Source organism: Camellia sinensis, chromosome 8, assembly GCF_055761805.1.
Source record: "Camellia sinensis isolate YWXY chromosome 8, ASM5576180v1, whole genome shotgun sequence".
In the NCBI taxonomy this organism is placed as follows: domain Eukaryota; kingdom Viridiplantae; phylum Streptophyta; class Magnoliopsida; order Ericales; family Theaceae; genus Camellia; species Camellia sinensis.
Genome location: NC_138968.1, coordinates 18,120,963 through 18,193,051, shown reverse-complemented (window position 1 = coordinate 18,193,051; position 72,089 = coordinate 18,120,963). Strand labels below are relative to the sequence as shown.

General features: G+C 38.2%; 3 protein-coding genes across 3 annotated transcripts; all 3 read right to left on the bottom strand.

Moving 5' to 3' along the window:
- Nucleotides 1-15,311: 15,311 nt before the first annotated feature.
- On the bottom strand, nucleotides 15,312-15,936 carry LOC145797602 (protein FAR1-RELATED SEQUENCE 5-like). Its single transcript, XM_082884977.1, has 2 exons — nucleotides 15,733-15,936; nucleotides 15,312-15,620 (listed from the first exon to the last, which is right to left on the bottom strand). The coding sequence occupies exons 1-2, from the start codon at nucleotides 15,934-15,936 to the stop codon at nucleotides 15,312-15,314; spliced, it is 513 nt and encodes a 170-aa protein (XP_082741103.1).
- Nucleotides 15,937-20,151: 4,215 nt separating this feature from the next.
- LOC145797601 (uncharacterized) lies at nucleotides 20,152-23,769 on the bottom strand. The gene is made up of 11 exons (XM_082884976.1): nucleotides 23,250-23,769; nucleotides 23,062-23,161; nucleotides 22,300-22,986; nucleotides 21,882-22,167; nucleotides 21,755-21,784; nucleotides 21,415-21,665; nucleotides 21,132-21,338; nucleotides 20,963-21,052; nucleotides 20,779-20,865; nucleotides 20,342-20,683; nucleotides 20,152-20,241 (listed from the first exon to the last, which is right to left on the bottom strand). Exons 4-11 carry the CDS (start codon nucleotides 22,159-22,161, stop codon nucleotides 20,152-20,154), a joined length of 1,377 nt encoding a protein of 458 aa, XP_082741102.1. The 5' UTR covers nucleotides 22,162-22,167; nucleotides 22,300-22,986; nucleotides 23,062-23,161; nucleotides 23,250-23,769.
- A 6,678-nt stretch (nucleotides 23,770-30,447) lies between these two features.
- LOC114305680 (MYB-like transcription factor ETC3) lies at nucleotides 30,448-58,032 on the bottom strand. Its single transcript, XM_028250827.2, has 3 exons — nucleotides 57,876-58,032; nucleotides 53,763-53,850; nucleotides 30,448-30,743 (listed from the first exon to the last, which is right to left on the bottom strand). Exons 1-3 carry the CDS (start codon nucleotides 57,928-57,930, stop codon nucleotides 30,614-30,616), a joined length of 273 nt encoding a protein of 90 aa, XP_028106628.1. The 5' UTR covers nucleotides 57,931-58,032; the 3' UTR covers nucleotides 30,448-30,613.
- Nucleotides 58,033-72,089: the final 14,057 nt, after the last annotated feature.

Sequence of the window (72,089 nt, the reverse complement as noted above, 5' to 3'; positions counted from 1 at the left end):
AAGAATAAAGAAGGCCAAGGCTAAGGCCACAGTGACTCAGATTGATTCAGAGGGCACTGTGCCAATATCCAAATTGGTCGAGGTAGAAAAAGTCAAATGGCTTCCGAGAAAAGGCTAGCCGAGGTCGATGCACTTGACTCTTAACCATCCAAAAAGCCAAGGTTTGAGCAACCTGAGGGTAGCCAGAGCTACCCTCGCAATATGACCTGGGCTCCCGAGGTCATAGTCGATGACATACCCTTGACAGTCGACAACAGCGTTATGAATCTCGAAGTCGGCGTAGCCCTGTCAATGGTTATTCTTCTGCCAAAAGATATGAACCGCATGGCCGAACTACATGAATATGAGAACTTCGCCCTTATGATACAACACTCAGTCTTGGTAAGCCTTTTTCTTGCTCTTTTGTGATCTTTATATACTTAGTCAATTTTTCACTAATCTGTTTTACTTCTGTGCAGGCCATCCAGCATGCTCACTTTTATACTGTCAAGACCGAGATGACAAGGAATGAGTTGGTAAAAACGACAAAAGAAACTGCCAAGCTCCTCTCCTCACTCAATCAAGTCGAGGCCAAAAATTGAGCCTTGCTGGATTAAGCCAAGGCTTCCAAAGCAGCTCAAGATTTGGCCGAGGAAAAAGTAAAAAAGGTCGATATTAAAGCTGAGGCTGCCAGGGCCAATCTAGAGGCTGCCAAGGCCAAGGCAGCCGATTTAGAGGCCAAGCTTCAAGAGGCCCTTGACTCAAAACAAGCCGAAGTCAAGGCGGCCGATGAAAAGGCTTTCGAAGATGGGCAAGTCGCCGTCTGAGATTAATATAAAGGGCAAGTCAACCTAGCTTGTAATCGAGATTACTACCTTAGTTGGACGGGGCCGCTCAATAAGTTAGCTGTTCCAATAGATTCCGACCTCCGAGACATTAGCCAACTTCAAGTACCTTTCCCTCTAAAGCCCAAGGACTCCAGCGATGAAGCCGATGATAGTGAAGCTGACGAAGCGAAAGAAGAGGCTACTACTAATGCCAAGTCTTCCACCTTCAATGAGCAAATAGACTTGACTCAAGATGAGGAGGATGACTTGGTTTCCAAGGGTGTCTCTCCCAAGCCAGCCATCTCTGAAGTCGAGGTCCAGTGTGCCGAAAAGAGTCTAGATCAGACTTTGCTAAAAATAGATACTGAGATAGCGGCCGAAAAGAATGCAGCACCGCCAGCCAAGTTTGAGAAATCACCAACCAATCCTCGTACTTAGGATATTTCACCTTTTTTTTGTATTCTTTCTTTCTTTGGTTGTATTTTGTTTTGTCTGAATAATGTTTAGCTTCATATTTTGGTCGATGTGCCGCTTTTGTAATTGAACAAGTAATCTTCTTTGAATGTAAGTCTCCTTCTTTCTTCTAAGTGTTTGAATGTTTGTAGGCTTTATTGTTTTCTTTTATACTTAGAATATTTTTGTATTTCTTCAAAGTACACCTTAGCTGTGCAATCTCCTCGGGATAAAGTACCTCGGATATATCTTCTGATTGTTTATCTCGGCCTTGGCTTAACACTTAAAAATATTTTGAGATATTTTTACAAATGTTGTTTCTTCAAACTTGTCACTTCACTCTCACTTACTGTCTTTTATCAAGACTTATGTTTTCTATCCTTAACAAGTTTTGGCAACCTGGTCATCTCGGCAAGTACGTATGTCGAGTACATCTTTCAATATTCTCTCGACTTAACTTCAACTTGTAAATTTCCCTGTAAAATTTTAACAAGTCCCAAGCACTTTAAACTTTTACTCTGCATTCTCTAGCTCTCTGTCCCCTAATGTGAACCTAAGTTTCACTTATGTTCACATTAAGCACGTATAATCTTTCGCCAAAGTCAGTTTCAAACAAAGACTAGTCGAGGTTCTCAACCTTGGTTTCTCTATTAATGCACATAGTTTCATTCCAAGTTTAATTCTGCCGACATAGCAAGTCTAATTTCAATTCAACTTAGTTCAACTCTATTATATGCAAGTATAATTCAACTCTATTATATAATAAGTCTAAGTTATTAGCCATGTTTCAATCAGAAATATCGCCAACTTAGTTCAACTCTATTATATGCAAGTATAATTCAACTCTGTCATATAATAAGTCTAAGTTATTTGTCATGCTTCAATCAGAAACATCGCCAACTTAGTTCAACTCTATTATATGCAAGTACAATTCAACTCTGCCATATAATAAGTTTAAGTTATTCGTCATGTTTCAATTAGAAACATCGCCAAAGGTCTGGTCAGTCCTATCACACAAATTTCACATTCTTAAAAAATCAGGCTAAAAAATTTTATTACTACCTCAGTTAAGAAAATTATGGCATAAATTTCGGTAAACAAAAAAGTCTAATGATAGAAAAACTTTAAGTTGTAAGTGTTCCAAGGTCTTCGCAACTCTTTGCATTCACTGTCCTCAAGCTGATATGACCCATTGTCGGTGACCGAGATGATTCTATAAGGCCCCTCCCAGTTTGGGCCTAGCTTGCCCTCCATAGGGTCCTTCTGGTTGCCGACCACTTTCCTTGGTATCAGGTCCCCAACTTTGAACTCTCTTGGGTTGACCTTTTTAGCAAGTTATTGTTGATATGCCCCCAGTCGAATTGCTGCTCTTTCCCTTTTCTCCTCAAGTAGGTCTAGATCTCAGGCCAAGAATGCCTCATTAGTTCCATTCTCTACTCTTTGGGTTTTGATCCCTGGGATGCCGACTTCCAGTGGGATAACTGCTTCTGTGCCATAAGCCATGGCAAATGAGGATTTCCCAGTTGATCTTCTCGGCGTAATTCAATATGCCTAGAGTACATTGGGTAACTTTTTTACCCATTTTCCCTTTACTTTTTCCAGCCTCTTCTTGATCCCATCCAAGATAGTTTTATTGGATGTTTTTTTCTGACCATTACTCTGAGGGAAACTTGGAGTAGAGTAATAGCTCTTGATTTTGTACTTTGCATATAAGCTTTTGATTAGCTTACTGTCAAATTGTGTACCATTGTCTGCTATTATTGCCCTTGGGATCCCAAACCTGGTGATGATGTTCTTCTATATGATGTTCTTCACATTAATATCTCGAATCTTCGCAAGGGGTTCAGCTTCTATCCACTTTGTGAAGTAATCAGTTGCTACCAGCAGGAAATTCCTTTGTCCAGTTGCTTGGGGTAGTTGTCCAACAAGATCTATGCCCCACTGGCCTAATAACCAAGGGCTGGACACTGGGTTCAAATCTGTTGCTGATTGATGAATCAAAAACGCGAACCTTTAACACTTCTTGCACTTTCTAACATAGGCTTCAGCATTCTTCTGCATGTAGGGCCACCAGTACCCCTAAGTAATGGCCCTATGAGCAAGTGATCTGCCCCCAACATAGCTTTCACATATTCCTTCATGTATTTCATACAAGAAGTTTTCAACTTGGGAGGGATACACGTATCTCAAAAGGGGACCAGTAAAGAACCTCTTGTAGAGATGTCTTTCTGCTGTCAGGCTAAACCTAGCCGACTTCAGTCTGGTCTTGTGTGCTTCTTTGCAATCATCTGGCAGCTTCCCATCTCTAAGGAACATTACTATTGTATCCATCTAACTTAGGCCCATTTCCACACACATTGCTTCGTACTCTACGATCAGAGGTTCCACACTTGGGCCTGACAAATAATCAACCATTATTGTCCTTACCTTCCCTGATTTCATTACACTAGTCAAGTTAGCTAAGGCATCAGCATGGCTGTTGTCATCTCGGCTAACCTGCTGTAGTCGGCAGTCCCGAAACAAGGCTAGCAGCCTAACAACCTCTTTGACATAGGCTATCATTCTTTCATCTCGGGCTGCATACTCGCCTGTTGCCTAGTTCACAATAAACTGGGAGTCACAGAAGACCACCACCTCGTTGGCTTCCATTGCTGCTGCCAACTTCAATCCTGCGATTAGTGCTTCATATTCTACTTCATTGTTTGAGGTTTTGAACCCCAAACGAATAGACTACTCTAACATTCGTCCTCTGGAGATACTAACACCATTCCTGCCCCTACTCCCTGACGGTTTGAACTTCCATCAACAAACAAGCAGAAGAAGTCGCCGATATAGATATCACAGGGCTTGAGTTTTTCTTCTTTCTTCTGATTTTGCTGTGGGGTTTTTCATTCCCAGCTGGGTCTCTTCTTGTTCCCCTGGACATCTTAGGCCGCGGCTTACCGGAGCTCGACGTGGGATGGCACCTGGTGTGAACTCAGCCACGAAGTCGACTAGAACCTGGCCTTTGACTGTTGTTTTAGGTCTGAACTCTAAAACGTATTGGCCCAATACCACTGCCCATCTGGCCACGCTGCCCGTTTGATTTCCTTGTTGTAACAAGGACTTCAAGGGGTGCTTAGTCAATACCACAATCTTGTGGGCTTGGAAATAATGGTTCAATTTCTTGGAAGCCATCATTAAGGCCAATGTTAATTTCTCCAGGGGTAAATACCTAGTCTCTACACCTGCTAGGGTTTTACTCACATAGCATACTGCTCTCTATTCTCCCTTCTCTTCTCTAATTACCACTGTGCTCACTGCATGTTTCGAAACTGCCAAGTATAAGAATAACTCATCTCTAGGTACTGGATTTGAGAGAACAGGAACTGTGGTCAAGTATCTTTTCAAGTCGGCCAAGGCGACATCACATTCCTCTGTCCACAAGAAGTTTGTGGCCTTTTTTAACAGATTAAAGAATGGTTTGCACTTATCTGAACTTCTGCTTATGAATCTATTTAGGGCTACGGCCCTTCCAGTCAACATCTACACTTGTTTTGCCGACTCTAGGCTTTTCAAATCTAGGATGGCCTTGATTTGATCTGGGCTTGCTTCAATGCCGCTTTTGGTAACCAAGTATCACAAGAACGTACCAGATCCAACTCCAAATGCACATTTCAAAGCATTGAGTTGGAGCCGATATGTTCTAAGGATATCGAAAACTGCCTTAAAGTCGGCCAGGTGGTTCTCAGGTTCTCTGGTATTTACGACCATATCATCAATGTATACTTCCACTATTTTGCCAATCAGATGTCTGAACATCTTAGTCACTAACCTTTGCTACGTTGCTCCTATATTTTTCAACCTGAAAGGCATTACTTTGTAGCAATACAGCCCTTTTAGGGTAATAAATGCAGTCTTCTCTTTATTAGAGGGTACTTTGTTATCTAATGGTACCCCCTGTAAACGTCCAGAAAACTCATCCTTCTATATTGTAAAGTGGCATCCACTAATTGATCGATCTTGGGGAGTGGAAAACTATCTTTGGGACAAGCCTTATTCAGGCTAGTAAAGTCTACGCAGACTCTCCACTTCCCATTTTTCTTTTTCACATCTACAATGTTGGACAACCAAGTAGGGTAGTTTATCTCTCGGATGGCTCCGGCCTCTAATAATTTATTCACTTCCTCCTCTACTACCTCTACATAGACTAAAGTCAGCCTCCTTGCTCGCTGAATGACATGTTTGGCCGACCTGTCTACATTTAGCCTGTGGTAAATGACCTCGGGGTCAATGGCAGGCATCTCGTATGGCATCCAGGCAAACACCTCTATGTTTGCTCGCAAAAATGACTCTAACGCCTTCTTTTCCTCATCGGCCAAACCTAAGCCAAGAAGAAAGAAGCGCTCTTCATCCCCTTGTTGAACCAGGATCCTCTTTAAGGCTTCCTCGCTTTTTTCGGTTGGCTCCTTGCCGACGTTGTCCAGGACCTCCATGTCCTCGTCCTCAATTTTGATTGTCTCTGCCTCTCACACGTTGCAGGTGGATTTCATTACTGCCATGGAGCAATAATTTGCCAGCACCTAATCCCCTCTAACTTCCTTAATTCCATGCTCTGTTGGGAACGACAATAGCTGGTGTAGTGTTGAAGGAACAACCCTCATTGCGAGCAACCATGGTCTCCCCAAGATAACATTGTAAGGGGATGGGGTGTCAACTACTATGAACTCTGTACTTACCTTCTTGGTGTCTACCTGCACCTCCAGACTTATTACTCCTAGGGGCCATGTCGGCGTTCCATTGAACCCGACCATTGGATTGTTGGACTGTTCCAGATCATCTCGGTGAAGACCGAGCTCCTTGTAATATCTGACATACATGATGTCACAAGAGCTGCCTTGATCAATCAGAATGTGCCTTACCTGGCATTCTCCAATCTTAAGGGATATCACCAGAGCATCGTTGTGTGGATGCTGCACCATGTCTAGGTCGGCGTCAGTAAAGGACACCATTGGTCCTTGGTACTTGTCTATCCTAGGCCTTTTTTGCTGGACCTAATACACATGCTGTAAGTGCTTTACCCGCTGAGTCTCCCCACGTACCTCGTTCTCATTATCCTTTGAGTGAATCACGTTGATCACTTGAGGTCTATCCGCTTGCGGTTGTGATACTAGCGGAGGTGGTGCTGCCAGTGCCTTAGGTAGCCTTGTTTGCTCTTCCCTTGTTCTAGCCTCATCTACTAGGTCCCTTAAGTGACCTTGTCTTACCAGATCTTCCAAATGTGCTTTCAGGGCTCTATAACCCTGTGTCAGGTGTCCATCTTCATTGTGGTAAGCATAACGTTTTTCCAGGCTTCTTCCCATGAATTTGCCAGGAACCTTTTCTGGAGATCTATAATACGGCTGGTTCCTGATTATTTCTAGAACTTTATAAATCGGAATATGGTAGTGACTGCATGTACAACCTTCAGTCCTATCTCTTGCTTGTTATATCCAATATTACCTCAACCTCACTTCGGTAAGTCGTTTCTCATATCCTGTTTTAACAGCTTTGTCCCTGGCCTGTCCTTTTCAGCTCTTGCATATTTCTCGATCCTGGCCGTGAGTTCCTCCATACTTTTTGGCAGCGTATTTGCCAGTGACTTTCGAAGCAGGCAGTCATCATTCAGGCCATTCTTAAAAGATACGACCGCCAACTCTTGGTTGCACTCTGGTATTTAGTTAAACACCTTATAATACCTTTTGGCATAGGCCCTGAGGCTTTCATCCTCGCCAATTCTCAGAGCCATCAGGGAGTCTACCCTCAACGGTTGCAATTTGTTTGTAACGAACCTGGCTACAAACATCTCAACCAGGCCTTCCTAACTTTTCACAGTTCCTTTCGACAACTTATGCAACCAATTTGATGCGATTTCCCCAAAGGATGAGGGGAACACCTTACAGAGCAACGGTTCGTTCCCTGTATACAGTGCCATTGAGTTCAAACATAAGCCGACGTGAAAGTTAGGATCGGACTTACCGTCGTATATCTAGAATCTGGGCATGTGGAACCTTTTCGAAGCCTCAAACTTGTTCAATTCCACTCAGAACGAAGTTCTCGGCTTTACCGGAGACGTGACCTCAGCATCTTGTCGCTTCCTCTAGAGGTAGTCCCTCAAATCCTTCTTAGTCCATCCAGGAGCTCGGCTGTCAACGGATTTTAGCCTTTTTGGTACGCTACTCCCGGTGTCGTTGTGAGTCCTCTTGGACCTCCCTTCATTCATAGTGTTGAAATAAAGCTTCTTCCCCTGAACATGCCGTTGTTCCTTGACGTAGGTCTCCTTAGCACAAGGTGTCTTATAAAACTCTCCTCTCATCGATTCTCCTTGTCCGACCTCAAGTGAAGGCCGATGCGAATGCTCTTTTGCCTTGTCATGCTGAGGGATTACAGGAATTGCTTTATGTCTCCTTTTCTAGGCATTGTTCTTGGCCGCTGGAATCGGCGTGTCCTTCAATGGAAACGGTGGCTGCATGACGTTTTTCTACATCATGAAATTGACAACTGATTGTAGGTCTGCCAATTTGTTTGCCATTCCCTTTATCTCGCCGTCCCTCTTTAGGCATCTATTTTTCCATACTTGGAGGTCACTTTCGTTATAATACCCGCCTTGACATGCTTTCTTCGGTACGTCTTCCTTTTGGACGAGGTCTTTTTCCCCGGGGTTCTTATCCCAAGGTTCTTTATTATAGTTATCCTCCTCAACGTTAGGATCGACGTTTTAACCACTCCCACTAGGGATGTTGCCCTTATTCTTTTCTTTATGTCTGTCGTTGGCTATCTATTTTTCTTACGTTCCCACAGATGGCGCCAAATTGTAGGTGCTGATTTCCGACCACACTGTCAAACAGGAACTCAGCAAGAGAGCACAGGCAAAATAGATCACGCCCGAACAACCTGTCACAGAAAGATAAGATTGCTGCGGTGATTCGTCCACCCGGGGGCACTCCGACGATCAAGTCAGTAACAAATAGTGCTTAACTCACAAGCCAGAATACAAAAAGCGTACCTTAAACCCACGAGGATGCCTTACTTTTATAGCCAACGCTAACCTGATCGCTGTAGAAGCCGAGCTTCAATGGACTCTGGTTCAATGCTCTTCCTGGACTCCCAACTAGATAGAAATAAACTCCCTAAGAGCTTTCCTGTATCCAGACTGAGGTCCTCGCCTATTCTAAGACTCTAGTCCCTTTCTGGACTCGCCTTTTTCCGCGCCCCTGCCTTTCGAAAAGGTTTTGAAAAGATGGCCTCACAGTTCAGACTCTACCTATGGTTCTGAATCTAATCTCACAATGTGCAATGTGAAACTGATAATCACCAAAGAGTCCAAATCTGGCAAATCTTTTGAAAAATCGATTTTAAATCAAACAATGCCAAAACTGGACTGCTTTGCCAGATTACAGAGTCGCCACCTAAATATTTTATTTTTTGGAGAAATTTAAAAAGCCTTAACTCGTGCCACAGACCACGTATCCGTCATCACCCAAGTTGCCTCGGCTCGGGAACTTGGGTACGAGGGGGGAAGGTCATGAATTGAGCACCCCCGCTCACCCGATCAAAGATCGGCCTCTACTAATCATGATATGCATTTTTATAAACATTATGTGCTCTTGTTCCGATTATTAAACTAGCTTTATTATGTGATGCGCACAAACAAGTATAGACTATATCGCAAGAGTTGGAACATTTCAAGTCATGTTTGTTTGTGAAAATGGTTTGAATTTTCTACTCTCAAGTGGGCTTAAAAGATATGGATTTGCCACCAAACATAGTGGGCTTAAAACATGATTTGCCACAACAAAGTGGGCTTAAAACTCACATTCGTTGAATTGTTCCAATTCAAACAATAAGCCTTCATCCACTGGTATTCATACAGTTTAGAATTTAAGTACATAACCCCATGGCAAGCATACAAAACATGGCAATATGGCAATCACACTTATGCAAGTATGCTAAAGCATAAAACTCACCGAATACTCCAAACCAAAACAAAAACTAGTTAGAACGATGTATGATCCTAACTATACAAGATGTCTAATGCAACACATGCAATATGCAATTTAATGGGCTCGGTTATCTAATCATGGTATTTGCAACACTTTAATAGCATGCTTTGAAACACGTATTCAAATAAGTATTGAAATTACAATGCAATTTGAATGATGCACCGAGCCTTGGTGCATACAAGACAAATGAATGAATGCAAACATGCGAGCATAAGGTATGCTAATTGAAAATGTCCCTAATCTAACCATCGAAAACGATTAAATAAAAGGGAGAAAGACGTGGGGTTGGAAAACATACACACAAGCAAGCACATTTCTTACAACATTATGCCCTCACGAAGGAGGGTCCGAATAAATAAGCTAACTAGCTACGCTAGTTAAGCTAAGCTAATTATTACAAAACTTGAATAAATAGCTAAACTAATTAACTAGTTATTACAACACTTGAAATGAATAATTAATTAACTATCTAAGCTAATTAATTAAAAGAAATTAATTAGACTAAGCTAATTAAATATTACAACTCCAAATAATTAGGTACAACTAATTAGACTAATTAAATGTTACAACACAATTAATTTATGCTAATGAAGCCAATAAACGATCAAGCGCATTTGACATGAGCACCAACGAAGATGAATGGAGAGTGCATACACATCACTTGAAAGATACTCTGTCTATCCAAATTGCCTCTGTTCCACTTTCAGCTATTGCCTCTGTTTCTGTAGAATTACTTTGCTGACCAAACACCAAGGACCGGCCGTGCATCACTGAAGCCCGGCCAGGCCTACAGAGGGCCGGTCGTGCATTGATTTTGTGTACAGTTCTGTTCTATGCTCTAAGGTGAAACAGGGCAAATAGAGCATTTTCAAGCTCTTTTTGCCCTTCCTCCCTTCTCTATCATAGGAAGATCTCAATAGAAGAGTGGAATCATTTCTAAAGACATCAATGAGAAATTGATTGCTTGGTGCTTTAAGACATGATTTTGGACAAAATTAATAAATGTAATGCAAGACCACCCCTCTCTCTTGTCATAGTATGAACTCAAAAAGGAAGGTTGCAACGCTTCAAGAACATCAAAACGTCATGGATTGATGCATGATGGCACTTGACACAAGAAGCTTGGCATAATGTCTGGCCAAGTTTAAGTTATTCAAGCTATTTTTCTTTAAGTGTGTTGAACCAAATTTTAAGCCAATTTGCTTTAGTCATATCCATTCATTAGCCCATTTTGTCCATGGTGAAGTTAAGTCCTCTAATCAAGAAATAATGTCTAACGAAAGATTTCTCTAAAACATGAGAGAAAGGCTACAACGTTGACAATGAATCTCCTAAAAGATTAAGCCATTAAGTGTAGGCCATTCTTATATATTTTGAGCAACCTCGATCGGTTAAAGTTATTCTCAAATACAAGTGATAGATGATTGGTTGCTTGGTTAGAGTGAGACACTTAACAAGGAAACAAAGCAAAGAAAACATTACAACAAATCATGTAGGTCAACTTGTGAGACAACACATGAACCAAAGCATGAGATAATTTTAAGGACCCTGGAATCACCAAAACAGCCCCTAAAAGGGTAAAAACAGTGGCCAATAACATATTAAAAGCTTAACAATGAAGAAGAGAATCAAAGCTAGTGAACAAAGGTAAAGAGGGGTGGCTAACCCCTCCATTTTTGAAGCTTCAAAACATGGATTTTAGTCTTTTCAAGCCTCTGAAAATTAGTTTGAAAACTAAAGAGTAAGAGTGAAAAGGAAAAAGTTTGAGTTATGGATAAAGGTATAGAGAGAGCAAGCTTTTTCTACCCTTTTGGTAACTCTCCAAACCTAACTCCAACACTTCGAACAAGTTCAAAACCAAACAACACAACAAGAAAAATGAAGTAGATGATAGAAATGAAAGCAAGAGAGAAGGATACAAGCTTATTCTTTTCAAGAAGCAAACTTGTTCTTGGAGCTTCAAACTTAATTCCTATGCACTCTCTAGTTTGGATTATACTTCCTCAAGATCAACCAAGGCTCTAGGGTGGTAAAACCAGGTTGTGTATGGTGGAGATAAACAAGCTAGGTTAGCTCAAAGCTTGTTTGCTAAGGAAAAAGGAGAAGGGAAGGCTCTCTATGTGTATATATCTCTTCTAGATTTTTTGTCCAACCCTCAAAACAATCCCAGAGCTTTCCTTTTATAGAATTTGAGCTCAGGAGGTGGAAAATATCTTCAAAAATAGACAGCTAGCGGCCTCCCGCCCAAAACAGTGTTTAATACCACGAAGGCTGACTGGCCATTCATAGCCACAGCTGGGCATCACCAATGCACGGCCGGGCTTTGATGGCCTCCTCTGTTTTTTTGGTTCAAACTCAACTCATGGAGGGAAAGGTCTAAAAATGAGACTCAAAGGTTCAAAACAAGGCAAATGTCGAAGATTTGAGGTTATTTCGGGAACCTGATTGATTCTGAATCACTGCGAATTTACAATTCAACTTTCATCATTGAGTGCATCGAACCGAGCGTTCAAGCCTCGCGGGCAGTCAAAAGTGGGGTGTCTACACCCTTATCCGCTCATCTCAAATTCCGGTATCTCCGCAGATTACCTCGGCTTAGTCGAGATCACCTCGGCAACATGACCAAGACACGTAGCACCTCGGCTGACACTCTAGTGCTACCTTGGCCACGTGTTGTCATTCACAAAATATGTCCCCATAGGTAACTATTTGATAAAATTGAATTCTAAAAAATTAAAAATAAATAGATGGTCTAATTTCAAATATATATATATATATATATATATATATATATATATATTCATAGACAAATGTGAAAAAATAAAAATATTATATGACTATGAAATTGACTTAATATTTTTTATAGATGATATATACGAAGAATCTTACAAAATTAACAACTTGAATCATCAAAATGAGACTTAGAATAGGTTTCATGAGCCTGAATAATTATCTCGAATTCATATTTGAACTTGGAAAAAATATTATCCTATTCAATTATAAAAACACTAAATTTTTAGTCATATTTTAGAATTAATTGCGTTTTACCACTCAACCATTATTAAATAGTATTTACACTTCCACTTTTAACTTTAAAACCCTACATTAACGGGTTGGGGGTCCCTGCTGTGGAGTATCCACAGCAGTCACGGCTGTGGATGAAAACGCCACCGTTTTAATGTTTTTTTTTTTTAATTAATCTGAGGGTTTGTTAATTCTTCATTAATTCTTTCACTATAACAAAACAAAACAATAAACCCAACAGGGACGGAGCCATCTTCTGGGTCCCACGGTCCTGTAAAGTTGAAGGGGGTGAGTTTGTGTTAAAAAAAATTTATTTTATAAATAGAAAATATAATAAAATAAAAATAATTCATGGAACAAATCAATTTATGAAACCAAATTATATTTTTTTAAAAAGATTAATTTTAAAATTAAAATCAAACAAACCATACATGTTTTGACTTTTTCAAAACTGACTTAAATGCATCAAAAGTGAAATTAAAAGGGGAAAAAAATTGTATTTGAACAAATCAATTTATCAAACCATAAGCAAAAAAAATGTAACTTCAAAAAAAAAAAAAACCAACTTAAGGCCAAAATATATTCAATTCACATCCAACATCTATATAAAAAAAATAAAACAAAATTCTGAGACATTTAAACTTCAAAATCTCGTACCAAATATTCCAAAATCTGTCTCAACCGTTCTAAATTATCCAAACAAAATTCTAAAAACCTTCAATTTGAATCCTTAAAACAAAAACTACAAAGTGGATCCCCATGTCAATTTTTTGGAGGCGGTTGGGAATAAATAGAAAAATCAAAAGAACTCTCATTTCTAAATTCGGTCTCCTTTGGATTGCGCCCCACTAGATTAAGTGATATTCCCTATATAAAAAAAAGAAAGAAAATTCATTAGAATAAATTTTATGGACTAAATTACATTACAAACATATATATATATATATATATATATATTACTTACTTGAGAACTTTGTAGACTATGTGATGCTTGGAAAGACAAAGGTTGTGATTGTAGATACCTTGGTGAGTATGAATTAGTATCATGTGTGAGAAGATTATACCCATAAGTTATCAATTGTGGCCAATAGAAACTCCCACCATCCTACTCCATAAAACACCACGAAAAGTAAATACACTAATACAATGTAGTCTAAAAAATAAACAAAATAACATAAAACAAGAGCTAACCTGTGGTTGACTTAAAGATGAATTTTGAACATTTGTAATATTGCTTGATTGACCAATAATCTACATAAGTTGTTAAATTTATCAATACATTACACAATTTATAAAAAAAAAAATAATAATAATAAATAAATAACATAAAACAATAGCTAACCTGTTGTTGGCTTGAGGATGAATTTTGAACATTTGTAGTGTTGCTTGATTGACCAATAGTCTAAAGAAATTCAAAAAGTTAGCAATACTTTACATAATTTATAAAAATAAATGCATGTCATTTGAAATTTCAAAAGTACGTAGGTAATACCTTACTAAGGCGGGTGGGTTGTGAAATAACTTTTGTCTTCTTATTCATCATCTCATGCCAAGGTTTTAATCTACCCCTCCCTTTGTGTCCAACATCTTTCTTCCTTATGCCCTTAACTTGTGTAATGTTGGGGTCGTCCACATCTAATTCATTAGTACCAAAACTTCCAACTCCCTTCATCATATTATTTACTTTTACACACAATTCCTTAATTCCTTCATCAACCAATTGATAGGCAGGTTTGTGCATAGATGCTTGAGTTGCTAGTTTCACCATTCTTGGACAAAGATCTCTATAACGTGCTAATATTAACAACTTCGGATCATCCTCATCCACTACAACATTTTTCTCTTCAACTTCACAATCTTTTGCATCCAATCTCCATCGGCCTAATATATACCTTTCGGGAATTTTCATAACATCCATTCTATCAAGTGCTTTGATTGCATGACTACATAAAATTCCAAAGTTCTCAAATTTCTTACAAGTACAATGTATTTCTTGACAACTTTTTTCTCCTCTTAGCCCAATAACTTCCATCCTACCCTCCACAATATACTCTTTACCATTACCATACAAGCCAATCACACACTTAACTTCTCCTTCTAACTCATGGAATTGCTTCACTTGACAACAAAGGGACGTATCCAACTCACAATGAAATAAATCAAAGATAGGAGGGGTGTACAAACTCGCAACTTGGATTAAAATGGGAGACTTTTTCAATTTCATTCTTGGCAACTTTTGTTTAGAATCATATATTGCGGAAATTTCCTCATACCACTTATCTACAACAATCCGATTGAAGTGAGTAAAGAATTGAACAATGTTATGATCACTCTTCAAATATCCCCTTAATGTTCCATTTAGACTTTCACTAAGTTGTGTGCTTCGCATTCCTCCAGTAAATACCCACTTCATATACACATGCGCCCACTGATCTCTTTTTCTCCAAGTTCTTTTCATCCACTCATTCTCTTGCAAGTTGTATTTATCAATCAAAGAATTCCAAGCTTCAATTAATTCATGCTCATTCTCGTAGTCATAAATGCAAGCTTTTAAATCGCTACTAAATTTTGAACCACTCTTGAACAAGTAACCTAAATGCTTCAAAGCATTTTGCATTAGGTGAAAAGTGCACAACCCATGAAAAACCTCAGGCATGATTTGTGAAATTGCCTTAGCCATTGCTTGATCTTGATCTGTGAAAAAACTAACAGGTTTTTTTCTTGACATTGCATCCAAAAATGTTTCAAATAACCATTCAAATGACTCTGCAGTTTCATCATATAATAATGCTGCACCAAAAATCACTGTCATTCTAAAGTGGTTAAAGCCACAAAATAAAGCAAGTGGACGGTACTCCTTATTTGTTCGAAAAGTTGTGTCAAATGACACCGCATCACCGAAAAGCCCATAATCTGTTATCATCTGATGATCAGCCCAAAAAATATTAGTAATCATCTCATCTACATCCAACTGAATGGCATAGTAAAAATATGGATTTTCTGCCACTTACTGCTGGAAATATCTTAACAAACTCCCCGCTTCACCATACTGCAAGTTTCGCTGTCTTTTTGCACGTAAGTAGGTTTTCTGATCCTCTCGCGTGAACCCTACAAATTCCTCCCCTCCTGCTATAGCACTAATAAGATCATGTGAAGCCTTAAGAGATATTCCACTCTCATCAGCTATGTCAATATTTATACCCTGAGCATCACATACCTTTCTCTGATATGGCATCAAATGAGTACATTGAGGAAGATGCAAAGGGTGGTTGTAGTTGCTATCAAACTTCGACACAATCCACTTTGACAAATCCCGCTTAAAAGATATATGCATAAATGCTTTACAATTTGTTCTTGTCTCACTTCGAGGATTTTTTTATCATCGTGTACCGTTTATCTTTTTCCCTCTCTCCCTTCTTACAACAAACAAACTTTCTACTAGTCATAACACCATCTTTCTGGCTTTTGTTACAATAATCTCTTCTAATACTAAACCCCACAATTCTTCCATATTCATTATAAAACTCATATGCAGCTTCTTCTGATGGAAACTCCATACCAAGATATGGTGATTTATCCTTGGCCAACTCTCCCATTTCTTCGATACATCCCTCAAGTCCACCATCATCCATTATACTATCCTCCCACTACAAAAAAATTTGTTTTTTGCGATGGTAAACGGCCGTCGCAAATGCCCCGAAAGCCGTCGCTAATGTCTTTTGCGACGGTAATGTGGCTTTTTGCGACGGTAAGGGGGGGTCGCGACAGACGGGGTTGCAAAAGACCTTTCGCGACGGTAAGTACCGTCGCCATTAGTTTCTGCGACGGTAAGCCAGGTTTTTTGCGACGGTATTTTTCCCGTCGCAAATAATGGGGGAAAAATCACTTTTCGCGACGGCACGTAATTCCCGTCGCTAAAAGTGAGTTTTTGAGACGGGAACTTTACCGTCGTTAAAGGCTCTGGCATCTTATAAGTATTGGAGACGGCACGGTTTACCGTCGCTAAAGGTGTCCTGTACATTCAATAAGACAGCTTTTGCGACTGTGTTGGTACCGTCGCAAAAGCCTATTAATGGTTTTTGCGACGGGTTCTTCTCCCGTCTCAAAAAATAAAAAAAAATAAAAAAAACCCTGCTGATCAATTATTAAAAAATTAAAATAACCTGTATTAGATAAAAAATAAGTATAAAAAATTGAAAAATTACAGAATAATATAAATACGTACATAAACAAAAATTGACAAATAATGAAAATTAATAATATTGTTCAATTCATAGCAATACATAAATAAAAATTCAGAACAATAAAAATTATGCCACTACATAACGTCGCATAATACATACATAATGTTGCTCCCAAATTTAAATAACATAAATCAAAATCAAAATCAAAATCAAAAGTTTTCGTCTTCATTCGTTCGTGGGTTACAAAAACAAAAATTAGTCATAATCTTGATACGCCCGCATTCCAGAAAAAGCCAACTGCTACTCAGGAAATATCTGAAAAAAAACAAGATAAAAATAATTAAAAACCATATAATGTGTTAATATTTTAATTATAGAAAAATATAAAAAAAAATGAACTACTATATAATTAGAAAGATAGTTTAGTAAATAATTTTGACTGGACCGAAATCTGGCTCTAACTCCCAAACCGGGAACCCGATTCGAGCCCCGTCTTCTCCCACAAGTCTCTCGTGCCTCGGCGGACGTGTGTGCCAAGTTTCGTGCTAAACCGACGCCGTTTGGTGATTTTGGGGCGTTAACGCCTCGAATTCAAGTTTCTTAAAGAAGTAGTTTGCCTAAAGTGAAATCCGACTCTAACTCCCAAACCGGGAACCCGATTCGAGCCCCGTCTTCTCCCACAAGTCTCTCGTGCCTAGGCGGTCGTGTGTGCCAAGTTTCGTGCTAAACCGACACCGTTTGGTGATTTTGGGGCGTTAACGCCTCGAATTCAAGTTTCTTAAAGAAGTAGTTTGCCTAAAGTGAAATCCGACTCTAACTCCCAAACCGGGAACCCGATTCGAGCCCCGTCTTCTCCCACAAGTCTCTCGTGCCTAGGCGGTCGTGTGTGCCAAGTTTTGTGCTAAACCGACGCCGTTTGGTGATTTTGGGGCGTTAACGCCTCGAATTCAAGTTTCTTAACGAAGTAGTTTGCCTAAAGTGAAATCCGACTCTAACTCCCAAACCGGGAACCCGATTCAAGCCCCGTCTTCTCCCACAAGTCTCTCGTGCCTAGGCGGTCGTGTGTGCCAAGTTTCGTGCTAAACCGACGCCGTTTGGTGATTTTGGGGCGTTAACGCCTCGAATTCAAGTTTCTTAACGAAGTAGTTTGCCTAAAGTGAAATCCGACTCTAACTCCCAAACCGGGAACCCGATTCGAGCCCCGTCTTCTCCCACAAGTCTCTCGTGCCTAGGCGGTCGTGTGTGCCAAGTTTCGTGCTAAACCGACTCCGTTTGGTGATTTTGGGGCGTTAACGCCTCGAATTCAAGTTTCTTAAAGAAGTAGTTTGCCTAAAGTGAAATCCGGCTCTAACTCCCAAACCGGGAACCCGATTCGAGCCCCGTCTTCTCCCACAAGTCTCTCGTGCCTAGGCGGTCGTATGTGCCAAGTTTCGTGCTAAACCGACGCCGTTTGGTGATTTTGGGGCGTTAACTCCTCAAATTCAAGTTTCTTAAGGAAGTAACTAAAGTGAAATCCGGCTCTAACTCCCAAACCGGGAACCCGATTCGAGCCCCGTCTTCTCCCACAAGTCTCTCGTGCCTAGGCGGTCGTGTGTGCCAAGTTTCGTGCTAAACCGACGCCGTTTGGTGATTTTGGGGCGTTAACGCCTCGAATTCAAGTTTCTTAACGAAGTAGTTTGCCTAAAGTGAAATCCGACTCTAACTCCCAAACCGGGAACCCGATTCGAGCCCCGTCTTCTCCCACAAGTCTCTCGTGCCTAGGCGGTCGTGTGTGCCAAGTTTCGTGCTAAACCGACGCCGTTTGGTGATTTTGGGGCGTTAACGCCTCGAATTCAAGTTTCTTAACGAAGTAGTTTGCCTAAAGTGAAATCCGACTCTAACTCCCAAACCGGGAACCCGATTCGAGCCCCGTCTTCTCCCACAAGTCTCTCGTGCCTAGGCGGTCGTGTGTACCAAGTTTCGTGCTAAACCGACGCCGTTTGGTGATTTTGGGGCGTTAACGCCTCGAATTCAAGTTTCTTAAAGAAGTAGTTTGCCTACAGTGAAATCCGACTCTAACTCCCAAACCGGGAACCCGATTCGAGCCCCGTCTTCTCCCACAAGTCTCTCGTGCCTAGGCAGTCGTGTGTGCCAAGTTTCGTGCTAAACCGACGCCGTTTGGTGATTTTGGGGCGTTAACGCCTCGAATTCAAGTTTCTTAAAGAAGTAGTTTGCCTAAAGTGAAATCCGACTCTAACTCCCAAACCGGGAACCCGATTCGAGCCCCGTCTTCTCCCACAAGTCTCTCGTGCCTAGGCGGTCGTGTGTGCCAAGTTTCGTGCTAAACCGACGCCGTTTGGTGATTTTGGGGCGTTAACGCCTCGAATTCAAGTTTCTTAAAGAAGTAGTTTGCCTAAAGTGAAATCCGACTCTAACTCCCAAACCGGGAACCCGATTCGAGCCCCGTCTTCTCCCACAAGTCTCTCGTGCCTAGGCGGTCGTGTGTGCCATGTTTCGTGCTAAACCGACGCCGTTTGGTGATTTTGGGGCATTAACGCCTCGAATTCAAGTTTCTTAAAGAAGTAGTTTGCCTAAAGTGAAATCCGACTCTAACTCCCAAACCGGGAACCCGATTCGAGCCCCGTCTTCTCCCACAAGTCTCTCGTGCCTAGGCGGTCGTGTGTGCCAAGTTTCGTGCTAAACCGACGCCGTTTGGTGATTTTGGGGCGTTAACGCCTCGAATTCAAGTTTCTTAACGAAGTAGTTTGCCTAAAGTGAAATCCGACTCTAACTCCCAAACCGGGAATCCGATTCGAGCCCCGTCTTCTCCCACAAGTCTCTCGTGCCTAGGCGGTCGTGTGTGCCATGTTTCGTGCTAAACCGACGTCGTTTGGTGATTTTGGGGCGTTAACGCCTCGAATTCAAGTTTCTTAAAGAAGTAGTTTGCCTAAAGTGAAATCCGGCTCTAACTCCCAAACCGGGAACCCGATTCGAGCCCCGTCTTCTCCCACAAGTCTCTCGTGCCTAGGCGGTCATGTGTGCCAAGTTTCGTGCTAAACCGACGCCGTTTGGTGATTTTGGGGCGTTAACGCCTCGAATTCAAGTTTCTGAAAGAAGTAGTTTGCCTAAAGTGAAATCCGGCTCTAACTCCCAAATCGGGAACCCGATTCGAGCCCCGTCTTCTCCCACAAGTCTCTCGTGCCTAGGCGGTCGTGTGTGCCAAGTTTCGTGCTAAACCGACGTCGTTTGGTGATTTTGGGGCGTTAACGCCTCGAATTCAAGTTTCTTAAAGAAGTAGTTTGCCTAAAGTGAAATCCGGCTCTAACTCCCAAACCGAGAACCCGATTCGAGCCCCATCTTCTCCCACAAGTCTCTCGTGCCTAGGCGGTCGTGTGTGCCAAGTTTCGTGCTAAACCGACGCCGTTTGGTGATTTTGAGGCGTTAACGCCTCGAATTCAAGTTTCTTAACGAAGTAGTTTGCCTAAAGTGAAATCCGACTCTAACTCCCAAACCGGGAACCCGATTCGAGCCCCGTCTTCTCCCACAAGTCTCTCGTGCCTAGGCGGTCGTGTTTGCCAAGTTTTGTCCTAAACCGACGCCGTTTGCTGATTTTGGGGCGTTAACGCCTCGAATTCAAGTAAAGAACGCAAAGATGTATTTTAGCTTAGAATGCAAAGATAAATTTTATACCTGATCTTCTGGTGGTGGTGTATATGGATTCTCGTCTTCTGCAAATTCCCTAAATGCCCGGTGGCCACTCGATGCATCAGGAACCTATGTTAGTCAGTGCATAATGTGTTAATCATATTCGAATTTCATACATAATCTTGAGTGAAAATTGAACTATCAAACAATTGTGATGTTTATATGGAACCTGTCTGTTGGGATCCACACTCGCCCCCTGTGACACAAGGGCCATCATCTCAGCTCTCATCTGCTGCAAATGTGTAGAGAACTCTGCTCGCAGCTCCTCCCTCAACTCATCCCTTAGCTCAGCACGAACCTGCTGCGTGATCTGATCAATAGTCGATGGATGGGGTGTTGACTGTGATGGCCCAGCACCATCCTTATACACCACTCTCCGAGGCACGATTCTCCCGTATGTGCGACAATATCCATGTCTGTCATGACCTATCAACTCATGGAAAATGGCATTCCTAGCCTCCAAAGTCCGACCATCCTCAGGTAGCATAGAGAGTTGACGATTAAACTCATCCTGTATTAAATAAGACACACAAGTATACGCGAAATTAAGATGGTTGACACACAAAAAATAAACTTTAAATACAATCAAAGGTGTTTGGAAACTACCAAGGTCTGGATAACCTCTGGGTCATCTACTCTACGTGTCATAAGCCAAACATTCATCTTATCAGTAGACTCCCCCTTACTGGTCATCTAAATTTTTTTTTAGAAATATGAAAATTAGAATCCAAATAATTTGCAAATATACAATGTTTATTTATATAGAAAAATAAAACAATAAAATGTAAACCTCATGCCGTATCTGAGAGAAAGTAGTACGCCCTGTGGTATGAGCTATGCCGTGAGCTCGCCGATTTTTAGCGTTCCTACTTGCAATTTTCTATAACAAGTTCAACAAATGTAAGTATGTAAATATGATTTGTATGTTTACATATCATAAATATAACGTAATTGTATACCTCAGCATCGGAAGTACGCCAATACTCTACAAGTTGTTCCCATTGGCTTGGCACAACGTTCATAGGAGCATCATCCTTCAGATTAGGATCAGAGCTTCTAGGCTTGAAATACTTAGCCTTAAGCTTGTTCTTGTGATCCTTCCATATGCTGTTGCAGTTTTTCATGCAGATTGGCTTGTACTCCTCTGGACATATATTCAAATTGTCCTATAAAACACAAAGTTTAAGGCTAAGTATAACACAAATTTGGAATTCGAATTTGTGGACAAAAATATACTTTTACCTTCACATCCTTCCAGATAGCATCAACAATATCATCAGGCACACTGTTCCAGTCAACAAAAGTAAGAGGAACAATGTTACCATTCCGGACAATAATGCCAAGTTGAGTAGTTAACTTGGCCACGTTATCCCCTATTGGGCAGTAATTTCCATCAAATTGTATGTGCAGCTTTTTACCAGTACCCCACTCTTTAATGCCCTTGGCACATCCTCTACCACGCCTAGTCGAGGTCGATGAAGAACTAACATGACCTGCGATATACAATAATAATAAACAATATGCAATGGTAACAACCGAATGCAAATTTAAATAATGTGAATACAAATCATATCAAATAAACCTGATGTGGGCTGTGAAGAAGTCGAAGGGTCTACAAAATACAATGAGAATAAACAAGTTATATATAATGAGCATAAATAAATGTATGTGTAAATAATTTTCATGCAACTCAAAGCAAATTTAAATACCTGCGGATGGCTCATAAGCTGATGATGATAGCTGCTGTGGTGCCATTGATGGTGGACGCACCGATGGTAGGCGTGGAGGCCGAGTACATGGTAGCTGCTGTGGTGCCACTGATGGTGGTCGATACGGTGGTAATGGCCCCTCAGATACTGGTGGCACTAATGGCCCCTCCGATGCTGGCCGATGTGATGCCTCCTCTAATGGTGGTGCTACTGATGTCCTGTTATGTAGCACATCAGACATCATGCGCCGGGGATGATCAGGCTTCCTCTTCCTTCCCATAATAATCTTCAAGCAATATAACATTAATTGACATTAGAAACATAGACAATGGTTTGTCATCAACTATAATATGACATGATTTGAACTAATACAATTACAAAGACAAAGTAAATTAAGAAATTGATGATTAACTACAACCTTGGCCTTAATTGAATTACTAATGTTGATTACATATCAGCCTATTTGAACATCAACTGTTTCCCCTTCTGCGGCTTCCCTCACCCAACCAACTTCTTCATCACGAAGCATTATATTTTCTTCCAATTGTTGGCTCATGTATGGCTCGATTTGTGGATCAGTTGAACTCATATCAAATAAACCTCTTTGAGACATCTTCAACACGACTTGCTAGTCTGGTTGTAACGGGTCTGCAACATACCAAACTTGCTCTGCTTGGGACGCCAAGATGAAAGGTTCATTGGTAATTCGATCATCTCGGTACAACAAATGATTGAAGTTCACCAACGTGAAATTGAAGACATCTTCTTTCTTTCCGTGAATGTTGTCAATCCAATCACACTTAAACAACACATGTTTCTTCTCATTGGAATATCGAATCTCAACAATATCTGTCAATTGTCCATAATAGTACACAGACCCCAGACGAGGATTCTTGTCTTTTCGACTAGCATAACTTATGGTATCTGCCTTCAAAGCTACACCACAATTTTGTGTGGCTCGACGATCATCCATGGCCTTTACTCGATACCGAAACCCATTCAGTATATACCCGTTGAACCTCCTTGCCAGGTTATGAGGACCATTTGCCAATAGAATAAGCTCTTCAGAAAGTATGACATCAGTAGTCCTTCGCAAAGTTTGGACCTATTTAACACGAAATGTAAAATTTAAAATGTAGATCGACTTAAGTAACTAGAATCTATAGAGTTAAATACATACATGTTCCTTGAACCAAATGTGAAAAGTTTCAAAATGTTCACGCCGAAGTTGATGATCGTCGACACGAGGCATTTTGAGCTTAAGTACTTCAAGGTGTTTGCTGTGTAGATTGAAATTTTAGCCATACAAAAATTTTAGTTGAAAATTCAATAAACATAATAAAATATTGAGTGAGTGACTTAACCTACTTTATGAATGGTTGAACCGCGCTTGTATTGCATAAGATGTACCGATGAGCTTGTACCCAAGAAGTATTATCAAGATAAAAGCTTGTGTTTTCACCAGTAGCATGACCCAAATTATCAGCACCACTATAGTTCCTCACGGGTCGACTAGATTTGGTTTCCACATCACTGAGATATTGTGCACAAAAATTCATGCATTCTTCCATAAGATATCCTTTAGCAATTGATCCTTCAGGACGAGCTCTATTACGCACGTATTGCTTCAAAGTAAGAAGATACCTCTCAATTGGATACATCCATCGAAACTGAATCGCTCCACCCAATAACGCTTCATCAGCTAGATGTATAGGCAAGTGCTCCATTATATCAAAAAAACTCGGAGGAAATATTTTCTCTAGATGACAAAGTGTTACAGCGATACGATCTTTAATATATTGCAAATCCGTCGCACGATTCACTTTCGAACACAATTGTCTAAAGAAATTGCTCAATTCAATCAAGGGTTCAATTACATTCTTCGGTAACGATCTGCGAATAGCCAATGGAATAAGTTGTTGCATCAGAATATGACTATCGTGGCTCTTAAGACCCCCAATGCTTCTATCATGTAAGCGCACACGACGTGATATATTGGATGAATACCCGTCGGGAACTCTTACTTCCTTCAACACTTTCAAGAACAAATCTTTCTCATCCTTGGTCATCGTGAATTGTGCTGGTGGTAAATAGGCTTTATTCGACCCTCTTAACTGCAAATGTAGGGGTTTTCTAATATTCATATCTTGTAAATCACGCCGAGCATTAACACCATCCTTCGATTTTCCTGCAACCCCTAATATTGTCCACAACACATTGTCACAAACATTCTTCTCTATATGCATCACATCGAGGTTGTGTCTTATTAGATTGTGCTCCCAATATGGCAATTCATAAAAGATACTCTTTTTCTTCCAACTATGGGTGCGATGTCCAGCTTTCTCCTTCTCTACCTGTCTCTTATGCCTCTCCTTAAGGTCATCCCTATTGTATTGGGTTAAAATACCCTCAGATTCTAATTGTAGCAACATCTCAGTTCCAGACAACAATTTTGGTTTGAGTCTGACTTCCCGACTACCATCAAATGATACTTTATCCTTCCGGAATTTATGGCCAGTAGGTAAAAATCTGCGATGACCCAAGTATGATTGTTTCCTACTATGCTTCAACCAACACGATGTAGTTTCCTTATTGCAACAAGGACATGCATATTCTCCTTTAGTGCTCCATCCTGACAAGTTTGCGTATGCAGGAAAATCACTAATTGTCCACAGTAAAGCTGCATGCATTTGAAACATTTGATTTGTTGATGCATCAAATGTTGACACACCCTCATTCCATAGTTCTTTCAACTCCTCAATCAACGGTTGCATATAAACATCAATCTTGTCACCAGGTCCTTTCGGGCCGTCAATAAGCACAGATAAAATTAGAAATGGTTGTTTCATGCACATCCATGGCAGCAAGTTGTATGGAATGAGCACAACAGGCCAAGTGCTATGAACTATGTTCATCGTCCTGAATGGGTTAAAACCATCAGATGCTAAGCCAAGCCTTACACTTCGGCAATCATTACTAAAGTCAATATTCCGACGGTCAAAATCTTTCCATGCAAGGGAGTCAGCAGGATGCCTGAAGACACCATCATCAGTTCGTTCCTCTGCATGCCATCTCATTAACTTGGCCGTCTTGGATGACATAAACAACCTCTGCAACCTTGACTTTAAAGGAAAATACCTCATCTGTTTTGCAGCTACTTGTTTGCCACCTGTGTTAGGACCATTTGAACCACCATCACCATTTGATTTCCATCTAGAACTGTTGCATATGACACATTTATCAAGATTGGCGTCCTCGTTTCGAAACAACATGCAACTGTTGGGACATGCATCCCACGTCTCATACGTGAAGCCCAAATCTGTTGTGACCTTTTGAGCTTTATAATATGAGTCCGGGAGTTTCACACCCAACGGAAACGCCTCATTCAATAACTCAAGCAACATGTCAACAGACTTGTCCGTCCACTGATTAAGCACCTTCAAATGTAGAAGTCGAACAATGAATGACAAAGATGTGAACTTCTGACAACCCGGATACAATTCACTTTGTGCATCTTGAAGAAGTTTGAAATACTTTGCAGTCTCTGCATTTGGACCGAGCTGGGGTTCAGATGCACGGGGATCAGGCCCCTGTGGTTCATCACCCTCAACACTTGTACCGGCATGTGGATTTCCCATAGCCCCTTGTATCATTCCAATCATATCATCTCCAATGTCTAAATTAGCTAATGTTTCATTCTCTCGATTACTATGCAGAGATATGTAAGATTCCCCATGATTAATCCAATGTTTGTATTTTTTAAAAAAACCATTCAAAATCAGATGCTCCCGTACACCATCTCGTACAAAATAGTATCGATTCTCACACTTCCTACACGGACAACTGATCATCAAACCTTCAATCCTATTGGTGTAGGCAAACACAAGGAATTCATCAATCCCATTAATGTATTCACTCGACATCCTATTTGGCAAATCAATCCAACTCTTATCCATCATCTGTACACATCCACAAGAATATCTCACCAAAGTAACTCTAAATATAATACCTACACATAAATATTCACTCGACATCCTATTTGGCAAATTAACGAAATGTCTAAAATTCCTATTTAAGGTTTAAATTAATTAAATTAAAAATTTAAGATTTATTTTGTAATTGAATCTTATTTGTAATTGAATCTTCTTAAACACCAATATAATTTGAGACGATTTAAACAATTAAAGTATTAGTTTAATTTATTTCGTTCTTAAGTTCGTAAACTCAACACAAGTAACTAAAAAATACCAAAAATAATATATTTTTAATGTTTGACTAGCTGAAACTACTAACTACATTTACTGAGCCAAAACTACGAAAACTAAAATAGCTAACTTGATAGTTATTAGTTCAATGGAGTTGAAATTTAGTGATTTAATCACTGTTTTAATTAAAAAAATAAAAATAACTATTTTGATAGAGATGCTCTAATATAATATGAATAAGAAAATAGTTGTTTGGCCGGATGATGTGGTTGTCTAAATTATAAGATTAAAATTTTTCACATTATGTTAGGTTGCTACTGTTACTGATTTTGACAAACTATTTCTAATTAGAGCATATGATTTGGAAAAAATAAAAAAATAAAAAACTTGAAGGATTGAATGGTAAAATTGATAATTTATGGATGAAATAGAAAAAAAAAATGATAACAGTTGAAGAGATATAAATGAAAACAACCATAAAAATAATTAAAAAAATTAAAAACACTAATTGATAATAATTGATAATAATTGATAAATGTTGATAATAATTAAAAAATAAACAGATTTATATATATATATATATATACATATATATAGACAGATTTATTAATAACCATGAGACAAATCTGTTATATATAGACAGATTTCAGATTTATATACATATATATAGACAGATTTATTAATTAAAGTATGTTCTTAATTAAAGTATGTTATTAATAAACAGATTTATATATATATATATATAGACAGATTTATATATATAGATTTCGGATAAACAGATTTATATATATATATATATAGACAGATTTCAGATTTATATATATATATATATATAGATTTATATACATTGCATATATATATATACACAGATTTATATATATATACACAGAGAGAGAGAGAGAGAGAGCATACGCAGAGGGAGAGAGCGTCGTCGCCGGAGCACCACTCTTGTCGCTGGAGCCGTCGCCGCCGCACCACCGATGTCTTCCTCGTAGGCCGTTTGGGGAATTTGGGGGTGAAGTTAGGGATTTGGGGAGGAGGATCGAGCGGCAGCCAAGAGGAAAAGAAGGGTTTTTTTTTTTTAGACTTTTTGCGACGGTATGATGTAGACCGTCGCAAATAGAAGGCAAAACGGCGCCGTTTGAATTAATCCTTTTTTGCGACGGCAAATTTCCGTCGCAAATGATATATGCCGTCTCCAAAAAAAGATTTTTTGCGACGGTTTTATTTACCGTCGCTAATACTTCCGCATTTCCGACCCCTCCGCTTGGTTTCATTACCGACGGGTCAGTACCGTCGCTAAAGGGTATTATTTGCAACAGGTGCAGTTACCGTCGCAAAAAACCGTTTTTTGCGACGGGGGGCGCGGCGTCGCTAAAAATCCGTGTTTTTTGCTATGTTTTCTTGTAGTGTCCATTTCAACACTAACAAATGTGGGGAAAAATATATATATATATATATATTAAACGAAACAAGAATCTGAGCAAAAAAGTTATTAATTAATTTTAAATGCTGAGTAATTAAACAATTCAATGAAATCTAATAAATCAATTAATAATGTAAATTAATTAAAAGGATAGGGGAGAGGGAAAAAAAAAGATGTGTAATTTGTACAGTAACATTGGAAATTTATTGTATCTGAGTAGATTATAATATACAATTGTAAAATTATATTAGAATTAGTATATTATATAACATAGAGAATCTTTTGGCAGATACGCTTAAAGATGTGAATCATATGCCCTCTTATTATATAAATTTATGATATATGTTTTGTATTTTTGTTACAAATGTTATGTCATCATTTATTGAGTTATAACAATTTATGATTAAAAAATTAAATTCGCATTTTATAGTAAGATTATAAATTTTTTTATTGAAACTTTTTTTAGACCACAAAATGCATAACATTATTACAAAAATAAATAACATTGTTATAAAAATGTGTAATATTTCCACAAAAATACATAACATTGCTATAAAAAAAATAATTATGAATTACAAATTATCGTAACTCCTTAAAAAAATTATATAATATTTATATAAAAATACATAATATGTACAAAACAAATTACATAATAAAAATTTTTTTCTTATAATATACAATTGTGTTTCTCAATCCATTCACAAAAAACAAACCAAACTATTATACTTGTTCAACTCACTAACATACTGTACAAAACAAAATACAAAACATATATACATATAATATATATAGATATACATACCAGTTTGTTGAACAATAATGGTCTGTAAATCCAGCAGAAGAACGGTGAAGCAAAAATAAAGAACACTGTTCAATCTGTTTGAGAGAAGACAAAAATGTTAAAAAATAAAAACTAACTTTTAGAAAATAAAAAAATAAAAAATAAAAACTAACTTTTCAATCCATGTCAATAGAAAATAAAAAAAATAAAAAATAAAAACTAACCTTTCAATCCATGTCAATGGAGAGCCTTTGCTTACGGATTAGACGGCGGCGGCCCTAGGTTCATTGTTTTGTTTGTTATAGGGAGAGAAGAATTAATAAACCCTCAGATTAATTTAAAAAAAAAAATATTAAAACGATGACGTTTTCATCCACAGTCGTGGCTGCTGTGGATACTCCACAGCAGGGACCCCCAATCCTACATTGACACATTCACTATAAAAATTGCTTTATTTTATCCCTTTACGAGGGGGTATTTGTATGATTATTTTATGATTGAAGAGTTTAAATGTGCGATTTTATAGGTAAAGTGATATTAATATGATTGAAAAGGTAAGAGTGTAATGAACTGGTGCTTTTATGTTCAAAACTGAAATCATTTATGAATTTCTTTCTTTAATCAATAGAAAGATTTTTGGGTAAATTACACAAATAGTCTCTATATTTTGGTATTTGTGTCATTTTGATCCTTAACTTTTCAATTGTGACACATTTGACCCTGAATTTTGAATCTTGTTTCAAATAAGGATAATTGAATATATAATTAGATTTTTCAAGGGTAAAATTGTCAATTTGTTAAAATGTAAACTAATTTGACAAAAATAAATGTCAAGCAAATATTTTTAAATTTTTAAAAATTATTTCTACCTACTAAAAATAAAATTATATAAAATTGATAAATCTTTTGGACATTTATTTTTTTTTTTTTACCAAATTAATTTTTATTATGCGTTTGGATGATGATCATTTAAAATTAATTTTAAAAAATTAATCATGTAATTTTTATTAATTTTAAATAATTTTATCATTGGTGGATAAAAATAATTTTTAAAAAATTAAAAATATTTTTTTGACATTTATTTTTGTCAAATGAGTTTATATTTTAACAAATTGACGATTTTATCCTTGAAAAATCTAATAATATTTTCAATTGTCCTTATTTGGAACAAGATTCAAATTTCAGGGTCAAATGGGTCACAATTGAAAAGTCAGAGACCAAAGTGACACAAGTTCCAAACTATAGAGACTATTAGCGTAATTAACCCAAGAGTTTTTGATAAATTCCACGCGCCTAGATAAATAGGTAGATTAGTTAGGTACACATAAATTTACATACTTTAGATGGAAATTACAAATCAATTGGACAATAGTAAAATAATATCATTTTCATGAGCATGTTAGCTTGGGTTAATTGTGAAAAGGAAGTACACAAATCATTGTAGTCAAACTATTTTTGACGAATTAAGAATTTTTTTAATGCATCACCAACTTAACTGTTGAGATGCTTTTAACAATATTTCTATTGGGAATGGCTTATGTCTAGTCTTTAATCGGATTGGACCGTGTTGTTGGGTCCGTGGAGACTCACTACGGGTCCCGTTTTGATAATTTGAATCATTTCAATGTATAAAACTCGTCGAGTACTATATGTCTGTAAAAAATCATGTTAATCGGATGTCGATAGCTATGTGATCAAAATAGATTTTTGTCAATCGTTTTATAACATTAGATGGTGTAATGGAGAGGATGTGAATCTGATTGATAGAAGATAAAAATTTTATTCACCTTATATTTCTTGGAGACAAAACATTGAAGGAGCTTAGAAAACAAGAATTCCTGTAAAGAAAGAACACTCAATACATACTTTCAATGGCCAAGATATATATTCTCTAAATTGGATAAATTTCACTTTTATTAGTTTGACTCAAATTTGACTTTTAATTTTATTGTTTCAAATTGAATAATTTAGTCCATATACTTTAAGTGTAATTTCAATTTGTTCATTCTGTTCAAGTTAAAAATTAAAATTAACATTTTTAGAACATTTATAAGTTTCCTGTACATGAAGAAAGAATTAAGAAATTTGGATGGAATGATCAAATTAAAACTAAACTTGAAGGGTAAGGATCAAAGTATTGAATTTAAAATAATAGAGACTAAAATGAAATTAAATTCAGATTATAAAATTGAAAATTCTAATTCATCCCTCAAATTTTTTGTCGCTCGTTTCTAATACACTTCAGATAGCAATCTTAAACACAATCATACAACTAACAAAATATTATAAATTTTGACAACCATTTTCTGGAAAAACTTTTTTATGAATGCTCTTTCTTAATTGGACTATTTTCTTCTTGGGGTAAACCCTTCATGGTGTGTTTCATAATCCAAAACCGCTCAATTTCTTCTGGTTTTCGACCCGGAATTCGACCCGCTATTAGATCCCATCTGCAAAATCATCATTATGAATACTCTGCTTTTAAACCAGAACATAATGAAAAATAAAAAATGGAATTTTTTTTGAGAATAAAAAAATTTATTAGTTCAAGAAATTCCCTCCCAACCAACCAACCAAAAAAAAAATAAAAATTAAGGCCTCATTTGGGAACCCTCATTTTTAGTTAAAAAGTTAAAAATTACTAAATTAGCTCAAAAGCCAACAATCCATACCAAAAAGTCAAAGATTCTCTTTTCTCTCTATTTTTTGCACATCTTTTCGTAAAAAGTCAAAAAGTCATCCCAAACATACTAATTTTTTTTAGCTCATATTTTAGCCAAATAGCTAAAAAGTTACTAAATTAGCATGTTTCCAAACGAGGCCTAAAAGTAAAAATCAGAAGGGGAAAACTACAATATATATATATATAATATAAGCAAAAACGTTATGAGATCTTTGAAACCCTCAACACAAATTTTTTAATTTTTTAAATCTCTCAAAATACATAAATACACATGTTATTCGATCATTGATTGTTACATTTTAAATATAATTAATAATTAATTATTTAGTTTATATAGTAATAATCATCAAATCACCTCAATATGAAAAGTAAATTAAATTTTGAATTATTATTAATTTCAATGCACATTTATTTTTGTTGATTTATTTTCAATATGGTAATGTTTATATACACATGGATATATTACACTATTATATTTTTGAATTCTGTATATTAAAAATATTTAGTTTTAATTTTTTTTAAGAAATAAAATTTTATTCTGAAAAATATTATGCATAAACGTAGATAATGTTTTCAAGTTTTTGAGTTTATAAAAATATAAAAGCACATGTGTCATTTAATTATTGGTTTTTGCTATATATGATAATTTTTTTGCTAACGGTTAAACCTTTGCAATTTAATTTATAAACTCATGTTATAAATTGAAGATATTCATTAAAAATTATCTTTTGATTGAAGCATATATCATAGCATGAATTGAGACTTGTGCATAATTTATTAACATTAAACTATAATTCATTCTTAAATTTTAAAAAGTTTTAAAATTATCATGAACTAGTCAAATTAAACTAATAAAATTTAAAATAATATCTTTGTAATTAATCTAACTTCTCCTCCGTGAATCAACACTCGGGCTAAATACTTTCAGAAAAAATAATTTATTTATGAAAATTGCAAAGAAATTTGAAATAATATATTATAAAATCAAAATTAAGATATCAAGATTTCAAAGAATATTACGATTGCTAGCCATGAGCCCTCACCATCCATAATAAATTTTAAAATAAAATTTTTAACAAAAATGAAAAAAAATATTTTTAATTCTTAAATGTTACACTAAAAATATGAGTCGTACTAAATTAATCATAATTAAATGATTATGTTACTCAATACCAAGCTTGCTAAGTAAAATGACATTTTATTAAAGTAATGGAATGATAATATTTGAAAATTAATTTCTTTGTTATGACATGATTTTTAGAATTTTTTTTTTTTTAAATTATGAAAGGGTTAAATTTAAGAATAAAAAATTAAACCCCTTGCACTTGCACGAGCGTACAAAAATTAAAGAATAAGTTTGTACACAAGTTTTAATTTAATGAATTTATTAATATTGTGTTTATAAATTAAAATTCATTCTTATTAAACTCATTTTTGAATATAAATTACAGTACAATATGATTTTACTACCAATAACAAAGAAATTAAATTTTACGAAATTTTAATTTATTAATTTAATATAATGCAATGTAAATTTAATTAACATAATTGTTTTAATATGATTAATGAGATAATTGCATAATTTTGGACTTAATTAATATTTTTAAATTCATTAATTTTATTACTTAACATTATGTTTGACGCATTCCTTATGGCACATTCATTACGTTTGACACATTCTTTATCACATTCTTTACTTGTGATTAAATAAAAAACCTTCGGTTTGAAAGTTCAAATTTAGATTTTCTTTGTTAAAGATTCATGTTTAAAAATACTTTATAAATTCTTATAAAATGGCCAAACTAAGGCACCAAGGATCTTCTAGAGTGAAATTTTCCTAAAGTTTCCTAGAGTGCTACATTGTATGGTTGAGATTTATTGGCAAGTCACATCAGAAAAATTGATGTGACTTGTCAGTAAATGTCAACCACACGATATAGCACTCTAGGAAACTTTAGAGAAAAATCACTCTAGAGGATCCTTGCTCAAACTAAGGTCAAGTTTGGCATACCTCAAATAATTCATCTTTTTAGCTTTTTATATTTTTTCCATCACATCACCTCTCTACTTTTCTGCACATCTTTTCGTAAAAAGATAAAAAGTATACTTATTTAGATCATCCTAAACAACCCCTAAATATATATATATATATATATATATATATATATATATATATATATATATATATTGTGTACATTTCCTAATACTCTCTATCGTATGAGGATCCTCTCCTTGCAAGTTCCTACTTACGCCCGTCCTTGCAAGGCCTTCGGGCCTATTTTTAGGCCCAATTTTGATAATCCGAATCGTCATATTTTATGATTTATTCAGTATATCATACCTGTAAAAAATAAAGTTGATCGGATATCAAAAAGCATATGTTCGGAAAACTGTTTATTAAATTCTTTAAAAAAATAGTTTTTAGTTCAATTTTTCAAACATATACTTTCTAATATCCGATCAACTTGATTTTTTACAGGTATGATATACTGAATAAATCATAAAATATGAACGACTTGGATTATCAAAATTAGGCCTAAAAGTAGGCCCGAAGGCCTGCAAGGACGGGCGCAAGTAGGAGCGTGCAAGGAGAGGCTCTTGACTCCTCTCTATCACCTTCTGTGTATATGTTGTGTACCGTCGGCGCCCAACGTCGCATTGGATCGCCGTCGATTTCAGCGACGAGATCGCCTTCACCGTCAATTTCAACGACGAAATCCACCACTACCTCCGCCCCGGCGACGCTGTGATCTCATCGTTGGGCTACGCTGTCGCTGGCCGTTTCGAAGCCATCGGAGATCTACAACTTTTCTCTCTCTATACATATATTCATAGATTGATAGTGTTTGGGTTGAAGATTTGATCATATATGTATATATATATTTTTTATTCATAGATTTGATCAGATGTAATTTTCCATGCAAAATCATATATTATTTATATATATGAAATGCCATCTGACTTTCCCCAGATTTGTTAATGCTTAACTTATGAAGAGGTATCTATGTGTTGCTGGGCCCAAATACTTGAAAGATTGCACTTTGAATGATAGCAATTTTAGTTTATATATATATATATATATATATATTTGTGAGTCGCTTTTTTTTTGTGTGTGTGAAGGATAATACTAGAAATATCAAATTTTTTATTAAATAAATGACTAAATGTCTGACATGGGTGTGGGACTTGTAATTTTGTGAACCCCACACACATGTAAGATATTTGATCATTTATTTGATATAACATTTAAAATTTATAGCATTTTCCGTGTGTGGAAGTCATTATTAGTTGCATATATCAATTTTAATTAGTCAATTTATTAAATTTGTTTTGCACTGTAAGTGTTATTGGTGGTTTATATTGAAGTTGTAATGCTTCATTTTCAATAATGTTTGTGTGTTTATGTTCAAGACCTAATTATATATATATAGTAGTAGTTGTTGATATGTTGCTGTTGTTGTTGATGAGGATGATGAAATAGATTTGTAATAGCATTGAATAGATCTGTAATGCCTCAGAACTGTACAGGTTCATTATTATTATTTTAGTTATTGATGATGATGATTGAGAGGGTGAATTGTGATCTGGAGTTGGGCCGAGGTAACGGCCGAGCAAGTTGAGGGCCCAACGGTGCATGGGTCCGAGAAGATTGACTTTTTGCCCAAAGTGGGCTGCCAGAATTTTGGCCGGGCAGAGTACGGGCTGAATGTCACCCCGGACCGGACAAAGACTGCTCGGTAAGGCAGTGCTCGGTCGGACCAGGGAGCTCGGTCCGAGGATGGCCAAAGCCGGATTGGCCGAGTGACCGGCGCCCAGGAAGGCATGGACAACCGAGGAAGTTGAGTGGCCGGTGCCCGGAAAGGCGTGGTCAGCCGAGGAGACCGTATGATCGGCAGGAAGGCCGATCAAAGTAAGTATCCGGGCTAGGCTCGGCCGGGATGCCGCTTAGCCCGGTCCTCCGTGTGTTTATCCGGTTAGGCGCTTGAAGTATGAAGCATGGTATGACCGAGGTAGGGCAGCTCGGCTGCCGAGCTCCAGCTGTGATGACGGGCAGTTGAGATTAGGTGACGAATGGCATGGTTTATGCTGACAAATGGGATAGCAGAGCCACGTGTCAGGAGATGCAGGGAGTGGATATGGGGGTCAGTAGGTATATAAGCATATCTGCGCCCCCCATGCGCGAGACGAACACTCTGTAAGAAATCCCTACACTCAAACACTCTCTCCCTTCTCTCTATTCCCTCTAAGGTGTGTGCTAACTTGACCGTCGGAGGATTTTTCCGGCCACACACTGCCGGGTAGCTCACCGTTATTTGCTCGCAGGTGATCGGATATCGACGGAGCTCGGAAGAAAGGAATACGGGCACGCCGGAATATTTGCTCCCCGTACAATTGGCGCCGTCTGTGGGAAGCTTGACAGACAAAACCTTGTCTTCCAGGTTCATCTGATCGCCGTCCATGGCGAACAACGACGAGTTCCCGTTGTCCGCCATCGACGGAGCCACCCCGGAGTATACCCGAAGGAGAGAGGGACCTCTTGCCGTCCATCCAATGGCTGACTTGGGGACGCCCACTGGAGGACAGTCAGGGGACGCGCGGGATAAGCGCGGAAGGAGTCATGGTCATTCACGGAGTCCAGACGGTCACCGGCGGAGAGACTCACACGCCAGGCGACTGGAAAGCAAGTTGAGGGATCAAGACGCTGTCATCCGGCGAATGGCGGTGGAGATGGAGGATCTAAAGCGACATTTCAAAGGGAAAGGTGTAGCTGGAGTGGGAGACCGCAGTGAGCGCACCCCCTCCCGCCGTTCAGGCGGTCAGAGTCAGCGACGTACTCAGTCCATAGCTATTACCAGGAGTTACCAGGTTGGTGATTCCGACGTGCATGCAGAAAGGTCTAGCGCGCAAGACAGCACCTACAAACCCTCACGTCCGGCGACGACGTCGAGGTACTCTTATTCTGCTCAGTCAGAGGACCTACGGGCAGTGTTAAGGGAGCGAGCTCGCCGGCGCGAAGCTCAGAGAATACCAGCTTTCCAGCGGCTCTCCTACGGGGTTCACGCCAGCGAGGAGGTTGGAATGCCTCCACCCCGCTAGGCAGTGCCAATATTTGAAGATACAGACCTGGCCAGGCTGAGTGCCACCCCTTTTTCCCTGGAAATAGAAACAACACCGCTTCCGGCAGGCTTCCACCAGCCTAAGTTCACGCTCTACGACGGCAAAACTGATCCTTATATGCATGTGAGCCACTTCCAACAGGTCATGGCCGGACATAGGCGAAATGACGGACTTATGTGCCTAATCTTCCCGTCCAGTTTAGGTGAGCTGGGCTTAAAGTGGTTTGAGAGGTTGCCGGAAGGGAGCATACAATGGTGGCATCAGTTGGCCGAAGCGTTTGTTACGCGCTTCAAAACCAACACAAAAACACCAAAGGAAGTCGATCACTTGCTGAGTGTCAAGATGGAACCGTGCGACACACTGAAGGCATACAATTCAAGGTATTGGGAAACCTTCAACGAGATCCTGGATTGCCCGGTCAACCTTGCAATCACGCAATATAAGCGTGGTCTCCCGGTCGGACATAGACTGCGGGACTCGCTTACCATGCACCAGCCGACCTCCATGGGCCAGCTCATGCAGCGCATCAATGAGCACATCCGAGTAGAGGATGATGCGTCAGCTTCCACCGTGAAGGCCACTCCGGTCGGAACAGATAAGAAGACAGCAGGCAAAGTGCACGCAGTTGGGCAAGAGTCCAGCCGCTCAAATGACCGAGCAGAGGAATCAGACCGAGGTTCAAATCGTAAAAACCAGGGTAGAGGACGTCGGAATGACCGGGATGATTACCCCCGAGATGACGTTGAGGACGCAAACAGAAGAATGAAGGCGAGGACTGGCATAACCACGGTTTTCAAGATTCCAATCTATCGCATACTTAGTGAAATCCGAGACGAGGAGTATGTCCGGTTTCCTGCTAAGTTGGGCGATGGACAAAAGGGCTACAATCCGCGGTATCGATGTACGTTTCACCGGGAGAGGGGCCACCGGACTGAGGATTGTTTGCCTTTGCGACAACACTTGGAAGAACTGGTTGCGGCCGGGCATCTGGACCTTTACATTGATGGCGGCGTGAAACCGAATCAGGCTCCGGTCGATCCCAGGGGACAAGACAACCGAGATGGACCACCACAAGGAGTTATTAATGTCATCCACGGCATCGTGGAACCGGAGCGTGTTTGCGAACTCCGGGGCATGATCAAGAAGGCAGAGCATATGAGGGCAGTTTTGTCAGTACAGCCTGCCATCAAAAGGGGGAAAACAGAAGAGAAGGACGTGATTAGTTTCACCTCAAGGGATTTAGAGCGTATCCAGACGCCGCACAACGATGCTCTTGTAGTAACACTACGCGTCAAAGAATTTGATGTTAGGCGGATCTTGATCGATCAGGGAAGCTCGGTCGAGATCATGTATTATGATGCGTTCAAACAGCTCAAACTCCGTGAGACAGACTTGGCTCCGGCCACTTCGCCACTGGTTGGATTTAACTCGCAGCCGGAGTGGCCATTGGGAAAGATTATCCTGCCGGTCAAAGCGGGATCCGTGGTCAAGCAAGTGGAGTTTTGGGTGCTACAGGTGCCTTCAACGTACAACCTTATCCTTGGAAGAGGATGGCTTCACGCCATGCAAGCCGTAGCATCGACCTACCACCAGGTGATGAGATTCCCCTCGGCTATGGGGGCAATCGAGGAGATTTGGGGTGATCAAGTCATGTCCAAGCAGTGCTTCGTGGCGGTCAACGGGAGCCGGGCCGCCAAAGGATTTGTTCAAATGATCGAGGGACCGGAGGACCGGAGTGTCTTGGATGATGTTGGCACCAAAGCCGAAGACAAGGCTGTTGAAGAATTGGTTGAGGTGCGGATTGATGCCGAGCAGCCGGACAGATTCTTCTTGCTCGGTTCAAGTCTCTCGGCCATGGAGAGAACCGAGATGATTGAGTTTTTGATGGCGAATATCGAAGTCTTCGCATGGTCGCCCTACGACATGCCTGCCCTTGACCCAAGCTTTATCTGCCATCACCTCAATGTCTTCCCTGGAGCAAAGCCAGTCATCCAGCGAACAAGGAGATCGGCGCTGCATCACGCCGAGGTAGTAGCAGAGGAGGTAAAGAACTTGCTTGAGGCACGAGCAATACAGGAAGTGCACTACCCTCGGTGGATTTCCAACACGGTAGTGGTGCCTAAGAAGAATGGAAAGTGGCGAGTTTGTGTCGACTACAAGACAGTCAACCGAGCTTGTCCAAAAGACAGCTTCCCTTTGCCGCGCATTGACCAGCTAGTGGATTTGACGGCTGGACACAATCGGCTCAGTTTCTTGGATGCGTACCGCGGCTATCACCAGATTGCCATGCATGGGCCTGACCAAGAGATCACCTCTTTCACGACTCCAAGGGGGCTCTTCTGCTATCGAGTTATGCCCTTTGGTTTGAAAAACGCCGGGGCAACCTTTCAGAGGATGGTGACCAAAATGTTTGCTCCTTTGCTCGGTCGGACAATGGAGGCTTACATCGATGATATGGTGGTAAAGAGCCGACATGAGGCAAACCATTTGTCCGACTTAACCGAGATGTTCGCCATTCTGAAGAAGCACAAGCAGCACTTGAACGCCTCGAAGTGTGCCTTTGGTGTGGGATTCGGGAAATTTTTGGGATTCTTAGTCACGAACCGAGGCATCGAAGCAGACCCTACTCAGATTAGAGCCGTGCAAGAGTTGAAGCAGCCCCGCTCGGCTAAGGACGTGCAGCATCTGGCCGGGATGGCCGCCGCGCTTAATCGATTTATAAGCCGGTCATCAGATCGCTGCCGCCCTTTCTTTCAAGCATTGAAGTCAAAATTCTCATGGGATGACGAGTGTGACCGAGCTTTGGCCGAGCTCAAGGATTATTTGTCTTCTCCGCCGCTGTTGGTTACACCAGAGCCCGGTGAGGAACTCTTCCTTTACCTTGCCGTCTCCCAGCACGCAATAAGTGCGGTGTTAGTCCGGGCTGAAGGAATCAAGCACCTCCCAATTTTTTACGTAAGTAAGACCTTGCTGCCGGCTGAGAGGAGGTACTTGCCGCTGGAAAAGCTTGCGTTGGCACTGATGATGGCTTCGAGGAAATTGGCACATTATTTTCACGCCCATACCATCGTCGTACTGACCGAGTTTCCCCTCAAGGCCTTGTTTGAGCGCGCAGACTTTTCAGGCCGAATTTTAAAATGAGCGGTCGAGTTGGGACAGTTCGATGTGAAGTTCTAGCCGCGCACCGCAATCAAAGCCCAAACCTTGGCCGATTTTGTTGCCGAGTTCTCACCTGGCACTCATCCGGTATGCCCGGTCGACATTGCCGAGGCAGATGATGAGACGCACACAATGCCAACCGAGGAACAACCAGCTGAAGAAGGTAGCGCCGCGGAGTTAGCGCGCACCATCGAAGCTCCCTCAGTTTGCACGGTAATACCACCCGGCGATGCGATGACGGAGTTGTGTATCACCAACCCATCCACTCTGTCCGGTACCGCATCACCAAGGGGGGAAGGAATGGTTCCACACAGCTCAGAACTTGATGATTCGCCTACGGACTTGGGCATTCTGAACCAACTTGCTGAGTCCGGTGCCGAATCATCAAGGGGGGAAGGAATGGTTCCAGACAGCTCAGGACTTGATGATTCGCCTACAGACTTGAGCATTACAGACTAACTTGCTGAGTCCGGTGTCGAATCACCAAGGGGCACTGAATTTGAACCGGTCAACACCAAACTTGACACCGCACAGCCGAGCAGTTGTGATCCCATTGCCCTTCGCAACTCTCAGGACCCATCTGACTGCTGGAAGCTTTTTGTGGGGGACATGTGGAAGCTTTTTGTTGATGGAGCGTCCAACCGCCATGGTGCCGGCCTAGGTATTGTTCTTATATCCCCGGACGGCCTAACCATTGAGCATTCTATCACACTCGGCTTCCCGGCGTCTAACAACGAGGCTGAGTACGAGGCGCTTCTCGCCGGACTCAAGAGCGCAATTCAAATGAAGGCTGCCGAGCTCCTGGTATACAGTGATTCCCAGCTTGTGGTTAACCAAGTTTCAGGGATTTATGAAGCGAAGGACAATAGGATGGCGAAGTACCAAGCTCTGGTCAGGGACCATATCAAGCAGTTTGAGGCAATCAGAGTCCAACGGATTGGCCGGGAAGAAAACAGCCGGGCTGATGAACTCGCCGGCCTCGCTTCCATGGTAGATAGTACGTCTCCAAACCCCCTGTTGATTGACTTTCTTCCGCGGCCGAGCATTGAAAACGCCGGGCAGACGGATGTACTCTGCGCCGAGCTAGGTCCTTCATGGATGGACCCCTTGATCTTGTTCCTCAGAGACCGGACTCTTCCAACAGACAAGAAAGAAGCACACAAAATCCGGGTGAAGTCAGAGCGGTTTTGGCTCTCTCCATCTGGCGCGTTGTATAAGAAGTCCTTCACCGGTCCTTATCTTAAGTGCGTGCACCCGAACAGTGTGGAGGCCTTCTTGTTTGAAATTCATGAAGGCATTTGTGGCAGCCACATAGGGGGCAGGTCCTTGGCCTACCGAGCTATTTCGCAGGGATACTGGTGGCCGTGCATGCAGGCCGACGCGCAAAAATATGTCCGTAAGTGCGAAAAATGCCAGAAATTCGCCCATCAGATCCACCAGCCTGCCAGGGAACTTCTTCCCCTCACCAGTCCTTGGCCTTTCGCCATGTGGGGGCTAGATATAGTGGGACCGCTGCCAACAGCACCGGGCAACCGGAAATTCTTCATCGCGGCCACAGATTACTTCACAAAGTGGGTTGAAGCTGAGCCCTTGGCAACCATCAAAGAGAAAGACGTGAAGCGATTTGTCTGGCAGAACGTGGTCACGCGGTTTGGCGTCCCCAAGATTTTGATCTCCGATAACGGCACCCAGTTTGACGGTCGCCTATTCAGAGGATTTTGTGAAGATCTGAAGATAGAATTCTACAACTCCACCCCGGCCTACCCGCAGTCCAATGGTCAAGCCGAAGCATCGAACAAGACTATACTGGATGGGTTGAAGAAACGGCTGGAAAAGGCCAAGGAAAAGTGGGCTGAGGAATTACCCAGTGTACTTTGGGCATACCGAACAACCCCGCGACGTTCAACCGGGGAAACTCCATTTGCTTTGGCTTACGGCATGGAGGCGGTCGTACCCTTGGAAGTTGAAATGCCCACCCTCAGAACCGAGAGTTTTGAGCCCGAGCTAAATGCCGAGGCTATTGCCTTGGAGCTGGACCTAGCGGAAGAGCGCCGGGAGAAAGCCCTCATCCATGTGGCCGCCTACCAACAAGAGCTCTCCAAGAAGTATAACAAGACAGTGCACCCCAGACCATTCAAAGTTGGAGATTGGGTTTTGAGGAAGATTATGGGCAACACCCTGGTGCCAGGAGAAGGCAAACTAGGGGCAAATTGGGAAGGACCCTACAAGATCACTGGTCTGGCTGGCAAGGGGGCCTACCACTTGGAGGATCTAGAAGGAAGAGCCATACCCCGGCCATGGAATGCGGCCAACTTGAAACTGTATTATTTTTAAGCTTTTACTTTCCTCTTTTTGTAAAGAAATTTTTTGGCTTGCAAAGCAGAATGTAATTCTTGTTGTCAATTTATAGAAGTAATTTCGCCTAGCACTAGCACTTGGATTGTTCTTTTAATGTTTAAAACCGAGATGATGTACTCCGGTTGGAAGAGTTGGTGTTTTGTCCAACTTCGGATCCCCAACCGAGATGAGGTACTCCGGTTGGAAGAGTTGGTGTTTTGTCCAACTTCGGATCCCCAACCGAGATGATGTACTCCGGTTGGAAGAGTTGGTGTTTTGTCCAACTTCGGATCCCCAACCGAGATGAGGTACTCCGGTTGGAAGAGTTGGTGTTTTGTCCAACTTCGGATCCCCAACCGAGATGATGTACTCCGGTTGGAAGAGTTGGTGTTTTGTCCAACTTCGGATCCCCAACCGAGATGATGTACTCCGGTTGGAAGAGTTGGTGTTTTGTCCAACTTCGGATTCCCAACCGAGATGATGTACTCCGGTTGGACGAGTTGGTGTTTTGTCCAACTTCGGATCCCCAACCGAGATGATGCACTCCGGTTGGAAGAGTTGGTGTTTTGGCCAACATAGGATACCCAACCGAGATGTTATACTCCGATTGGAAGTGTTGATTTGTCCGATTGTGTTACAACCGAGGTGGTTATTTCGGTTCATGTATTTGTCTTGTTCTGCTGAAGTGCTTCGACCGTGTTATGTATTCCGGTCGACAAAGTGTTCAAGCTATGAGTTATACCGAGATGTCTTGCTGAAGACAGAACTGATTACAGTCGTGCAAACACTTGGCAAAAATTTGAAATTTTCATTGATAAGAAATTCATTACAAAAGGTGGGGACCAAGCCCGGTTACATCAAAAGAGTTGGAAGCAAAAATACAAAAACAAGGAAAAAGAAACCTAACCTAAGGGGGAAAGATTGGTGAACTCATCCTCGGCAGCATCAGCATCAAGGTCAATTGCTTGGCTTGCTTCTTGGGCGCCGTGCTCATCGTTGCCGGGCTGCTCTGGCACCTCGGCCTCCTCCTCCTCGGAATCTGTCTCGCCGCCTCCCTCTTCAAGTCCCTCCTCGGCCTCAGTTTGCAAAGCGCTGAAGACGTCGTTTGCATAAGGCACGAGGTAGACCGGTAGCGAAGCTGGAGGAGGGTTGGCAAATACGTCGGTGTCAGAGCTTTGGCCGAGGTGTTCGCAGGCGGACTTCCAACCGGCCTTGAAGTAGATGTCTTGGGTTGCAAAGACCTGCTTCTTGTAGCTTTGCTCGGCCTCGTTGAAGCCGGCGTTGTTGGCAGCCCGACAAGCTTTCCTCTTTGCCTTCTTCTGGGTGTCCACCTCGGACTGGAGCTCCCTTTGTTTTTTCTCGGCAACATTCAGTTGACCTAGCAGCCTGTTATTATCAGCATTGGCCATCTCAAGGGAAGCCTTAGCCCGGCCGAGCTCGGCTTGGAGGCTCTCGACCTGGCTGGCTGTGTCGTTAGCCTTTTGCCGAAGCCTGTGGATGCGCTCCAAGACAAGATGTTGTTTTTGAATGGCCTGCACAAAAGCGAAGTAGATTAGAAAGGAGACCGAGAAGAAAAATTACCGGGCAAACACTTTGTGAAATTTTCAGAAGAACGCCGACTTACCCTGGCCATGGACTTTACTGAGGATTTTACCAGCCGGGTGTCAGGGACGTGGTCGCTGCCTACCACGTCGCCCGGTAGGAGAAATGCTTTGGAGAGATCGAAGGCGAGCAAATGTTCTTTGTCAGCCTTGATCGAAGCCGTCGCCGGGATGTCTTGTCCCCGGTGCTTCAGCTGAGGACGCCATGCGGGCACGGGGGCAGGAGTTTCAACTGGATGTTCGGTTGTCAGCTCGGCGACGAGCTCGGCAGAGGGATCTGCCCTTGGTCTTTTTCCAGCCCGGCGCCCTTCTCTGCCTGATTGCCCGGCAGTATGAGAAGCAAGGGCTACCACGGCTGCACTCGATTGACCGGCAGCCGGGGAGTAGGTGGCGACACTTGGTATCTTGGCTGAGGTCGCGGTTAGAAGGTTTTTGATCCGAGATCTTTTGGCCATTTCTTGCTCGTCTGTTAACCGGATTAATGGGACATCTGGTAGGGTTGGATCTGGAGATGGCGAAGGAGCTCTGAGGAAGTCAGTTACTCTACTCCGGCGCGGAGCAGAATACCTGTAAGTCGGGGTGTAGCCGAGTAAGTCGTTGCAATCTCGGTGTTGATACCGAAGCACGGTCCGAATTGCCTCGACGTTTGGAAATTGGTAGTTGGCTTGTAAGGCTTGGATTGCTGCAAAGGAAATAGGAAAACCGGTTAGTTGCAGAGTAAAGAGTTAGACCAACCGAGCAAGTTGAGCGGCTTACATGAAGAACCGAAGCTTTTGTTTATAAACCAGCCCGGTACCTCGGCTGTTTCGTAGTTGCCGGACACCCAGAAAAAATCGTCGTCGTGCATGTCTTTATCCGGGGTGCCGGTTATGATTTTTTCCTTGCCCGGTCTTATTTTCAAATAGTAAGCTAGGCCATCACCGGTGTGGCCCATCGTGTATTGCCTCAGTATCTCGGCTAGACCTAGGCTAATGCCTAACCGGTTGTTCAGCTCATGAACGCCGTTTATTATCCTGTACGTGTTGGTGGACACTTGGGTTGGCGCTAGCCCGGTTCGGCGTAAGAACTCGGTAATCAGTGGGTTAAGAGGGAAACGAAGGCCCCCTTCGACAATGGACAGCACGGTGAAGGGGCATTCCTCCCTACCCCAAGGCGTAGTCTCTTCTTCGGCCAGCTCGAGATGGACGTCGGCCGGGACGCCGTACTCCTCTCTGAAAGCGGCTAGTGCGGCCGGAGTATCCACTAGGAAGCGGAATTTCCCCATTTGTGGCCGACTTACTATAGCCCGGTTGATGGGATGGGCACGGTGATAAATTGCTACAGCTCGGCCCTGAGAGGTTCAGGAATGACAGTGGTCCCCTTGGACTCTGCAGGAAAAGGATGGCAAGTGTAAGTGAGCGTGGTTTCGCAAAAGGAGCTAGACTTCAGCTCGGTCAGTAAGGGTGCCAAACCACCTCGGTTGTCTAATTAAGGAGCTCGGTCGCCCAAGCAGACCTGATGTTAGCCCGGTTGAGCGACCAAGTCCTTTGGTTATCTCGGTTTTTTCCATGGTTGAAACAAACATGTTGTTTGCCCGGTTTGGTTGGTTTTTGGATCAAAAGAAGACCCAGAGCCCGGTTCACCCCAGTTCTTCAGCGTTCTTCAAGAAGACGAAGAACACCAAGAACAGTGGGAGGTTTGGGACGTTTTCTATGATCTAAGCCCTAAAAGCTACGTTTTTGTGCCCTAATGTGTGTAATATAAAAGAAAATGGCAACAGAATAAAGGTAGAATGACTTACTAGAAAAGGGCAGGGCCTAATCCCACAATCACGAAGAATGGCAGTCGAGCTTGAGCTTCAGAATCGTCAGAAATGGAGGCAGCAGTAGGAAGAAATGGAACGATGGGGGGCGAGTTTGCATAGGCGAAAGAGACCGCCCAAATTCAAAATCTGACAAGAACGGCGGGTTGGCTTCTCGATGACCAATGGGAGCTCGCCACGTGTCCCCATTTATGGCTACGTCAGGATTGAAGCGACGGGATGAAGAGACGAAGAGCCAGCCGAGCTTCTTTTGAAAAGGCTGTAAGCCGAGGAACATGACCGGGGAAGGATAGCAGATTAGCTCGGTGAAGGCTTGGCGTCTTGACGACCGGAGAAATGTTATCTCGGTCGAAGTGAGTAATCCCAGTCACGCTTTCGCGGACGGAATTAAGGGGCAATTGAGAGGGTGAATTGTGATCTGGAGTTGGGCCGAGGTAACGGCCGAGCAAGTTGAGGGCCCAACGGTGCATGGGTCCGAGAAGATTGACTTTTTGCCCAAAGTGGACTGCCAGAATTTTGGCCGGGCAGAGTACGGGCTGAATGTCACCCCGGACCGGACAAAGACTGCTCGGTAAGGCAGTGCTCGGTCGGACCAGGGAGCTCGGTCCGAGGATGGCCAAAGCCGGATTGGCCAAGTGACCGGCGCCCAGGAAGGCATGGACAACCGAGGAAGTTGAGTGGCCGGTGCCCGGAAAGGCGTGGTCAGCCGAGGAGACCGTATGATCGGCAGGAAGGCCGATCAAAGTAAGTATCCGGGCTAGGCTCGGCCGGGATGCCGCTTAGCCCGGTCCTCCGTGTGTTTATCCGGTTAGGCGCTTGAAGTATGAAGCATGGTATGACCGAGGTAGGGCAGCTCGGCTGCCGAGCTCCAGCTGTGATGACGGGCAGTTGAGATTAGGTGACGAATGGCATGGTTTATGCTGACAGATGGGATAGCAGAGCCACGTGTCAGGAGATGACAGGGAGTGGATATGGGGGTCAGTAGGTATATAAGCATGTCTGCGCCCCCCATGCGCGAGACGAACACTCTGTAAGAAATCCCTACACTCAAACACTCTCTCCCTTCTCTCTATTCCCTCTAAGGTGTGTGCTAACTTGACCGTCGGAGGGTTTTTCCGGCCACACACCGCCGGGTAGCTCACCGTTATTTGCTCGCAGGTGATCGGATATCGACGGAGCTCGGAAGAAAGGAATACGGGCACGCCGGAATATTTGCTCCCCGTACAATGATGATGATGATGATGATGATGATGATGAAACAGATATAGCACAAAGCTGTTCAAATTTTGAATAGATAATAATAGTTTGTGAATTTTTGTGTAATATTTGAGTGTTGGTGGTGGATAATGGCAACAGATAGAAAAATTAGTTTATGAATTTCAAACAAATAGGAAAAATGGGCTTTCAGATTTGAATAACAAATAAGAAATTGTTATTTTAACAGATAAGAAAAATTGAATAGATAGATAGAACTTACGGAAAAATTAACAACTCTGCCGGTCCCAAACTTGGGTAAAGGATGAGGATTGTGTGTTAGGTAGTCGACAACCAATACGTAAAAAAGCCGCTCGGATCCGTTGTGTCCTTGGAGAGAGCTTGACATCTTAACATAAGATTTTGACACTAGATTTATGCTTCAAAGGGCAATACCAAGCTCGAAAAAATAATGGCATTGCAAAACTAGATGTTAGGACCTAAAAGGAGATAAAGTAGACACATTTAGGGATTGTTTGAGATGATCTAAATAAGTGTACTTTTTGACTTTTTATGAAATATGGGTTGGGTTTGAAGTGATGTGTTAGAGAAGTGATGTGACTTAAATAAGATGATGTGACTTAAATAGGATAGTGACTTTTTGACTTTTTTGAAACATGCCAAACTAGCCCTTAATAATAAAATGGATAAAGAATGTACTTGGGACTTAGAAGATGATGCTAAAACTATGTAAGACTCGATGGCAAATTGTATGAGGAGAATCTCAAGGGAAGTTTTTGAAGAATCGAAAGGAAAGAGACCTAACTTTAGGAAAACTTGATAGTAGAGGAAGGAGGTCCAAGAGATAATAAAGACGAAAAAAAAAAAGCTTTAAAAAGTGACAAAATAGTAGAACTAAGAAAAACTTTAAGTGCTACAGATTGGCCAATAAGGAGATTAAAAAAGTAGTGATAGAAACTAAGTTGAAAGTCTATGATGACCTATATACTAGATTAGATAGTAAGGAGGAAGAGAAAATGATATACAAATTTGCTAAGATAAAAAAGAGAAAAACAAGAGATTTTAATTATGTTAAGTGCATCAAAGGTGAGGGCTTTAAGGTATTTGAGAGATTAAAGAAAGGTGAAAGAACTATTTTGAGAAGTTGTTAAATAAAGAACATGGAGATGGGTCAAAAGGGGAGGAAGTAGGCAGTAATAAAGAAAACCATGACTATAGGTTCTATCATAGGATTAGGGACTTTAAAATATAGTTTGCACTTAAGAAGATGAAATTAACCCGATGATATACCTTTGAAGCGTGAAAATGTTTGGATAAGAAGGAAGTTGTTTGGTTGGTTAGGTTATTTAGCAAGATTTTGTTGACTAGAAAAATTTCAAAGGAGTGAAGGAAAAATATTTTAGTGCCAATATATAAGAATAAAGGAGATGTCCAAAATTGCAACAATTATAGAGAAATCAAATTAATGTACCATACAATGAAAGTGTGGAAGAGAGTGATGGAACGTCGATTGCGAGATATAACAGAAGTGTTAGAGAATCAATTAAGGTTTATGCCCGATAGGTCAACAATGGAAGCGATCTATCTTTTAAGGAGAGTAATAAAAAAGTATAAAGAAAAGAAAAGAGACATTCATATGATTTTTATCGATCTTGAGAAAGCAAATGATAGAATGCCTCGGGATATAATCTGGTAGGTATTAGAGAAAAAATGAGTGACGAAATGTTACATTGATGTGATCAGAGATATGTATAAAGGTGTGATGACCACTATTAGATCGCCTGCCGGAGAGACGAGTGAATTTTTAATTACTGTAAGGTTACATCAAGGATCAACCTTAAGTCATTATCTTTTTGCTTTAGTTATGGATGAGTTAACGCGTAATATTTAAGATGATGCGCCATGATGTATACTTTTTGCAAATGATATCGTGTTAGTGAATGAGACTAGAAAATGAGTTAACACTAAGTTGGAAATTTGGAAAAAAACATTTGAATCTAAAGGATTTAGAATAAGCAGAACTAAAACAGAGTATATGAAGTGTAATTTTAATAACAATCACAATAGAAGTAAAGGAGAAGTGAAGATTGAGAACCAATGACTACCTAAGAGTAAACATTTTCGTTATTTAGAATAGATTATCACAATGATTGAGAAGATTGGAGCGGATGTAGTTCACAGAATTAAGGCGGGGTGACTTAAGTGAAAGAATGCGTGTGGAGTACTGTGCGATAAAAAATATCTATTAGACTAAAAGAGAAGTTCTATAGAACGACTATTAGACCGACGATGTTGTATGTGATGGAATGTTGTGTAACTAAGAAACAACATGTAGATAAGATGAGTGTTGCTGAGATGGAGATGCTAAGGTAGATGTGTGGTAAGACTACAAAAGACAAAGTTATGATTGAGTATATTCGAGAATGGGTAGAGAATAGATTGAGATGGTTTAGTCATATACAACAGAGACTAATAGAAGTAATAATGAAGAGATGATATAGTGATGATAGTGTTAGGGGAAGGGGTAGACCTAGATTGACGTAGACTAATGCAGTGAATAGATATATGAATCTCCTTAATTTGACTAACGAAATAGCCTTAAATAGAGTTGAGTAGAAAAGAATGATTCATGTAGCCGATGCCATTTAATGGGACTTAAGGCTTAGATTGGTTTAGTTAGATAGAATTTAGGGAAAAAATTGAACAGATAGGAGAAAAAATTGAATAGATAGTTAAAAAATGTGAACAGATAGATATAAAATTTGAACAAGTAGACAAAATATTTGAACAAATAGACAAAGAATTTGAATAGCCAAATATAAATTTGAATAGATGATCAACGAAAAGTCAAACAAATAAAATATAAAAAAAAGGTCAATGGGTAAAATTGGAAACAACATATCATTCAGGACTTTTCACCAAATTATTTCACAAAATGTGGATCTTTCACCAACAAAAAATATTCATTAGACCTAATGCCTTATAATCTCCTTAAATTGGATTTATTATCAATTTTCTCTTAAATAAATAAGGGCAAATTATACTAACAGTCCCTATAATTTGGGGGTCATGTCACTTTGGTCCCCGACTTTTCAATTGTGACACATTTGACCTTAAATTTTCGATCTTGTTCCGAATAAGAACAATTGAACATACCATTGTTTAATTTCAAGGGCAAAATTGTCAATTTGATAAAATATAAACTAATTTGACAACAATTGTTTTTTTTAAAATTCTGAAAAATTATTTCTACCCACCAAAGATAAATTATGTAAAATTGATAAATTTTTTAGACATTTATTTATTTATTTATTTCACAAAATTGATTTTTATTATGTATATGGATGTTGATCATGTAATGGATGGTTGTTAGGCTTTTAATGTGTAATTGATATATTTAATATACGAAATGTTTTTAGTTTTGGATTTTTTTATTTAATGGATTAATTTAATAATGATATCAACGTTGTCACCATATTTGACTGTTGAAAAAATAAAAACTAATTTAATGAAAATAAAAATAATCACATATTACATGATTATCATCCAAACACATAATGAAAACTAATTTGATAAAAAATAAATAAATGTCTAAAAGATTTATCAATTTTACATAATTTTATTTTTAGTGGGTAGTTTTAATTTTAAAAAATTCAAAAATATTTTTTTGACATTTATTTTTATCAAATTAGTTTATGTTTTATAAAATTGACGATTTTGCCTTTGAAAAATCTAATGATATCTTCAATTGCCCTTATTTGAAACAAGACTCAAACTTCGGGGTTAAATATATCATAATTAAAAAGTTAGGAATCGAAGGCCCCGTTTGGTAGAACTGTGGGAAAGTGATTATAGTTTATAGTTTAACAGCTTATAACTTATAACTGTGAATATAAGCTGATTTTTGACTTATAAATTAAGCTTCGCTTCCCCCACTCAAAGAATAAGTTGATTTTTAATTTATAAAAAACTATAAGCTGTATTGTTAAACTGAACCAAACACATCAAAATAGTTTAAATTAAGTTAAAAGCTAAAATTAGCTAGAAATAAGCCCTACCAAACAGAGCTAAAGTGTCACAAGCATCAAATTATAAGGACTGTTAGTGTAATTCATCCAATAAATAAATAAATTACTTTCTTTATATATAAAATTGAGTTTATATTAGATAAGACATCCATTTTTAAAAGAAGCCAATCAAAGGTATATAATATCTCAACCATAATATAATATCACGAATAAACTTAGGCCAAGTTTGGCACCTCTAAAAAAAGATAAAAAATTAAAAAATTATTTAAAAAATTAAAAAGTTATCATTATTCACAAAAAAAATATATAAAAGAATTAATATATATAATGTTAAATACAAATCAGCCGACGCATGGCAGCGTATGTACAGACATCAAAGCACAGGAGTGAAAGGAAAAAAAATATATATTACATGTGTACATTCTTAAATTGGATGGTAAAGTTGAGCCCATTGGGGCCTACTATGGGTTCCTTTTTTCTAATCGGAACCGTTCAATGTGTAGAACTTGTCGAGTACTATATGCTTGTAAAAAATAACTTCTATCGGATATCGCTAACTATATGATCAAAACATTTTTGTATAAAAAATGGATGGTGTTATAGTTAACATGTGACAAAAAAAACTAACACGATCAGATAGCTATCGATATCCAATGAATGTGATTTTTTACAAAATATAGTATTCGACGAGTTCTACACATTGAGCGGTTCCGATTAGAAAAATGGGACCCGTGGTGGGTCTCCACAGGCCGAACAATACCGTCCAATCAAAGGCCAAAAAATAGGCAATCTTTTCCCATATCCTTTTCAACCGACGCACTGTGCAACCGTACGGATTAATTAATTATCTTCTCCTACACATTTAATTATACAATATTTTAATACATATTTTTTAATAAAAAGTCAAAAAGTTAACCCAAACATCCATATTTTTTTCTTAACTTTTTAGTCCAAAAAAACAAAAAGTACACTCCACAAACCCCTAAATTTATGTGATAAGGTAAAAATATTCCATCAAAATTGAACTATAAATACATATTTCACCACATTTTATGTATATTTAATAAAACCCACGAATGAAAAAAAAAAAAAAAATTATAATGAATTACACTTGAGTATATTTAATTTACACTTGAGTATATTTAATAAAATGAATAAATAAAATTCAAGTAATGAATTAATAATGCTATTTTTTTTTATAATTTGTAATTTGTAGAACTTAATTTTTTTAATATTAAATAAAGAATGATAAATATTTTATTAAGATTTAATATAAACTCACATTCAAAGTATTTTAAACACTTCGTGCTAAACATCTTACTAGCTTAAATTTAAATTTTTTAAGATGAATTTTCAATGTATAATTAATATGTTAGCAAGTTTTAAAGGCACAAACACTACTTTCAAAGGTTTATATTAAAATGTAATATATATTTTTGTAAAATTATGTTTTTATTACATTAATAAATTTTAAAAAATTTGATTAACAGCATATCAAATATTCTACATAAATAATATGTTATTAGTGTAACGTTGAAACATAAATAATATATCACTTAAATTTTTATTTAAAAAATATAATTAAATTTATTATTTTTATCTCGTGCATAGTATGGGTTTACTGTTAGTATATATATATATATATATTAGAGTTTGACTATTGTAACAAAATAAATTACAAATTTTTAATTTGATCAATTTAAATCATAATCTTTTGATTTATTTTCAATTTAAATTATCAACCTATTTACATTAAATAAAACAAACGAAAAAAAAACTGATTTACGCATGTTATCCATGTGGCTAGTTAGGTGTCTATTGCACTTTATTTTCATGCAGAATATACAATTCTTTTAATTCTCTTAATATGTGTGTTAAAAACACATTTAACAAAATCTATTTATTTATTAATATGTAACTATTAAATTCAACATAACGTAATAGCTACCACATTTAAGAAATGAAATTTATTTACATAATGGGCAACGGTTTATCCCATCCGCAAAAACCGTCCAACCCACCCAATTCGCATACAAATGGGCGGTTTCGCAAATACAACATGGGCGGATGCGGTTTGAAATATGGTATCTTTGCAGGTTGCGGGCAGGTTGCAGGTTTAACCTGCACCCGCAAGAAACCGCCCGCACTTTACTTATTTATTTATTTATTTTTTATCTTAACTATTGATTTCATTTCTATATCCCACATAGATATTTTTGTCCAGAACAAAACACCCTTTATTTTTTGAACTTACTCTAGCATTACATTTGCTAATAGTATTATATCAACTGAAACTAAATAAATACTGATCATATTATTATTGTTACATAACTGAACTTGTCTCGGATGAAGTGTGATTTGGAATTTTAAATTCCTTAATGAATATGAAGTTATAATTTAGGATTTTGAAATATATGTTTGTGTTAGTTTATGATTTGAATGATTTGTTTGTGTTACGAATTGATTTTATTATATTTTTAATTTTATAAGTTTTAATTCATTAATTATTAATGTTGGAGCATTTCAGAGAATGGGAAGAAAATGGCCCAAAATAAATATTTACAAAATGGAAAAAAAATAAGGCTCAAAAATAAATTTTTGAAGAAAAAAGTTCAATCCGCAAACCGTCCAAATCCGAACCGCGAACACCCCTATGGTTTATTATTGAAAAATTATATATATACAATGGTGTTAGTGGATTTTTTTTTTTTTTTGAGTATTTCAGAAAATTAAATTATTTATGAAAATAATTAAAATTTTCAAACTATTTATCATACTAATTGATTTTTTAAAATCATAAGTTTAAAATGTGATTTTATATTGACATGATCTACATTTATGACACCAGTGGGTCATGTTATTATGAAATCACATCTTCAAGGTGTAATTTCATGATGAAATTACATTTTAAACCTACAATTTAACGGTAAAATCTCATTTTGAATTTGTATTTTAAAAAAGTTGGTTAGTTTGCTACATAATTGGAAAAGTGAGTTACTTTTTCTTTTTGACCAGCGGAAGTCAATTATTAGTTATTAAATTAGCATCAAATTGAACCTATGGCCTTCCCAATGAGACTAAGCTCTTAAAAGAGTCATGGTGGCCGACTATATTACGCCTAATTAATTGAAAAGTGAGTTACTTAAATAAATAATTTAATTTTTTAAAATATTTATAAGAAAAAATTGTTTGTGAATGATGATATGATATATACCAACAATAACGCTATACAAATTAAAAAAAATTATATAAATTTTTTATATAAACAATGCTACAATCACACATTTCTATACCTATTTACACCCCCATAGTGAGACGAGTGTATAAATAGATGTAAAAATAAGTGTGCTCTTATATTTATTCTTTTTATAATCATTTTAAAAACAAATGTTCATAAATGACACATATTTAAAATTAAAAAAAAAAAAGAAAAGTATTATCGCATTATTTTAATAAAAAAAATTGTTTAATTTTTTATTTGTAAATCATTTTATGTTTTCCAATCATATATTAATTAATTTATATACCTCTCTCCGACGAGTGTATACATTCTGTAGATGAGATCTTCTTCTTGTTCTGTCATGTTTCTGAAATCCCACTCCTTACTGCTTACTTCTGCTCCACCCATGAAAATCACAAAATTGGTAATTAAAATATTTTATTTTTTTTCTCTCAGTGAACAATATATGAAAATTGTTTGAAACAAACAATTACTATTAGTATCCAAAACTAGCTACATAGCTTTTTGAGAAGCATGCATGTCACATGACAAAAATAAAGTTTGAATCATATCATATCATATTATGAAATTTTAAAGATCATATTAGATAAATATTGTATCAGTTTATACGTATAAATTATTATCACGTGCTTATGACTTTGTTTCTCATAAATTTGTGAAGTGAATGATCTTGAATTTGAGAGTTCCTATATCAAAAATATTCTCTTGACTAAACATATTTGAGAATAGCAACTTAATTTTAGTCTTACGACAATTTTATATTCCTTAAAGAGGTTTGTTGGTTATTATAATATTGGGTTAAATTTATTTTATTTCTTATAGTTTGGGGTTAGCGTACTTTATCCCTTATTTAGGACTGCAAATGAGCCGAGCCGAGCCGAGGCAAGCCAAACTTTAATATATTTGGTCTTGTTTATTAAGATTTAATGAGCTCAAGCAACTGGAGCTCGAGCTCAATAAAAATTTAACGAACCGAGCTCAAGCCGAGTTGGTTTAAGCTTGACTTGAGTTCGAGCCTATTCACGAGGCTTAACGAGCCAAAAAAATTATAAATTCAAACTTGCGTATGAGACTAAAGTTATATTAAAACTTTGATTATACATTTATATATATAATATATATAAAAATATTTTTAAAAAAGTCAATATTTTACCACTATTATATAAATGTACTATCTATATATTTTTAAATATATAAATAACATATTTATTTTATTTTTTATATATATTTTTACATTATTTAATAAATAAATAATAAATATTAAACGAACCAGCTAACGAGCCGAGTTTTAGAATGTTCGGGCTTGTTTATTAAAAATTTAACTAGTTCGCGTTCGAGTTCGAGGTTGAACGTAAAAAAAAAAAAAAAAATTAACAAACCAAATTCGAATGTGCTCTTACCGAGCCGAACTCGAGTCTATTTACGAACAGTTCTGTTTATTTGTAGCCCTACTCTTATCATTCAAATATAGTCAAAAAGCTCCATACGATTTTAAACTAAAGTGCTACCATTAGTTTTTTCATCCAAACTACCAGAATATGTATTCCACACACCATTTCTTAGAGTAAGTTTTGTTTTCTGAAAAATTAAAATGAAATTAATATAACAAAAGGACAATTTTACCCCCATTTTCTCTAAACCTAAAATTAGATTAGTATGTGAATTAAAATATAATTAAGAATTGATCTAAAATATAAAATATAATAAAGAATTGATTTAAAATATAAAATAAAAAATAATTAAGAATTGATCTAAAATGTAATTAAATTAAAATTAGATTAATATGTTAGAAATTATAATAAATAAATAAGAATTTATGATTAATTATGATCTAAAATATATAATTAAATTAAAATTAGATTAAAAAATTAGTAATTACAATAAATAGTTAAATATTTAGGATTATCGTGATCTAAAATATAATTAAATAAAAATTATAATAAAAATTTGAGAATTACAATAAATAATTAAGAATTTATAATGAATTGTCATTTAATTAAATTAATATTAGATGTTATAAATTACGTGTATGAGAGATGAGAAAGAAAGAAAATAACCAAAAAAAATATAGAATTTAAGAGTATTATAATCATTTTACATCTATAGTTAACAGTTTCATTTTAGTCCAAAAGTAAATGGGAGCATATGACTATTTTTAAAATACAATGGGATAAAGTGCTATAATGACATACCACATGGAAGTAAAATAATTTTTTTCCTATAGTATTTTAATATTAAAATATCAATGTACAAGATACGTATGTATTTTGCATTTAGGCCACGTTTATTTGGCGGATTAGATTGGATGAAATTGTTAGTGAGAGAATGATTAGTAAAGAGATTATTAATGTGAAGATTGTTAATAAGGGGATCAAGTAAAAGTGTGTTTGCTTTGATAATAATATAAAAGATGGTTAGTGATAGGCTTGTTGAATTATTTTTATATTAAAAAAATGAAAACAAATATTAAAACAAACATGTGCACTTGGTAAAAACTAAAAATAAAATAAAATAATTTTTTTTTTATATAAAATAGACTCAATTTTCTCATTATTTTTTTAATTACATCCAAAATCCAACCAAACTACTAAACCCTTTGAACTATCAATTTATCTTCTTATTTTACTACTAAATATATTATGAGTGAGACCCACAGCCATAATAGTCCAATTCCACCACTCAACTCACGAAACAAGCCTGCCTTAATGCTCAACTAAAGTTGTAAAAAATTGTAAGAAATCGTGGAAGTGAATAATTATAACAATTTAATGAATGAGTGTAATAGTCAAAAAGGTGCAACTATGTGAAAGAGGAAATTGTTGTGGCTCAACGAATGGTTGGATGATTGTATTATGGAAGGGACAAGCTAAAAGTTTAATTTTATTGTACCAGTTTGTGTGCTTTGCCAACAGTAGAGGATTTGAATCTTCTTAAAAAGAGTAATATTTTCGTATCTTAACTTAATTTATTTGTTACATAAATTTTATATTTATTGTAATTTTAATCAGCGTGTTTAGTTTGAGTTTTTTGGATTAAGTTTTTTAAAAATTGAGTTTTTTGATTTTGTATTTTTTTATTTTTAGTGAATATTTTTAAAATTTTAACTTTTTTTTTTTACTTTTTTAGATGTACCTTACTTGGATGTATCTAAAAAGTAAAAAATTTGTGAAAAAATATTTTAAAAAATTAATAAATACATAAAAATATAAAAAATGTACTGAATTCTCGTTTTTTTTTTTTTGTATTTTTGGTATTTAGTGAATTTTTAAAAGGTTTTTTTTACAATTTTTTTACTTTGTAAGTATGTTTATGTTAGGTATGTCTAAAAAGTTTAAAAAAATATATACTTAAAATATTAAAAAATTTCAGTAAAAATAAAAAAAACACAGAAAATAAGAAAATAAATTTTTTTTAAAAGTATTTTTGAAAAATTCTAACCAAGCAAAGTGCATATATTTTATTCTAGTGATTTTCTGTAATATTCACCAACAAAGCTCTATAGTGTGAAAACGCTCTTGGATGAAACTTTAGCTTTAACTGGTCGTCATATAAAAAACCACCAGTTTCCCTAGGTGGGTCTGAGATGCCGACTTTATCAATTTATTCGGTAAACCACTAGGGGGCTCACTTAGCCCATGCCAAATTGTATTATGAGCCGGACCAATGAACCTATAGATTCACGACTCAATTAGCATTTGATATGGCCAATTCAATAGCTATATATATATATATATATATATATATTATTTTGTGATGATTGATTTAAAAAAAATCATATTCATACTTTCAATATAATTATACCGTAATAGATACTGAATACTGATTCTCCCTCCTGATATTACTAATATTCATTGCGTTTGGTTTGAGTTTTCTGAATTAAGTTTTTTAAAAGTTAATTTTTTTAATTTTTGTATTTTTTTGTTTTTAGTGAATATTTTTTAAATTTTAAACATTTTTTTTACTTCTTTAGATGCACCTTACTTAGATGTATCTAAAAAGTAAAAAATTTGTGAAAAAATATTTTAAAAAATTAATAAATATATAAAAATATAAAAAATGTATTGAAATCTTGTATTTTTTTTGTATTTTTGATATTTAGTGAATTTTTAAAAGATTTTTTTTTACAATTTTTTACTTTTTAGGTGTATTTATGTTAGGTGTGTCTAAAAAATAAAAAAATTACTTAAAATATTTAAAAAAATTCAATAAAAATAAAAAAATAAAAAAAATAAGAAAGGAAAATTTTATGAAAAGTGTTTTGAAAAACTGAGAACCAAGCAAGGTGATTACTATTTAAAACCTTGCTTTATAACACAAGATAACACAACGCAAATGTCTCAAATAATGAAAAGCAAAGAGTACGACAGGAAAGGACAAAGAAGGAGAAAGAAAACCGAACCTTCTGACTCAGAAGTAGTGGTGATTTTGGGTTGCTTCTTGGGGCGTTTGTCCATTGTTTTCAGTTAGAGAGAGAGAGAGAGAGAGAGAGAGAGAGAGAATATGCAAAGCCTAGGTGGGAATGAAATATATGCAAATTTCCTACAACTGGAGTCGATATTAATCCTCTTACCAAAAAAAATGCTACCCAACAACCAGGAAGTGTTTGCTCTTTGACTTGTAGTTGATGACCAGAGAGAGAAGAGATAGAGGTGACAGGTCAGTGTTGGCATTAGGGTGGATATGGGCCGGTTGACCCGCCCAATTCGTCTGGTTCAGTACTATGTCTTTAGAGTTGGAAAGGATATAGTAGTTTGTAAAGTCGGATTGAACTAACTCGGCCTGGGTTTAGAATTTGTATTTTCAATCTGGTGAATTACATTAATAATTTTTATAGTTTGGGACTTGGGTTACTTTTATTCTTGACTTTTCAGTTATGATACATTTGATCTTAAATTTTGAATCTTGTTCCAAATAAGGACAATGGAAGATATCATTAGATTTTTCAAGGGTAAAATCATCAATTTGATAAAATATAAATTAATTTGACAAAAATAAATGTCAAACAAATATTTTTAAATTTTAAAAAATTATTTCTACTCACTAAAAATAAAATTATGTAACATTGATAAGTCTTTTAGACATTTATTTTTTTTTATCAAATTAATTTTTATTATGTGTTTGGACGATGTTCATGTCAAATTAATTTTTAAAAATTTATCATGTAATTTTTATTAATTTTACATAATTTTATCATTAGTGGATAAAAATAATTTTTAAAAAATTAAAAATATTTTTTTGACATTTATTTTTGTCAAATTAGTTTATATTTTATTAAATTGACAATTTTGCCCTTAAAATTAAATAATGGTATCTTCAATTGTCCTTATTTGGAATAAGATTCAAAATTTAGGGTCAAATGTGTCATAATTAAAAAGTCAGGGACCAAAGTAACACGAGTTCCAAACCATAGGGACTGTTAGTGTAATTTGCCCTTTTCAATCTAACTCGGCCTGGCTTTGCCTGTTATTAAATTAATTAATAATTTATTTATTAACAATACATTAAAATATATATTTTTTTATTGAGATCTAAACTTTATCTTTGTTGGTTTTATTGAAATTTACATTTGTAATAATGTGTGATTGAATTTATTTAAGAAATCTTTTAATTTATACACAAAATATTTATATTTATTGTGGGGGCATATTTTTAGAACAAACGACACATGGCCAAGGTGGCACCGAAGTGCCAGCCGAGGTGCCGCGTGTCCTGGTCATGGCGCTGAGGTGATCTCGGCTAAGCCGAGGTTATTTGCGAAGATATCGGAATCCGAGATTAATGGATAAGAGACAAGAGTCCTAAAATGGGAGAGGACCTCAGCCTGAATAAGGATAAAGCTCTTAGTGCCCGTTTGTTTTTCGAGTTGAGGCTTAGGATTGGGATTAGTAGTAGTGAGGTTGGATTCACAATATCACGTTTGTTTGCAAGATAGCCCCTGGATTAATAATCCGTTCGGACTCTGAATCCCCTCCAACGAGGGGATTAGCAAAGGTGCAGAGAACTTGGTATTAGAATTTAAGCCGTTGGTATTAGAGTGTGAATGACGATTTTACCCACAAAAATGTTCCTGCAATCTCTAGAAAATATTAACAAACCCAGAAATTTATAAAAAATTGGCTCAAATGAGGCAACATTGTTGTTCTGATCCACAAACATCCACATACCAAAAAATTTGCAAGAAAAAAAAAATCATACCCGAATGAAGCCATAATTATTTTTTCCTTCAATCTTCAGAAAATATCAAGAAACCCAGAAATTTACAGAAAATTGGCTCAAATGAGACAACATCGTCGTTCTCATCCACAAACCCATAAATTTTCAAGAAAAAAAAATCATACCCGAATGAAGCAGCATTATTGTTCTCATTAAGGTTGATGATCCAGATCTTGTTCTTCGTCACTGTCGGCCTTAGATGGATGAAGTAAAAGTGTCATTATCGGCCTTACATGGATGAAGTCACAAAGTGAAAGGCACCATCTTTTTCTTAATGTTTTGAACACTTTTTCAAAACTATGGGCTAATTTTGGAGAAATCATTGGTTGGTTTCTTTAATAATAATAATAATAAAAAAAAAAGATTAATAGTTGAATTTTTTATTATTTTTAATTATATAATTTTAATTTTAATTTTTGAATAGTTTAATTGGATAATGTATTTATTAGTTGGTATAAGCTTAAATTTAATATTAATACAACAAGGGTATTTGTGTAATTTTATATGGTTAATCACATCCATATCTCTCAAAACAAACATGAATTATTATTAGTCCACTAGTTATCTAACAAACACATTTTTCTTAATCCTCTCACTAGTAGTCCCCTCACTAACAGTCTCCTCACTATTAATCCCCTCACTATCAATCCCTTCTATTCTATCTCTGAAAACAAACCGGCCCTTAGGAAGTTTATATTTATCTATTAGAGAGTTCAGGATGAGCATTAAGCAAGAATCCAAGAGAAGCTAGGCTTCTACAGGGATCAAGTTAGTGCTGACTATAAAAGAAAGGCTCCCTCGTGGGTCTAAGGTACGCTTTTGATATTCTGGCTAATGAGTTAAGCACTAATTATTATCTTTGAGAAATAACTGAGTATTAACTTGATCGCCGGAGTGCCCCCGGGTGGAAGATCCACCGCCAGAGTCTTTTCTTTCTATGACAGGTCGTTTGGGCGTGATCTATTCTGCCAGTGTTCTCCAGCTGAGTACCTATTTGACAGTGTGGTCAGAAAACAGCACACACAATTTGGCGCCGTCTATGGGAAAGAAAGAAGAATAGATGGCCAACGACGGACAGAAAGAGAAGATCGGAGACGACATCCCTACTGGAAGTAGTAAACACTTTGATCCTAACGTAGAGAAGGATAACTACAACGAAGAAACTCGGGATCAGAATCCCGGGGAGAAAGACGTCGGCCAGAAGGACGACGTACCAAAGAAGTCAGACCGAGGCGGGTATTATAACGAGGACGACCTCCAGGTATAGAAAGATAGATGCCTGCGGAGGGACGACGAGATGAAGGGAATGGCGAACAAATTGGCAGACCTGCAATCTGTCGTCAATTTCATGATGCAGAACAATGTCATGCAGCCACCATTTCCGTTACAAGATACGCCGATTCCAACGGCCAAAAAAGATACCCAGAAAAGGGGGGGCAGAAAACAGTTCCTCCAGTCCCCCAGCACACCAAGACCAAGGAACACTATCACCGGCCTTTAAGGGAGGTCGGGAGAGGAGAGTCAATGAAGGTAGACTCTCGAAGGACACACCGTACCAAAGAAGCTGAGCCCAAAGAACATCGGCATGATCAAGGGAAGGAATTTTGTTTCGACACGACCAATGGAGGGAGGTCCAAGAGGACTCATAACGATACTGGGAGTAGCGCACCAAAAAGGCTGAAATCCGTTAATAGCCGAGCTCCTAGACGAACCAAGGAGGATTTGAGGGATTACCTCCAAAGGAAGTGACAAGATGCCGCGGTAACCTCACCGGTCAAACCGAGAACGTCATTCTCGGTTGAATTGGACAAGTTTGAGGCCCTGAAGAAGTTCCACATGAAAATATTCCAGATATACAACGGTAAGTCTGACCCTAACTTTCACATCGGCTTGTACCTGAACTCAATGGCATTATACACCGGAAACGAGCCGTTGCTCTGCAAGGTGTTCCCCTTATCCTTTGGGAAAATCGCATCAGACTGATTTCACAAGTTGCCGAAAGGAATTGTGAAAAGCTGGGAAGGCTTGGCCGAGTTGTTCGTGGCCAGGTTTGTGACAAACAAACTACAACCATTGTGGGTGGACTCCTTGATGGCTCTAAGAATTGGCGAGGATGAAAGCCTCAGGACTTATACTAAAAGGTATTACGAGGTGTTCAATCGAATACCAGGGTGCAACCAAGAGGTGATGGTCGTGTCTTTTAAGAACGGCCTGAAAGATGATTGTCTACTTCGAAAATCACTAGCAAAGACACTACCAAAAAGTATGGAGGAAGTTATGGCCAGGATAGAAAAGTATGCCAGGGCCAAGGAGGACACGTTGGGGACAAATGCGTCAAAACAGGAGAAGAGAAACAGCTCGCTGAAGCGAGGCCGAGGTAATGGTGGATACAATAAACAGGAGATAGAATTGAGGGCTACACAGGCAGTCACAACCGTATTCTGAATTCCGATCTACAAAGTCTTGGAAAGAATTCGGAATCAGCCCTATCATAGAGCACCAGAGAGGATTCCTGGTAAATTTATGGGAAGAAGTCTGGGAAAACGATGTGCCTACCACAATGAGAATAGGCATCTAACTCAAGGGTGCAGAGCCCTAAAGGCACATCTGGAAGACCTGGTCAGACAAGGTCATCTAAGGGACCTGGTAGATGAGACCAGGACAAGGGAAGAGCAGGCGAGACTACCTCAAGCACCGGCAGCACCACCTCTACCAGCACCACAACCGCAAGCAGGCGGACCTCGAGTGATCAGTGTGATTCACTCGAAGGTTTATGAGAACGAGATGGTGGGGAAAGTCAGAAGGTAAAACACTTACAACATGTGTATCAGGTCCGGCAGAAGAGACCTAGGGCAGATGAGTGCCAGGGACCAGTGGTGTCCTTTACTAAAGACGACCTAGAGATGGTGCAGCATCTACACAACGACGCCTTGGTAATATCCCTCCAGATTGGAGAGTGCCAGGTAAAGCGAATTCTGATCGACCAGGACAGCTCTTGCGACATCATGTGTGTCAGGTGTTACAAGGAGCTTGGCCTTCACCAAGATGATTTGGAACAATCCAGTGGTTCAATGGTCGGGTTCAATGGAAAGCCAACGTGGCCCCTGGGAGCAGTAAGTTTGGAGGTGCAGGCTGGCACGAAGAAGGTAAAAACTGGGTTCACAATAATTGACACTTCTTCCTCTTACAATGCTATCCTGGGAAGGCCATGGCTGCATCCAATGGGGGTTGTTCCCTCAACGTTGCACCAGCTATTATGATTCCAAACAGAGCATAGAATTAAAGAGGTCAGAGGCGATCAAGTGCGAGCAAAGAATTGCTCTATGGCAGCAATGAAATCCACATGCAACATAAGAGAAGCAGAAGTAGCAGAAATTGAAGATGAGGACATGGAGGTCCTTGACAACATCGACAAAGAACCAGTCGAGAAAAGTGAGGAAGCCCTGAAAAAGATCTTAGTCCAGCAAAGGAATAAAGAGCGTTTCTTCCTCCTTGGCTCAGGCTTGGCCGAGGAAGAGGAAAAGGAATTAGAAGCATTCTTGAGAGCAAACCTTGAGGTGTTTGCTTGGACACCATACGAGATGTCTGGCATTGACCCCGAGGTGACTTGCCATAAACTGAATGTGGGCAGGTCGGCTAAACCTGTCATCCAGTGAGCAAGGAGGCCGACGTTGATACATGTTGAGGTAGTAGAAGAGGAAGTGGATAAAATTCTGGAGGCCAGAGCCATTCGAGAGGTAAACTACCCGACATAGTTATCAAACAAGGTTATTGTGAAGAAAAATAATGGGAAGTGAAGGGTCTGCGTGGACTTCACCAGCCTGAACAATGATTGTCCCAAAGACAGTTTTCCACTACCCAAGATTGACCAATTGGTGGATGCCACTTCAAGGCATGGAAAGATGAGCTTCCTAGACGCTTACAAGGAGTACCATCAGATAGTCATGTACCCCCTAGATGAGGAGAAGACTACATTTATCACCCCAAAAGGTCTGTATTGCTACAGAGTGATGCCTTTTGGGTTAAAAAATGCAGGAACAACTTACCAGAGATTTGTGACTAAGATGTTCAGACATCTAATAGGCAAAACAGTAGAGGTATACATTAATGACATGGTCGTAAAGACCAAGGAACCTGAAGATTATCCGGCCGACCTGAAGACAGCCTTTGACATTTTAAAGACATTTCGGCTCTGACTTAATGCATCAAAGTGCGCATTTGGAGTTGGGTCAGGGAAGTTCCTGGGATACTTGGTTACCAAAAAGGGTATTGAGGCAAGCCCGGATCAAATCAAGGCCATTTTGGAATTAAAGAGCCCAACGTCGGCAAAACAAGTGCAGATGTTGACTGGAAGGGCTGCAGCCTTAAACAGATTCATAAACAGAAGTTCTAACAAATGCAAACCTTTCTTCAGTTTAGTAAAGAAAGCCACAAACTTCTTATGGACAAAGGAGTACGAAGTCGCCTTGGTCAACTTGAAGAAATACTTGACCACCGCTCCAGTTCTCTCAAATCCAATACCTGGAGAGGAGCTGTTCTTATACTTGGCGGTTTCAGAGCATACAGTAAATGCAGTGGCAATCAGGGAAGAAAAGAGAGAACAAATGGTAGTTTACTACGTGAGTAAAACCCTAGTAGATGCAGAGATTAGATACCTACCATTGGAGAAGCTGACACTGGCTTTTAATAATGGCCTCCAAGAAGCTGAATCATTATTTTCAAGCCCACAAGATTGTGGTATTAACTGAGCATCCTTTGAAGTCCCTGTTGCAACAAGGAAATTTGACAAGCAGGATAGCCAGATGGGCAGTGGTGTTAGGCCAATATGACCTGGAATTCAGACCCAGAACAGCAATCAAAAGTCAAGTTTTGGCCGACTTCATGGTCAAGTTCACACCAGGCGCCATCACACATCGGGCTTCGTTGAGCCGGGGTATACGATGTCCATGTGAACAAAGAGAAACCCAGCTAGGGATAGCGGAACAAAGGAAAGAAGAGAAACTTAGGCCCGACAGTATTTATGTCAGCAACTCCTTCCGCCTGTTTGTTGATGGAAGTTCAAACCGATAAGGAGCGGGAGCAGAAGTAGTGCTAGTATTGCCGGATGGACAGATGTTAGAACAATCCATTCATTTGGGGTTTAAGGCCTCAAACAACGAAGCAAAGTATGAAGCACTGATAGTAGGATTAAAATTGGTAGCAGCAATGGAAGCCGATGAGGTAGTGGTCTTCTGTGACTCCCAGCTTATCTTCAACCAAGCAACAGGCGAATACGCTGCCCGAGATGAAAGGATGGTGGCCTATGTAAAGGTAGGGCTGAGCAAGGAATCCGTGAAATCCGTAATCTGATCCAGTCCAGTCCAATCCAGTAGGTTTGGATTGGTTTTTTGAATCCGTGGTTCGGTTCCGAATTGAAAAATTAAAAATCCGTAGTTCACGGATTGGTTCCGGATTGAACCCCACGGTTCTGGATTAGAACCGATTTAGACCGTATACAAATAGTCTATATTTTTATTATACACTCTTCTTCATAGTATCTTCTCTTATTTCATATAAAACTTAAATCCAAACCTAAACTCGCATAATATCTTTGTTTATTACTTTTGTTTGCTAGTTTTTGGCGTTAATTTGTAATGGTCTAAATACTTATGGTGGAACCAGTTTTCTTATGATTGTTTAAATTCTAAAACAATATGTCGCTATTATGAAAAGACATGTTGCAATTGTGAAACTAATATGGTGTTATATTTATATTTTTGTGAAATTAAAGTGTTATATATATTTTTTTGTTATTTAATTATGTAAATCCGTGGTCTTAAACCGATCCAATCCGTGTTTAAATGGATTGGTTCAGATTGGTTTCACGATTTAAACAAATTGGATTGGTTCCAATTTTTCAGGAACCGTAGACAACGGATTGGTCATGGTTTTACCCCAACCCGGTCCAATCCGGACCATGCTCACCCTTATGTAAAGTAGGCGGGCAAACTGATGGCATTGTTCAAAAATTGCCGACTACAACAAGTTAGCCAAGATGACAATAGCCATGCTGATGCCTTGGCCAACCTGGCTAGTGCAATGAAACCAGGAGAGGCAAGGACAATAATGGTTGACTTCTTATCAGGTCCAAGTATAGAAGCACTAAACACAAAGCATGAAGCAATGAGTGTGGAGATGGGACCAAGTTGAATGGATGCGATAATAGTATTCCTTAGAGATGGAAAACTGCCAGATGATCATAAAGAAGCACACAAGATCACACTAAAGTCGACAATATTCAGTCTGACAGCAGAAGGACATCTCTACAGAAGATCTTTTACTGGACCCCTTTTGAGGTATGTGCATCCTTCACAAGTTGAAGACTTCTTGTATGAAATACATAAAGGAGTATGTGGAAGCCACACTAGGGGCATGTTACTTGCTCATAGGCCATTACTTAGGGGTACTAGTGGCCTTACATGCAGAAAGATGCTGAAACTTATGTTAGAAAGTGTGAGAAGTGTCAGGGGTTTGCATCTTTGATACACCAACCAGCAGCAAATCTGAACCCAGTGTCCAGCCTTTGGCCATTTGGCCAATGGGGCATGGACCTTGTTGGACAACTGCCTCAAGCGACTAGACAAAGGAAGTTCTTGTTAGTGGCAACAGATGACTTTACCAAGTGGGTTGAAGCTGAACCCCTCGCAAAGATTCGGGACATTAATGTAAAAAATTTCATATAAAAGAAGTTTGATGGGATCAAGAAGAGGCTGAAAGTAGCAAAGGGAAAAGTGGGTGGATGAGTTGCCTAGTGTACTCTGAGCATATCGAACCACGCCGAAAAGATCAACTGGAGAGTTCCCATTTGCCATGGCTTATGGCACAGAAGTAGTTATTCCACTAGAGGTTGGCATCCCAGGGATCAGAACCCAGAGAGTAGAAAATAGTACCAATGAGGCATCCTTGGCCTGAGATCTAGATCTATTGGAAGAAAGAAGGGAGAAAGCAGCAATCCAATTAGGGGCATACCAGCAGCAGCTTGCCAGGGCTTACAATAAAAAAGTCAACCCACGAGAGTTTCAAGTTGGGGACCTCGTCCTGAGAAAGGTTGTCGGCAACAAGAAGGATCCTAGAGAGGGCAAGCTTGGCCCAAATTGAGAGGGACCTTATAGAATCATCTTAGTCCTGGGCAATGGTGCATATCGACTTGAAGACAGTAAAGGCAAAGAGTTGCCAAGACCCTGGAATACTTGCAACTTGAAGTTTTTCTGTCATTAGATTTTTTATTTTTTAGAGTTTTCTGTTATTAGTCGAAGTAATTAATAAAACTTTAGCTCGATTTTTTATTTCAAACTTGTGTAAAACGATTAACCAGTTACTTGGCGATGTTTCTGATTGAAACATGACGAATAACTTAGACTTATTATATGGCAGAGTTGAATTATACTTGCATATAATAGAATTGAACTAAGTTGGCGATATTTCTAATAGAAACATGACGAATAACTTAGACTTATTATATGGCAGAGTTGAATTATACTTGCATATAATAGAGTTGAACTAAGTTGGCGATGTTTCTGATTGAAACATGACGAGTAACTTAGACTTATTATATGGCAGAGTTGAATTATACTTGTATATAATAGACTTGAACTGAGTTGGCAATATTTCTGATTGAAACATGACGAGTAACTTAGACTTATTATATGGCAGAGTTGAATTATACTTGCATATAATAGAGTCGAACTAAGTTGGCGATGTTCCTGATAGAAACATGACGAGTAACTTAGACTTATTATAAGGCAGAGTTAAATACTTGCATATAATAGAGTTGAACTAAATTAGCGATGTTTTAGAAACATGACAAATAACTTAGACTCATTATATGGTAGAGTTAAAATTATACTAGCATATAATCAAGTTGAACTAAGTTGAGTTAACCTAAATTTGTTGTGTCGACAGAATAAAAACTTTGAAATGACACTAAGTACATATTAATTAGATTAACAGAGAGACCGAGGTTGATAACCTTGGCCAGTCTCTGTTTGAACTTGATCTCAGCGACAAGATCATACGTGTATAGAAACTCTTAGAGTTTTTGATTTAATGAAGCAAAGACCTCGGCTAAGGGAATGATCTCGGTTAAAGAACTTGGAAAACTTGGTTCCTGGTTCTAAAGCATTGATGAAAACAGGCTATAAATCTTGGTTATATTGAGCCGATGAGTGATGACCTCGGTAATGAAGGATAGAGCAAAATTAGTCGACTGCTATATGGTCGAAAGGTATAGGTTCCATCACCTCAGGATGCCGAGGTAATAGAACCTAGGGGGCAGTTGTGGAGGCATATTTTTTGAACAAACAACACGTGGCCAAGGTGGCACCGAAGTGCCAGCAGAGGTGCCACGTGTCCTAGTCATGGCGTCGAGGTGATCTCGGCTAGGCCGAGGTTATTTGCGGAGATACCAGAATGCGAGATGAACAGATAAGGGATAAGAGTCCTAGAATGGGGGAGGATCTCAGCCTGGATAAGAATAAAGCTCTTAGTGAGTTTATCTTTATCTATTGGAGAGTCCAGGATGAGCATTGGGCAAAAGTCTAAGAGAAGCTAGGCTTTTACAAGGATCAGGTCAGTGTTGACTATAAAAGAAAGGCACCCTCGTGGGTCTAAGATACACTTTTGATATTCTGGCTAGTGAGTTAAGCACTAATTATTATCTTTGAGAGATAACTGAGTATTGACTTGATCGTCGGAGTGCTCCCGGGTGGAAGAACCACCGCCGGAGTCTTTTCCTTCTGTGACTGGTCGTTTAGGCATAATCTATTCTGCCAGTGTTCTCCAGCTGAGTACCTGTTTCACAGTGTGGTCAGAAAATAGCACACACATTTATAATGATGCTAATATATTTATTTAAGAAATATAATATATAATTTAATTTAATTATGGAATGTTTTAATTTTTTTTAACATATAATCCGATAAATGGGTTTGAGACTTATAATTATTTTTTGAATCGGTGTTAGACAAATATAGAAACTCAATGTTAGGGCCAGGCCGGACTTGAACATATACAAAACTCTATATTATGTAGAACTGATCCGACCTGATATTTATCCACGCCTAATTGACACCAGCCACCTTAAAATTTTTGAAGCACCAGATAATTACTCCTATGAAAAGAGAGTCTCAGTCCGAGTTTTCAAATTGTATTACATAACCAATTTTTTTTGAAAAGATTGGATATTTCAATTGGACGTGCCAGTCAGTCTCGCTGTAGGCCTATATTGGGTCAGAAAATGTTATAGGCCCTAAATTTTTTACTAAAGAAATGATCAAATGTTTCATATAGGTTTGAGGTTCATAAAATTGTGGACCCTACACTCATGTGAGATATTTAGTCATTTGTTTAGTAAAAAATTTAGTACCCCTTAGTATTACCCATATTGGGCCTAGATTAATAATCTGAATGTTCATCTTGTAAGCTCTGTTGAGCATATTATTTATACTAAAAATTAAGTTGATTAAATATTAGAAACCATTTGATTGGATCACATTTGCATGAAAAATATTAAAGACAGTATGATTTTGAAAGAGGTTGGCTTCCCTCCGGTCCATGATCGGATTGGAAGGTTACTGTTGGGCCCTTCGGGGTCTACCACGGATCCTGTTTCGATAATCTGAAACGTTCAATGTGTAGAACTCGCCGAGTACTACATGTCATCAAAAATCACGTGGATCGGATATTGATAACTACTTGATCAAATCAGTTTTGTATAAAAAAAATAAATAATAAAAAATAAACGGTTGATAAAAATCTAATCCGATGAGATAGCTATTAATATTCGATCAACATGATTTTTTACAGACATATAGTACTCGGCGAGTTCTACATGTTGAATAGTTCAAATTATTGAAATGAGACCCGTGGTGGGCCTCCATGGACCCAACAGTACCCTCCAGTCCAATCATGGATTGGAGGGAAGCCCAGCCTATTTTGAAAGTAGGTCATCGGTTTCTTTTTTTTTTTTTTGAAAAAAGACAAAAATGAGATCTAATCAAGTGGCTAACAATGTCCGATTAAGTTAATTTTCAACATGAAGAATCTATTAAAAAAATTTATAAAATAAACTATTCAGGTCATCAAAATAAAATCCATAGTGGATCTTAAAAAGCAAACTAGATGGTCTAATTGCTTCTCCAACCTCGACCTTTTGGTAGGAAAATGGTTTATAAACAAAAATTACATTAGTTTTGATTAATTTTTTAAATATATATATTTTAAATTTTTAGTGTTGTTTTTTTTGTTTTAATTGATTTTTTAAAAATATTTGAATTAAATTTTTACTTTCTAAATGCACATAACTTAGATGTACCTAAAAAGTAAAATATTTGTGAAAAAAATATTTAAAAAATTTAATAAATACACAAAAATACGAAAATATATTGAATTTATGTATTTTTTTTATTTGATGAATTTTTTTTACTTTTTTCATAAATATTATATTATACCTTTTAAGTATATTTAGGTTAGGTGCATCTAAAAAATAAAAAAAATAAATATTAAAATATTAATTTTTTGGAAAAACCAATGGACCCTACAACAAATTAACATAATTTTACTACAAAATTTTGTAATAAAAGATTGTGACTTAGTTACGACATTTTTTATTACACCAATTTATAGCGAGATTATACATTTTGTGGTTGACATTATAAAATTTTGTAATAAAATTAAGTTAATTTATAGTAGGGTTCATATGGTATGCACCCTTAAAAGGGGCACACACTATGGGGTTTCCCAAAAAATTTTGATTTAAAACATAAAAATAAAAAATTAAGAAAAATAAAAAAATTCAATTTTTAAAAAAGCATACTCAATTTTTTGAAATCAAACAAGATAAATAGCAGTTGACCTTACTTTCAAATGGAGTTTTGAGGTAACTTAAAAGTCCTTCTACGCAAAAAGATATGTTGTTTACGCATAAATTAATTGGGACATCTAATTATTAAATATATGTATATATATATATATATATTTTTTTTAATTCAACATATATATATCTATATAATAAAGCAGGATGATTTTTGAATTTGTCCTACACACATTTGTCCTACTAGGACATTGTGACAACCCTAACCCTAAGTAAATGATTAAGATGAAATCCCAAATTAATTATGTGAGTGTGTCGTTTAATTGCATTTCTATCTGTTTGATATAGAACGATTTGTTCACGTTTTAATTTCGAGTTGCGAATTGAAAGCCTTATCGGCGACTGATTCATAAATTGACTGGTGTTATATGCTAATTAGGAATTATAGAATTTTATGGTAAGTTTAATTGAAATTCGATTTAGAACAATTAAATTAGAATAAATAATGCTAATTAATGTAACCTAAGTTAATCACATGTTTGCCATTAAGTGGATTTCCTCAAGACCATTTCTTTTACACCTTATTCATGTTTGACACCGCTCATTTTCCATCTTCTTGTGCAAAACGTGAGAGAGGGAGAATAGGAAGAAAATTAGATTCAACTAGGCAATTGTTTGAAACTTAGAAGAAATTGAAGAGGACTTGCAAAATTGAGCTACTACACTTGGAAATTCATGACTTAAAGTAGAAATTCACCCTCTTAATTGTGAATTTAAGTTGATTCATGCATGGTTCATGGAAAAATTAGAGACTAAAATCAAGAAATAGCCTAAAGAGTAGATTTGAGAATCAATTCATGCATGCATGTCCATAGTATGGAATTTTGAAGTTGTTTTCATGAAATTCACACATGCATGTTCATATTATAGCTGTAATCTAAGAATTCATTATGTTTTTAGAAAGAATAGCTCATGTGATCATGTGTTGGAAGTCATGAATTCAAATAAGTACATGCATGACATAGTTACACCATGTTCTTCCATTTCAAGTTGATTTTGTGTACAATTGGCACACTTTTGGGCTTTAATTTTATGAAATGATCTTCAAAACATGTTGTGTTATGAGTTTCTAAGTATTTTCCAGAGAATTGGCCCAAAATGATGAGTTTTGGCATATTAAATCCATGGTTTGAGCTTCGGTAGCAAATCTAAAAAACCCAGAATTTGGCTTCCTCGCTCGAATGAGGGATTCTACGCTCGAGCGACCATTTTTGTTTTTAATCTTTCGCTCGAGCGACGGAATGTTGGCTCGAGCGTAAATTGTAAGCCCTCAGGTTTTTGTGTGTGCAGAAGCACGCTCGAGCGACAAGACTTGCGCTCGAGCGAAGAACTGTGTCTCATGCTCGAGCGAGCATCGAGCGGAGATTTTCAACAACCAGTTCTTTTCACATTTTTGCAGATCCCTCGAGCGAAAGAGTCTACACTCGAGCGACCAAGCACATTCTACATATCCGCTCGAGCGAAGAAAGCCACGCTCAAGCGAGACCCCTG

What these genes read in the sequence shown, in the direction of transcription:
- LOC145797602 (XM_082884977.1), bottom strand. Translation starts at nt 15,936, where the DNA reads ATGGATGATGGTGGACTTGAGGGATGTATCGAAGAAATGGGAGAGTTG. An exon ending in TTATGACTAGTAGAAAGTTT is followed by an intron (nt 15,621 to 15,732) that starts GTTTGTTGTAAG and finishes ATATCTTTTAAG; the next exon opens with CGGGATTTGTCAAAGTGGAT.
- LOC145797601 (XM_082884976.1), bottom strand. Translation starts at nt 22,161, where the DNA reads ATGGGAAGGAAGAGGAAGCCTGATCATCCCCGGCGCATGATGTCTGAT. An exon ending in TTCTTCACAGCCCACATCAG is followed by an intron (nt 21,666 to 21,754) that starts GTTTATTTGATA and finishes TGTATATCGCAG; the next exon opens with GTCATGTTAGTTCTTCATCG. An exon ending in GGCGTACTTCCGATGCTGAG is followed by an intron (nt 21,053 to 21,131) that starts GTATACAATTAC and finishes AACTTGTTATAG; the next exon opens with AAAATTGCAAGTAGGAACGC.
- LOC114305680 (XM_028250827.2), bottom strand. Translation starts at nt 57,930, where the DNA reads ATGGACAAACGCCCCAAGAAGCAACCCAAAATCACCACTACTTCTGAG. An exon ending in CACTACTTCTGAGTCAGAAG is followed by an intron (nt 53,851 to 57,875) that starts GTTCGGTTTTCT and finishes TGGGTGGAGCAG; the next exon opens with AAGTAAGCAGTAAGGAGTGG. An exon ending in TATACACTCGTCGGAGAGAG is followed by an intron (nt 30,744 to 53,762) that starts GTATATAAATTA and finishes ATGATTTTGCAG; the next exon opens with ATGGGATCTAATAGCGGGTC.